This window comes from Amblyomma mixtum, chromosome 7 (assembly GCF_055824585.1).
Source record: "Amblyomma mixtum isolate Tamu chromosome 7, ASM5582458v1, whole genome shotgun sequence".
NCBI lineage: Eukaryota > Metazoa > Arthropoda > Arachnida > Ixodida > Ixodidae > Amblyomma > Amblyomma mixtum.
In genome coordinates, this window is record NC_143018.1 from 39998284 (window position 1) to 40070372 (window position 72089).

Here is a 72089-nt window from a genome sequence, read left to right on the forward strand (position 1 = left end):
AGTATACAGACATGGACTGAGATGTGTCCCTTGTAGTTCCCAAAGCCACCTGCACAATGCACCCCTCAGTGCCTGGCTGCAGCGAAGAAATCGACGTTTTAGAGCATTAGCTCTAATACTCGTATTTCTCAAGGTCGCGTTAGTATGAAACACACGGTCATTCAAGTGGGACAAGTGGGTGGCACCATTTGTACGCAGATTATGGACCACCTAACTGGGGTAGAATGTTCGGAGTAGTATCAAACGATTGAGCGCTTAACGAAGCATGGGATTACAAGTCGGATCAAACTGAAGCTTATCAAAAGTATTCGCACCGACGACCTTTGGTTCCTCAAGCCGTGACTTCTTGAAACTTCAAAAGTACATTACGGCCAAACTACTTGACATACGACATCTGAGGTGGTGTCAAACGATTTGCCTTCTTGAGCTGTATACGTTTGCATAAATAATAGATATATCCGGATATAACGAAAAACTTGTAAACGATATAGCGAAATAGCTAATCGCGCAATATTTGTTCGATATTGCCAACGCTCGATATCCATACGCTGGCTCAGCGTTTTTTTTTTCGTGATTTCGGCGTTCCGAAAACTTCCGCGAGCACCTGTCCTTATTCCTGGTTCCCGTTTTGCTATGGAACCTGGGAAGATAAGGAGTGGCTTTTGCGCGTAAACATAAGCTGAGCTGCGTTCTACTCAAGCCTTTTTTTTTTCTTTTTCACTGTGGTGCTGCAGCTATCAGCGTGCTATACTAGGGTTTTATTGAGAGTCTAGGTGTATTGCTGGGGTTGCGTGACACACGAAACTTACCTTCACGCTCGACACCTGCACCATCTATTTTCCCGATGCCCAAAAAAAGGGAAAGGCAACCGAACAAGGTTATCAAGTCGGCACAGAAATTAAAGAACCTGAGCAAGCTGGGTGTTTGGTAGCAAATTAATTTATTTTGTAAGCGCACCCGGTGTAGTTACTCGTTGACCAACGGTTTATTTCTTCTTTCGCGCTCTTTTTTACATATTTTTCTGATTATAGCTCTATAAGGTTTATGTTTGAACCAGTTGCGTTATTTGCCGCGGAGTACAAAGCTCCGAAAAACGAGCAAACAAGAAGCACGACTTAAACAGGAGACGGTGTCGACTATCCTGCGCCATTACGACGGGTGTATGCCTAATTCGGCTTGTAACGTCTGCTGTCCTGCGTCGCAGCGCATCATACAGCATTCTTCGTTCGAATATTCATGCCCTCATCAGGACACGCAGCAAGGGGCAATATTTAATGATATAAGAGAACGAGAGCAGTCATTTACGGAACCTCTGTACTTCTGTGGAAAGCGGAAAATTCGCGTAACATCAACGCACGATGGCAAGTTAGGGAGTGTACCGAAAATTAATGCAGACAACATTACGTATACAGGAGCATTCAGTTGCCTTATGACAGTCTGTATTAACGAAAGATTCGCGCTGATTAACCCAGTCGCCAGCGCTTTGGCTGCCGTAGCGGTGCTTGGATTTTGTGACGAGAAGACGCGGTTGCTCAACCGTACTGTCATATCCGCTAACACTGACGCTTTCTGCTGTCTATTTGCATACAGGGTGCAGAGCGTTACTCGGGTATGCTGATGTGCTGCTTACATTAGTCCTTATAACCCACCGAGAGAATGCCAGAAACGAGACGTCGGCCTCGCTATTTCCATCTTGTAACGAGATCGGTATGTCTCCCAGCTACCCGTCATGCGTGCTTGGCACTGGAGGTGTGCGCCTGATGCGCATTTGCATCAAGACACGAATGTGCTAGAATGCGGAGGACTGGAACATAAATAGAAGCGCCGATGTTTTTCCTCGGAGCTCTGTGGCTCAGGAAATGGGAACTTGTTTCTCAAGGATAGCCTAATCTTTTCCTTGAGTAAAGCAGAAGTTTAGGCGAGCTGGCGCGTGTCCATTTTGCAAACAGCACAGAAAAGAAGGTGAAAGCGGTCTCACGTTGATTAGGGCTGGGAAGGAGGGTTGTTTTGTAGTCCTTCCAGAAGGTGCCTTTGCTGAGGAAGCGTCTGAAGCCCTGAAGAAGGACTTCAGGCAAGCTGACTTCAATGGTTCCAAAGTGAAATGGCAGGCTGTTGAACTTCTGGGGCGCCACGACTTGAACAAGCTGTCGGAAGCAGCCAACAAATCGACTTGTCTGAAGCTCGAAGTTTGTTTTCACCGCTAAGACGAAAGCCAGGCTACCCTTTCTACTCCATTGTCTCTGAACGGGGGACACGGCAGCATGTGGTCACAGGATATCTTCAAGGACAGCTGTTAAGATGTGCATAACACAGAACAATGACAAAAATGCTTTTATTGCCAAATGTCAAATGTGATGTGTCAGTGACAGTGAGCGCTTGTTCGTATTTACCTTCGTCTCTGGTGCCGTCTTTTTTGCGCTTTGAGCAAAATAGAAAAAAATAATATTTTCTACATATTTTGTGCACTCATTGCAGGACTGGATCCTTTGTTTCACGCATTCTTTGTTCTTGCTTTGAACATCGCATCCACGAGCATATTTTTCTGACACCACCATGTGCTCTTCCTCGTAATAAATACTGATAGATTGTTACTGCGGCTGAATGCAAGCGATAATATTTCATGTCAGAATCTGTCGATTTAGTGGCTTGGGTTAGTCCTCATGGCTAGAAATAGGACAGAAATTTGTTACAAGTACGGGTCATTTAGCAGGATCGTAGCAGTATTCTCACCGGCCACAACCATGAAATTATCCGCAATTTTCAGGGAAAACAACAAAAAATAAAAACCAAGAGCGCACGTTAGGAGGGAACACAGACATGCCTCATATACATTCTTCATTGTCTACCTAACTATGATTATACCGTAAAAGACAAAAGGCGAATGTATCGAAGTTGAAGGGTGTCACAAGCAGCAGCAAGAGAGGGTGCTGCTATCAGCATGCGATGATGCTGGGGCAGGAAACAACTTGCAGTTTTTAAGGAGCAGTGGCATTTTGAGATGCGGAGAAAGATAAACCGCCCCAGAGAAGAAAGGAAAATTAAAGAAATATTTCACGATTTGTACTGCGGTTACATCACTGAAGACGCACAAGCTAAATGTGGTCGCCGAGTAAAAAAAATACCAGCGCAACAGGAACCTCGTTTCATTATCTTCGCGAACTGTTTCAAATCTTGGGTCAAATCCACGATAGCAAGGAGAAAGGAAAACGTAGAGCTCCTTTGGCAGCAGGAAATTGATGAGAAAATACTCCGCGCCACCTGGCAGCCCGGTTTGAAACGTGTGGAAAACAAAATCGAGAGGGGATCAGTGTTAGTCAACTTCATCTTTCATGTTTCCTCCCGGTGTTGAGAAATGACGTTCTCGGATAGACCTCACAAGCCCTGGCCTTGAGCTCAAAACACACCACGCTCCCTGGAAGGCTGAATTCAGTTTACCTGCCGCCTACGTCGACTGCGTTTCCCATCACACAGTCAACTACGGTGCGACGAAGCGGAAGTCATTTGTTACCAAGTTAAAAAAGAAACAATAAAGCCAAAAATCCCGCCCAGTACTGGGCTGCACTCGTAACTTGTATTCGCTGCGTTGCGGCGAGGAGTGAAATGGACGAAAGGTAATAAATTGTGCGCCTGAATTTTCTGTCACGCTCCTGTTTTGCGGGAGGAAAATTCCTTACTTCCCTCAGTGCTGACTGCCGAGTAAAATAAAAATTTGTCAAAGATTACGACTGCCGGGAATCTGAAGGGCCCGAGCAGCTGAAAGGGATATTGCTCATTTACAGACGCAGTATGTTGCCTTTGGTCATCGATTGTATACGCGAAGCGCAAAGGCGGAACTGACTCAAATCACCACCTGCGAAAGCCACTTGCAATACACCCTGTCTACAATTCGAGCCACTTTACTTCATGGTTCTTCTTTCGTTCTCTCCCTTTCTTCACGACCTTCTCTACGTTCGTCCTAATCCTATTCAAGGCTTCAACGTTTAGAGAGAGACAAAAGCAGCGGCTGAGAAGTTCAAACGGCCGTCGGATTTTTGTATTTCACACAGCTGTTGGTGTCAGGCTAGAGCACCATAGGCTAGAAAGAAGACATACCTCATTGCCACACAAACAGCTACCCTCCTCGGATGCCATTGATTGGAGGAGAATACATACAAACGCTTATCCAAGTCTTCACCTTTTACAAAAGATATCAAACCCACGAAATGCTCAAGTTAGCGTCCTTGGTGCGGAGCAAGCCCCACGCTCTATACATCTTGGGAATGCCAGGACAAACCGGACAGAAAGTTAATAGTGCCACACCCGACACACGAGCAGTGGGAGGAGGCCCCGACCAGCGACAGCCTGGATCAGCAAGCCTGGATCATCCAGCTAGTCCACAAGTCAGCAGCCGCCAGCGAAGCCCTGGACTACGGGCCCCGACCACCCGAATCCTGCGAATTAATCTATGCTGATTAAAAGTTTTCTGCCTGTCTCTCGCAAAGCTCTAGTGAGGTAATGAAGAAAAAGAAAAAAATGCAGTGCCCTGTTGACTCAAATTCAGGTAAATTACACGCACAAAGAAAATACCACGAGAGAAGTTGTAGAAGCCTTCTATATCGCGAAGGAGCAACAGAGGTACAGACCTGCGTCAGTAAACAGTACATTAGGTTGTCTGATAAGGAGCTCGCATTTCTTGAGGTTTTTTGAGCTGCGTGCGTATCTCCGATTTTTCTTTGCATGTTTTTTACCGCGATCTTGTTCCACGCTTTCGTTTCTTCCTTTGTAAACGCCAGGCTATGTGAACAAAGCCTTAATTGTTAGTCATTGCTCGTCCTGTGTCCACCTTCATTCTTTTCCGTCGTCTGTTTGCGTTGTTTTAGCATCGTGAAGTCATACGAACTCGCCGAAATAAAAGTTTTACACGACACAACTGGCACTTTTCACGTCCTCTTAAGGCGCTTTTGCAGTGTTTGGTTTTGTTTTCGGAGTTGTTCTATAGATCGAAACAAAGGGTTTATGTTTCCCACTTTTTCAAAACCAAAATGAATATGAACAGACTATCTGCCGCTAAATCGAATACGAATGATGCTTCTAAAAAATGATTGGAATAAGAATCGAAAATTGATAGAACAAAATCGCCCACAAATCTAGTACGTTTACTAATAGCCGCTATATGTGCAAATATTGGTACAAAACAAATAATCACACGAAACAGCTAGGCACTAGCGGTGGCGTGGCGGTCTATGATCTTATGTATGAAGTCACAGCATAGCCGTCAAAACATGCAACTCTGATCTGAACTAAGGGTAAGCAACATAGTATATTTGCGCACTCTGTAGCTGTGGGCTTCGGGTAATTTGGACCACATACGGTTCTTTAAGGTTCACTGACAACGCACAGTGCTCAAGACTCGACCATTTCACCTCCATGGAAGTGCGACCGCCACGCCCGCAACCGAACCCGCGTCTTTCAGGCCAGCAAACGAGCACCATAACCACTGAGACACACCGGCGGACAAGAAACTAAGCAGTGCTTACCAGGCCTTCAGCGCCGACGATCGCCGCGGCCACTACCACGGAAACTCCCTATCCGTCAGTGGGCTTGGATCAAGATGCTGATCGGGAACCCGATTTTAATCCGGTGTATACATTCAAAGAGATTACAGCCTACTATCAAAACAGTCATCGCCTTTACCCTAGCCCATGTAAAGGCCTCAAGAAGGCGGATGAGCGGCTCCTTCTCCGCCTTCTCACCAATACATTACTGTGCCCGGCAGCACTAAAGCATTTTGACCCCTCCTTTAGCGGCAGCTGCCCGCACTGTAGTGCGGTGTATTCTGACACCTATCACATGGTGTGGGCCTGCCCCTCCAACCCGGCTATTCCCCCATCCCCAACCCAACCCGGGAGGACTGGGAGGGTACCCTGCTCGGCTGCCACGACTTACAGGCCCAACAAGCCTTAGTCGGGCGCGCCCGGGCGGCGGCCACCGCCACTGGGGTCCCATACTAGGGACCTCCACCTAGTGTTTGTAAGGATCAGTCCCTTACGGGCTGATCCAAGCATACCTCCTGTCCTTTCTTAATGTTTTCACCACCACCACCAGCACACGTTATAAAAACTGCCGCTCAGCACTGTGTACACGGCATGCACGTAAAAAATGCCCCATGACTTCGCCGAACTTTTTCTGCCCATAGTGGTAGAAAGAGAGTGGAAGTCGGAGCTGCAGGCTATGGTCCAGGGATTGCAGACGTCGCTTCGAAAACTGACCGAAAATGCAAGGCGCAAGCCTAATCTTCCGTCCGAGTGTTCAAACCCTAGTCGTTGCATCCAGACTCCAAATAGGGATCAACACGCAATTTTCAACGCTGTGGGCAGTTCGCGCCGCCTCCTCGGTGTAGTGATCCGCTACGATGGCGCAGTGTGCTATTAGCCACTGATAGGCAGTATGCTGTACTTCTTTAATAGGAGAGGGACTAAATTCTAGGTCTACTTTGCGCAACCAGATGCTCATAGAACCTCTGCGGTGAATGTAGTAGTAGTAGTAAGTGGTTTTTAGTATACATGATAAATGCAAGGAAAGAGATTGTTACTAGCCCCGGCAACTGCCATCGCTGCGGGAAGCCCCTGAGCTGGGGCAGCATAAATGAAGGGTAGCAGGCAGTGTGTAGAAGTGAAATGGAAGAGGTGAGGGGACAGTTAGAAAGGACAGGGGGAGAGGTACACTCGCAATAAATTTATTTCCAATAGAATCTTCTGATTCTTTGGTGGCTCCTTCTAAACCGATGAAAATAATTCTTTTGATTTGTAAACTCAATGGTGGCGTAAAGGGCAGTAAGTTTTGCACCTATTAATGTAGTATAGTAAATGTAGTAGAGTGATTGGTTGTGCACCTCATCAAGGGTCCTAATCATATCCATTTCTTTCGTAGCGGGCTAGCGTGTCAAAGGGAACTGCTGGAGCGCCCGTCTGGCTATTTAACATGTCAGACAGCAATAGCAACAACAAAGCGCTCTGTCATATTTCTAAGCCTGAATGTTGATGCCTGCATGCAAAAAAAATATAAGCGTTATTTCGGTTCTTGTTGGCATTCTCAAAAGTGAAGAATGAAATAAGTCAGTAAAGGCTACCTGCCTACAGTAGCGCATTGACTATTGCGAATTTTTAACTTTTGATCCGCGCATAATTAGTCTTCGATTCTGATTTGAAGAACACATCACCAGCTAGTTGGTTTTCCATGACAACGAAAACAGCGCTACCTTCACGAAGGACGCAGAAATGGGAGACGAGACACAGGCGCTGATACCTAACTCTGCTCATTGGAATATATTTCAGTGTGTCATTTTGCAGTAGATAGTCGCGCGCTAACTCGCGTTTTGCACACAGCCATGCAAAATAAGCATTAGTTTGAAGAAACAATTACCTAAACGCAGGACAACGCGCATCATACAAACAGCTGTGCAGATGCCGAGTTTCGTTTAAAAAAAAAAGATTCACTGTTATTTCGAGTTACATAATCGCAAAGCTGCAAACTTGCGATGAACGCTCAAGAAAATCAGAAGTGCTGAACAGAACAAACGATCAGAGCTTCCACAGTCTGCACCATCCTTAACACTTAGCAGCTTTTTCGTCGGCAGGCCACTCAGCAATAGCAGGCTGCTGAGTCACACTTTCTTCAAGCATAGCCGGAGCTGAATTCGCCATAGCGGCACATTACTTATGGAAAGCTCCACTAGAGATCTTTAACGTTCAAAAATAGAATATGATTCTGGATACGGAGTAAGTGGCTGACGAAATTATACTGTCTTAGACGAAAAGAGACGTCGGGTCTGTTTCCATGAAGTAAAATCTCGCATGTCAGGAATTGATAACCAAAAACGCTACATAAACGGCCTAAGGGTGTAGGATCTTGATCAACTAGTCCTTTGGAGGCTCAGTGTTCGATTTGGAGAGTTGGGCTAACGTCCTCAGCTGCGTCGAAGGATAGCCAAAAATGCTAACATGCCGGGGTGGAACGGCATGCGGACAATTACTAGGGCTGGAAGCCTTCGATAGCGTCGGAGATTTCCGTGGCCTCCTGCTCGTCGCCGAATTCCTGCATGCCGAAGGACGCGATCATCGACAGGTTCTCTTCCGGCACGGTGAAGGCAGTTGTGGGCCTCTCGGTGACGATGCCGGTGCCGAAGCGCTCCTTGTCCTTCAGCCGCCACACATGGAGCAGGTAGGCCACGCAGAAGGTCATGACCACAATGACGACGCACTTGCCGATGTCCCGGATCATGTCCCGCCTGCGAACGCCGCGAAACGTAAGAAACTGTGACGCGACCTGCTCACATGTGTTGGAAGGAAACTCTTGGGTGCCTTCATAGGTTCAAAAAATTTCTAAGAGTGCCGTCATTTTAGGTGATATCACCACGTGCCCCATGGCGCTTAGCACACGATATTACTATGTGGGTCTGGATTGTTTGCTACCCCCCCCCCCCCCCCCATTTCTATGAAAGTGGGACCTAGTCAAGGCGAGCGTAGAAATTGTTTTGTCAGTAATATTTGGACCCAAATGGCCGAATTGCGGTTGGCCGAAGTTCAACGTGAGCAATCTGGCCAACTTAAACTCCTCGGACTGAGATCGGTCACGTAGCCTGGCCAGAACATCAGGATTGACGTTGGCCTTAAGCCGGCCATTAATTGGCAGACGACTTTTGGCAGACGTGTCCAGTCAACGTATCGCCGACTTCGCCAATCATCAGCCGTTGATTATCCAAGCCCAACCCGAGAAAATTCCGAGCAGTGTCCAGTTACTGAAACCATTTCAATGAGATCCCTTTGTCTTGGAACGAGTGCTTCTAAAATATTTTATATTACCAGGAATGTACAGAATGCGAATTCATTATTTGGACCAACTGGACTCGGACCATGGCATGATGGTCCGAGTAAAGTCCCTATGCAATAAAGTGCTTTCTCTCCTTGGTTATATCGATTCGTAAATCATACCGGTAGTCTTCACCCACACTATGAATTTCTTTGGAGGAGAAATTCTAGAGGCCCGTGTACTGTGCGATGTCAGTGCACGTTAAAGAACCCCAGGTGGTCGAAATTTCCGGAGCCCTTCACTACGGTGTCTCTCATAGCCTTAGTCGCTTTGGGACGTTAAACCCCACAAAACCAAACCAATCTTCTTAAATGCCTGTTGGCTATCATCCCATACTTCCCAGCATTCACAGCCCCAATAAAAGCGGCCGAGCTTCTGGAAATGTCCTTTTTTTTCTTTTGAGTGACTCTGTCAAAAAAGATAATTTTTTCTTGTTAAAATTAACTCATCTGAATTTTCATCTTCCCCCAGATGGTGGTTCGAACGCGAGAGACATATTTCTTCTTAAAAATGTAAATCGAAAATCGGAAGCCTCTCCTCTAAGTCAACCCCTGTGACATTGATTTTACGTCTAGGTCGTATAAAGCTCCATGATAGTCAACTTTAACTGAAGTTCGCTGCGCCCTAACCTTAGAGATGTGCAATCAAAAAGTACTATAATAAAACCTAGAAATGGAGCGCTAAGCAAAAACATCCTATGGCCTGCAGACAGCTACGTTACTTCGCTAAGAAATTATACAGTGAACGCGATAAAAATTTTGACGTTTCGCTCATTCAATCAGCTCAGATGCGCCCAACTTTTATCGTTTGTAATTTCTTCTCCTGAGCAGCTTTTTTAAGGCTAGAAAAAAAGCCTAGAAGAGTAGTATTTCCCTGTTCCGAAATATCAGTGCTTGGAGGTCATGAATGTGGACGGCACTTTACGGCAAACCACATTGCATCTGACAATACACGCATCGCGTTCTGTTAGTGAAAACGGCTTATGGGAGCAACGCATGCATTATAATAGTTTATACTAGTTTTATACTAGATTATACTAGTTTTGTTTTTGCACCGTTTAGTCTCTCCTTCGAAGATTAACCGACTTCTGTGCGATTAGAATACAGTAATCAATTGATGTGGACACTTCAGTTTGCTCAAAGGTTTTGTCCATGTACGGCCGGAATGTATGCAGTAATGAAGGCTGCGAACTTGGCAAGTGGTATTGATTCATGGTAAAAGAGCCCCGGAAAGAGCGCTTGTGTTGCATGTGTCTTTTCGTTTCTCGTGTGTTCTTCCAGCGCGTTCTTCCATGAATGTATGCAGAGTGGCAAGCTCTCACCGTGCTAGGTAGGCTTCAAACTCTGTGGTGCTCATGTAGATGCCCTCCTCCTCTTCCTCTTCTTCTTCCTCCTTTCCCTCGCCTCCTTCTCCCTTCGCTTCCTCTGCGTCCTTCTTGCCCTTCTTCGGCTTCTCCTCCTCCTCCTCGCTGCCTTCGTCCTCACCGGAGTCCTTCTTCTTGGTGTTCTCCGTCTCCGTTCCGGACTCGTGGGAGCCCGATTCCGAAATTGACGTCGAGACTGGCTTCGAAGACGTCTTGGAAGTCGGCGACGAAGCCGCCTTCATATCCGGCTTGGCCGGCGGAGCAGACTTCTTGGGCGGCGCATTCTGCGGTGCCTTTGGCGCAGCCTTGGGAGCTGGTTTAGGTGCCGGTTATGGTGCCGCCTTCGGTGCAACTTTCGAGACCGCCTTGGACAAGGATTTTCCTTTCCATCCATCTTCAGGGCCGGCTTTCTTCGCGCCAGCCTTTGCACCTGGAAGAGGGAAATGAACGCAAGCAATAAGTGTATGTAACTTTTCAAGCTTAAACCTTCAAAAAACTTTCGTTTTCGATCTAGTCTTTTTATTAATTTAACCAGGTGGATAGTTGGGCACAATTTTTATGAAAATAATGCATGCGATTTTTCTTCGCCATTCCAAAGCAAGGTTTTCCCTGTGTTTACGTAGGGTTTGTGAACAACAATCCTGTACACAGTTGCACGTTCCTGTTAACCTCCTGGCATTGTGCAAGACGTCCTCTTTTCGACCATAGTTCTGAGAGGAAATTATTATCGAGCAGCTTGAAGAAGGCGTTCTCAGATTATGAATTTTTACTGCATATGAACCGGTAACTTTTTCTGAAAGTTTTCTGTCAGGAATTTGTCGCTCGAGACCGATTCAGATTCTGAAGACGCCTCTGGAGCGTCGGAGCCCAATATACTGGACCTACGACTGCTATGATGAAAGTCCACTAACATAGCACTTTTCATTATCAGGTTTTCCTATAATTCGAGCACAGATATGGTGTACAACGAATGCTTAAGCACTTTACAGGCAGCAAATGGTTCTAAGGTGCGCTGATTCGATGCCACAATTGCTCAACTTTGAAGTTTTCTCTTGTATTCAAGGGAACTGTCTATTACTTCTTGTCTTTGATGGGCCGTTTCGATGCCAAACACCCTGGGCGAGTTTCAGCATGTTATGTACCCTTAGGTCTGCACAACAAAGCCGAGTAGGAGATAGATCGAATGGAGCTGGCACGTTGCCGAGAAAGGTGGCCGCGACATCGCCAACTTATTTTCTTCTGGGTTTATTTGGGAGTTTATTGCGTTATCAATTCCAGAGAAATTCGGCCGCCTGCCGTGTTGTGCGTTCAAAGCCCCGCCATCACCTCCAACCCGAGGATCCAACGCCGAACCACTGAAAGCATAAATTTCGAAGCCAAGCATTGAAGTATCGGACTTGTCTCGAGCATTTCGCCTCGTGGATTTTGAAGCCCGTTTTGAATAGCCAACACAACGTCTAAACACTCCAAACATGCACGAAAAATCGTAGGGACAGGTGTGGCTTTGCAGGCAAGTGGCATAGAACCTAGCAGTGCACGTCGAAAATGCTATCATTGCTGAGGAAAATGTTATGAATAATATGACGCTGCGACTCCTGGGGAAGATTACCGGAGAAGATTCTGTGAGTGCTAGAGAAAAGTCGGATTTTTCAATGTTTGGCTTCGAAATTTGTGCTTTCAAAAGTTTTGTCTTGGGCCATTGGGTTGGAGGCGATGGATGACATGGTTTTCAATGCACAACGCTGAAGTCGACCGAATTGCGCTGGAACTGCCTGCCCAATCAACTCCCAGAGAAAGGCACAATGAAAGAAGTTGGCGTTTTCCTGGACACCTTCCTTGACAAGGTGTCAGTACCACAGTGGAAATACCTCTCTGTGCTGTCGCCTACCTCCATACTGTGTCTTGACCGCTTTTTCGTCGTTTGAATGTGTTACCATCTGGTCTTCAAGTATACTTAATAAAGGCAGACGGGGAGGTGTTAAAAAAGCCATGAACAGTAGAAACCTCCCTTTTCCAGCGGTTTTCACATTTACTTCCTAGATATGGCTTTGCGCTGCTAAGCGTGACATCTTGCCTATCAAATCCCTTTAGCGGCAGCCGCATTTTGATGCAAGATGCGTGAATTCACCTGCGTGCCGCTCGATGTCTGTGCGCAATAGAGACCAAGGCGTTCGAAAATTAATGCGAAGCCATCGATCCTCTACGGTATCTCGCTTTCTCAGTATCAATGCACTCTTAAGGCGTCCATTGGATCACTGTCACTTCTTAGACCAAATTATATGAATTTATTATCTTTAGCCATCCTTCGCCAAGAGCGAAACCTACCAGGCGGCTTCGAAGACGCAGTCGACTTGGACGAGGACGTCTTAGTGGTGACGGTTGGTTTGGCGGATTTCTTGGCACTTGATTTGCCGAAGCCTTCCTTACTGCCGGCTTTAGAGGCCGCCCTGGAAAGAGCCCTGGACGCAGCAGCCTTGGCGGCAGCGGCCGTTGCCTTGGGCCAAAGCATGCGGCCGGCTTCCCCTTTCTGTGTGGTCCTGCATGTCAGTGGCCGAGTGTGCACGCAAGCGATTATGAAATTTTTCACCGTACCCGTTGCAGAAAAGTATCTTGGTCTATGTGTCATATTCACTGTAAGACGCTGCGGTGGCTTAGTGGTAATGGTGCTCGGCTGCTGACCCGTAAGACGCGGGTTCGATACCGGCCACGACGGGAGCACTTTGATGAAGACGAAATGCCAGAGGCTTGTGTTCTGTATGATGTCAGTCGACGTTAAAGCACTACAAGTGGGGAACCAACACTACGTCGTCCCTCTTAGCCTGAATCGCCTGGCGACGTTAAACCCCATGAAAATCAATGGACATCAGACATTGGTATTGGATGAAAGTACTAAAAGTGGGTGGATTGTAGTGCACCAGTGTTAGAAACTGGATGAGTCCGATATTGTTCAGTTGAAACACGATGGCGCTGAGATCTCGGAGAGAAAAATACAAAACTACAGAAAAAACGGTGCTTTAAGAGAACAAAAAGGTCCCAAAGCATTGCGTATGTGATGTGTGCTACTCTCTTTTGGTAAGTCTTCTACTTGACTTTTTTTCTTTGGCGAGTTGTCAGGCCACATTCGGCATCTAGGTAAACTGCCCAAAGATATTCAAAACATTGATATGGTGAACAACTAAATGTTGCAGGGGGCAGACTAAACGATATTGCTAAGCTGACAGGCAGCGCAACAAGCCACAAACACCAAGAAAATGGCCGCAAATAATGAAAGGATTCTTTATACGAGTTTTAAAACTGGCAGGATTAAAAAAGAGACAGGCGATATGTTCGATTGATAGAGAGGGGTATGCTTTAGCATTCTTATTCCTATTGCGCGACTCATTTGTGTTGAACTGAGTTCATTTGCACCAACGACGATTAAAGTTTCGATTTGGCAATTCATTTTGTGCGTCGAGTTCAATTACCTGCAATGCGATGGCTAGTTTCCATCCATTTCCCTCATCGGTGGTGGTGGTGGTGGTGGTGGTGAAAACTTTTATATTGTGAAAAAGAGTTTGGGAGCCACAGAGTGGCCCCGCTACATGGTCGGCGTCCCTAGTCCGGGACACCGCATGACGAGGCCCCGTCTCTAGCCCGTTTCACCAGAGCCCTTTGGGACTCAAGCGAGGAGCAGTTGAGGAGTAGTTCAGAGTTTTTCACTCTCTTACACCAAGCTTTTAAACCGCCAAAGATGCCAGGCTTTCCTTATAAGGACCATAATACCCGCCGCGGTAGCTCAGAGGTAAGGCGCTCGTCTACCGAGCCGGAGTACCCGGGTTCGAACCCGACCACGGCGGCCGCGTTTCGCTGGAGGCAAAACGCAAGAGGCGGCCGAGTGCTATGCTATGTTAGTGCACGTTAAAGATCCCCAGGTGGTCGAAATTATTCGAGACCTCCACTACGGCACCTCTTTCTCTCTTTCGTCTTTCTCTCCAACCTTCCTCCCTTCCCTTACGGCGCGATTCAGGTGTCCATAGAGATATGTGAGACAGGTACTGCACCATTTCCTGTCCTCAAAAACCAATTTACTAGTATATTTTATTCCCGCCTTTTACGAAAACCCAAAAGGCGCCCGTGTGCTGCCGATGTCAGTGTCCATTAGAGACCCCTAGGTAGTCGAAATTATTCCGGAGCCCCCCACTACGGCTTCAATTTCTCTCTTCTTTCACTCCCACCTTTCTTCCTTCACGGCGAAGTTGAGGTGTCGATCGAGGAATGAGACAGTTACTGCGCTATTTCATTTCCTAAAAAAAATACACTCTCAGTAGCCTCGGATACCGCACCATGTTCTCAAATACATCAATAGCATTTGGGACGGAGAGACTCCTCTCCCTCTCGATTGGAAATCGGCTCTCGTGACCTTTATTCCGAAGGCCGGCAAACCTATTGATGTGGAGAACCTTCGCCCCATCTCCCTCACGTCTTGTGTCGGCAAGCTGATGGAGACGATGGTGCGCGACAGACTCTCCGATTTTCTCGAAACACAGCACACTTTCGCGGACACCATGTTCGGTTTTCGCCCTCACAAGTCTGCACAGGATATACTTCTGCAGATTCACCACGACATCTTAGATCCTGTCGAATGTCCCCACAACGACAAGGTGGTCCTGGCCTTGGATCTTAAAGGCGCATTCGACAACGTCAAACACGAAGTAATCCTGGACCACCTCAGTGGCACCAACTGTGGCCACAAAACATTCAACTACATAAAACAATTTCTTACAGACCGTCAAGCCTACATACGCATACAAGATGCGGAACACGGGCCATACACCATCGGCTCGAGGGGAACACCTCAAGGCGCGGTCCTGTCTCCCCTCCTCTTCAATTTGGCAATGCTTCATCTTCCCTCCCAATTGTCCTCTTTGCCCGCGATACATCACGCTCTTTATGCGGATGACATTACAATCTGGGCCACGCAAGGTAACCTGGGCCACATGGAATCCTGCCTGCAAGCAGCGGCGACCCTAGTCGACGACTACGCGGCCTACTGCGGACTCCAGTGCGCCCCATCTAAATCAGAATTTGTGCACATACGTCCCTCCCCTCGGGAAACAACTCCCCTTTGCATCAGTCTCCCCTCGGGACCGATCCGGGAGTCCAAGGAGATCCGCGTCCTTGGTCTCTTCATACACCACCAACGCAGAGTCGACACCACCCTAGCCAAACTTCGCACGGTGGGAGACCAGGTGGGCCGCATGGTCCGCCGGGTCTCCAACAAGCGGGGCGGATTACGAAGCAAGGATGCACTGCGGCTTGCCCATGCTTTCGTAACGAGTAGAATCCTCTACTCAACCCCTTACTTGCACCTGCGCAAACATGATGATGACCAACTGGAGGTCATCCACCGGAAAGTCATCAAGCGGGCTCTCGACCTCCCGGTCACCACGTCCAACCAGCGACTTCTGGCCTTGGGCGTGGTAAACACATTCCGGGAGCTTCGAGAAGCCCACTTAATCAACCAATACACGCGTCTTGCACAGACTACGTCCGGTCGCCGCCTCTTGGACCGGCTACACATCAAACATGACTACCATATTGAGGAAAGGGAGAGAGTGCCAGAACCCTGGAGACGCGCCCTCCGGGTCCGACCCCTTCCCCGCAACATGTCCAGAGAAGACCATAGCGGTCGTCGCCAGGCGCGCGCGGAAGCGTTGGCGCGATACTATGGTAACCAACAACATGTGTATTACGTGGACGTTGCCGGCCCACACCACGGGGTGTGGTACACGGCCGCAGTCGTACACAACACAAACACAGTCAACGGGCTCACTTTCAAAGCCTACAGCGCAACACACGCGGAGGAGATTGCCATTGCTCTTGCTCTCACTACTCCCAAGTCGAAACACATCATCACCGACTCGCGAGGGGCCTGTCAGAACTATGAGTTGGGCTGGGCTCCCCCGCTTGCCTGGCGCATATTGGAATATAGCTGCCGATGCGAAGATCCAACTCCACGCAACCTGATTTGGGCCCCCTGTCACCAGGGCCTCCAGGGAAACGAACAGGCCGATCAGGTCGCCCGCGCACTCTCTCCCCGGGCTATCTCCCTGTCCTTGGGCGCCTACTCCCAATCAGACAATCTGGCCCTTACATTCAAACACATCACCGATTACTACAAGGAGGAGCACCGGCGCTACCCGGCCCCTTGTAAGGGACTGGATCGCGCTGACGAGAGCCTCCTCATCAAAATTCTTACTAACACTGTACTGTGCCCGGCGGTACTTAAACATTTCAACGCATCCTTTTATGGCACGTGCCAGTTCTGTGGGGAGGTGGCTGACACCTTCCACATGGTTTGGGCGTGTCAATCAAACCCATCCATCCCCCCCAACCCCAACCCCACCAGAGAGGACTGGGAGGCGGCCCTGCTCGGCTGTCGGGACCTAAAGACCCAAAAGGCCTTGGTTCACCGGACGCGGGCGGCGTTGCTTGCCAATGGGGCCCCGGAATAGGGGCTCCACCTAGTTTTGTTAGGGGAAAGGGCCAATAGCGCCTACCCCAATCACCTCTCTGTAAATATTTATTGCAATATAAATGTTTTTCACCACTACCACCACCATGTTTCTTTGAAGTTAAGGCCTAACCTTTCACTGGTGTCTTCTTTAATTCTAAGAGCTTTATTGGTCCTCTCACAAGATAAGAAATGTAGCAAGGCCGGAGGCCTCTCCAAAATTTCGTGCAATGCGTGTTGATTTTCAGCACTTTGATACCAACGAAATCTAAAAAAAAAATCTCGTCACTTTTTGCCATCTTTCGTGTCAGAAAGTATAGCAGTAGCATCGCAGCCTCCATCCCCACCCTTCCTTTGCGCCTTTGAGGTTGCCCCTCTGTTGAACTCGCTTAGGCTTATTCTACCTCCTTAGCGTGACTGGAGAAAAATGAACCCATTTTATAGCTTACAATTTAGGTTCCACCTGAAATATTCTAGACGACGATAGGTGAACATTCATGAAATTGTTTATTATTACGAATGAAGTCCCTTGTAAAGCTAGTTAAGACATTACTCGGGGCATGCAATAGGTTCGGTAGTGCTCCTTCCGCTCTCCGTAACAGAAAATGCAATTGTGATAGGAAAATAGTGCTACCTTACCGCTGTGTCATCTTGCTGGGAGCTCTGCTTGGAATCTTGCTGGGAGCTTTGCTGGCCGCCTTGCTGCCAGCCTTGCTGGTAGCCCTGCTCGGACTCCTGATCGGAGCAATGCTTGAGGCCTTGGTTGGAGCCTTGCTCGAAGCTTTGCTGGGAGCCTTGCTCGGGGCCTTGCTCGCGACCTTGCTAGGTGCTTTGCTCGGGGCCTTACTCTGAGCTTTGCTCGCACCCTTCACCGGAGCATTGCTCGAAGCCTTGCTCGAAGCTTTGCTCGTGGTCTTACTTGGAGCCTTGGGCGAAGTCTTGCTCACGGCCTTGCTGGGAGCCTTGCTGGGAGCCTTGCTCGAAGGCTTGTTGGAGTCTTGGCTGCCACCCTTGCCCGTGTTTTTCTTATCTTTCGCCATGTCAGCTGGGACAGTTCGAACTGCTCGGGCGCCTCCGTAATCCTCTTCTTCTTCTACTGTCTCGTGAGTATCGAGGACGACAACCCGCGCATAATTGATAGCTTCGTCTTCTACAGGGGAACCCAGAAGAAAATGCGCATGCATCGAGAATAATTTCTTTTTATTGCGGCGGCAAGCGTGACTTTAAAACTCACCCCTCCACTCTCCCTCCCCCCGAACAAAGAAGTGTTTGCAACGAAATGCGCCAATCCCTGATTACACGTCGCAGCATTTCACTAAAAGCAACCCAGTGGAGCTCTGAACATATGATGTCCACTCCCGATGTTGCGGCATACTGAAGTAGATATGAGTGTCGAATGGATCAAAAAGAAGAAAATCAGCCTGTGCTGGCTTACACTATAAAGCCAGAGAAACAACAACTAAAAAGGAAGAAGACGTGAGAGGACATTAAGATCTGCACTTATTCGTTGGTTTCACTTGTTTAAGTATTTTTCACCCTAGTTTTCATCTTTTCACACTTAAAGATTGACACCAGAGGAGATTGAATAAATATGGAAGCAATACAATATAGAGAGACGGAGAAAATAGCGCTTTACTGGTTTGCTAATGGACAGGCGCATAACACTAGCAATAATCACATAAATAATAAACAGCGCTAAAGACGAGGACGAAGAGCAAACCATTCACGTTTGGCTCCGATATTTTGTCGTAATCCTATGAAAATTTCCTTATGTATACCACTATACCTTGGCCAATCCCCCCACGTGGGTATGTGCCATTATAAAGAGGTGAAGAAGAAGAAGAAGAACTGGAATTGGCTATGACCTGGTGGTGACTACCATTTTTGTCGATTGCATGCAGCAGAAATGAGAGATCAGAAAAAGGAGCGATTCATCAGGCGTCTCTCTTCAATATTTAGTAGCCTGGTAGTGTGTGCTATTACAGCGAGCATCCAGGAGCACTATTCTCCCTGAAGTTCTGTGTAAAGAATGAGCTGTAATGTATTTTTAGGGGAAGGTTTTCGCGCAGTTGAACCTCTTTGTCGGCCGCCTGTGCTCAAATTTGAGTGTAGGTGGGTGTGATAGGGAAATCAATATTTCAGCTCTGGTAGAACGCGAGAAATGGGAACTTGAAACCGCACTTTAGGAACGCAACGGGCATGAATTAGCACCGTGTTGCTCCCAACCTTATATTTGATTTTATGGTGAAACTTTCGTGCAATGTATCTGTCTATACTCGCGCTATATAATATGCTTTTGTATTTTTTACTCCTTCATTATTGCGCAGAGCCATCAGGTTATCACTACGTAGCTCTTGTGGGACTATTTACCATAACCACCGTGAAACACATATTTGCATGCAGATCAAGAATTTGAGTTTTTCGATAGATATAGTTCAGCTCAGAAAAAAAAAACACACTTGGTCACTCTCAATGGTGTCATCATCTGTTTCTACAGCAGAAATTAGATTTTTATTGCCTCCTGTCTTCACAGAAAATGTTTGCGCCTTATATGCAATAATGAAGTGTGGTTCGCGTTCAACCAGTAAATATATGCGATTCGAAAGAGTGTTCACGACAGCATAGAACGCTATCCTAAAAGGTGACATATCCTTAGCTTCGCAATACATCGCAGTAAAAATTTAGATCACAGCAATGGAGAAGCCCCACGTACTTGTTTATGAGTTAAAAATAGTACCTGCTGTCACTGGAAACAACCTTGTACGCTGAAAACAAGGGTCAGATATTGATGGTTTTCATTAAAGTGTACGAACAGACACGCAAATACCGGGATTGGGATCAAGCTGCCCACGAGAAAACCTCCAAACGCTTTTGAGCTTCAGTAATCGATCGTTCTCTACAAGGAAGAAACACATGCTGGTTGCAAATTTTTCAGCTATGAGCCTGACGAGGACAGCAGTTATTTATTGCGCATCCCAAGAGAGTCCAATGCTCCCAGCAAGTTTTATCCGGACCTGCGAGTAGGTCGTCAGGACAGAGTAACATCAGCACCGAGTAATATGACGCCGTAAAATGACTTAGGGAAGTAAATAATAAGGTGGTTAGGATTACGTGATCTATATTTCTAGAGAGCTGTGTTTGCTGGTCGCTGCAGTAAGAGAGCTTTATAGTTTATAGGGGGTTTAACGTCCCAAAGCGACTCAGGCTATGAGGGACTCCGTAGTTAAGGGCAGCCGGAAATTTCGACCACCTTGGGTTCTTTAACGTGCACTGGCATCGCACAGCACACGGGCCTCTGGAATTTTCCCTCCATTGAGATTCGACTGCCGCGGCCGGGATCGAACCTGCGTCTTTCGGGTCAGCTTTCGAGCACCATACCCCCTGAGCCACCGTGGCGGCTGCAGTGAGAAAGTTACCTTTTTTTTCCAGTGAGGTAGAAGCAGGAGTTTAGGCACCGTACGGCTGCTTTTTACGTCTTTTAGTTATGTGCCGTAATATCCGGTATACAGTCGGCGGCCTATCCTTGCTTTAAAGTTGAAATTTTGCGCTCCGCAGGGCTAGCTCTATATGCAGACAATATAGCAATTTTTTTTCAGTATCGCCGTATGGGATATTTAATTTCCGAGACTGTTCTAATACTAAACCCCGCCGCGGTGGCACAGTGGTTACGGCGCTCGGCTGCTGACCCGAAAGACGCGGATGCGATCTCGGCCGCGGCGGCCGAATTTCGATTGAGGCAAAATTCTATACTCCCGTGTACTATGCGATGTCAGTGCACGTTAAAGAACCCCAGAGGGTCGAAATTTCTGGAGCCCTCCACTACGGCGTCTCTCGTAGCCTGAGTCGCTTTGGGACGTTAAACCCCAATAACCAAGCCAAATCTTCTAATACTAAGTATTCCAGCATGAGCACGCTGCGTACTCAAAAATTTTTATGTGCTGCTTACACGCCTTGCTTCTACGCACTATGGCCGGAGTGCCGAAACTCAAGCAGAAAATGAACATTTTCAGGAATAATCGATCCCCGCAGACTGTAGATCGCGTAACGGCTGTGCACCTGTAATTAAAGTACCTGAAAGTGGGATAAAATATTTCAAGGTTTGAGAACTCCCAAAATATAGGCTCCTTCCCCAATGATGATTCAACACGTATCAGTAAGCTCCGATGTCTGAAGGAGGAAACTGTGGACATGGTGGAAGACTTTGATAAGCCTCGATTTATTAGCCTAATGTACGCTCCATATATAAAATTAAGCTCACACGACAGGAAGTAAAAACAGGCTTCTGAAATCCTGTCTTTAGTGATAACGTCGCATGAGTGAAGAAACTGTTGCACGATGCAGGAAAGACGCTGTTCAGCCCTGTACAGCTTAAGTTGTTGTAAGCAGCTTTAAGAAAAAGATGGCAATCATATTAGAGACGGAATACATGAAGGACAATCAATTAAAACAACTCCAGCACGTCTAGCGGCTGTTAGGCGTAATAACAAGCTCTCACAGTTTGATAAACTGCACCAAACACTGGTAACTGTCGGTCGCTGTCATCCGCTTTGCAGCGATGTTCGACTCCCTCGAAGACTGCTGTTCTTTTTGGCCCACAAGAATGCTGCTAGCTGTGATGTCCATTATCTCTTCAATGAAGCGTTTTCTAAATCACAAGCTCGTCTTTATACAAGGAGCCCTTTTGGGCTCCTTCGAAGAACACATTTCATCAAAGTACAAAGCACTTGAATGCGTCTGTGCCTGTCACCTTTTCTTTCATAGGAGATACGAAATACCTCGAGTGCATCGACCCTCCTTCGGCACTGACGAGGTAGCAGAAATGCCTCACATAAAAGGCGCCCCAATTAGGCAGCGTACTTAGACCACAGTGCGAGCTAATAAGACGCAAGGAGCCACCACTCGTACCGTTTCCCTGGAAGGATTTGGACACTTGCTAACTTCGACTTTGACTTTCTTGGCCTAGCATGAGTACCGGACAGCAATTATCAGTTGGCTGGGGTTGCCTCATGTGGCTTTGCGCTATGTCTACTGAGCGCTGCTTAGAGCGCGTAATTAAGCGGCCTATCGAAATTCGTCTTTGAGTACATCTCAAAACATTTCTTTCTTCCATCCACAGTCGTGCGACGGACGTCTGGCTTCAGAGTGGTATATCCAAGCATTGTGCAAGGTAGACAGAGGCGCCTATTCCAGAGCACCGCAATGGCTTTGGCACAAGCCGATAACACAACGTTGACAAGACGCACTCAACGATACCTTGGAACTCCTCCTCCGCCACCCTTCTCTAGCCCACAAGCCTTTGTGGAAGGATTCTTTCTTGACCAACTTTTTTGACGCTAACGATTTGGTCGATGTGCTACTTTCCAACATGGCTACAAAACGAAAGGCAAGGGACGAGCGTTTGTGAGGAGTAAAGTTTCAAACGTGTTATTGTCGTGAAGAATTTCGGATAATAATGCTGGATTTCAGTAAACTCATACCTGAAAAGATAATGCGCGAGAATAATATCTAAATATCCCTGCACGACGTGTGGTTTTTACAAATATGAAAGAAACCGATCACTTACATAAGGGTGCGCCAGTTTCTTCTTTATTAAGTTCAATTCAATGGCTACTGACCCTGTTTATAGACGTGAAAGACTAAATACACAAGTAAACAATCACGACAGAAATGGCATATTTCCTTGCCTGCTCAATAACAAAATTGGGTTGACGAAACACCATGGGTGGGTCAATGGGCCAGCATTCTGACAGCTGCCCAAAAAATCTTCGCGCATCGCAAAAATAAGCAGTAAATGCACGTGGAACAGCGCACATTTATGTCGAATCTGTTTTCTTTCTTAAAAACTTTTAGCTTCCTTCATCACTCGCTAACTGCCCAAACAGGTTTGACTTACACAACAAATTGCTTCTTTAATAAATTGAGGATAAATCCCATATGAGGATTTTATGATTCGAGTCTATTAAGGCAACCACTACCACAGTGTGCACAGCAATGCGAATATTTGGTGTCTGCGTCTGTGACGTTACCGTCACGCTACAGGCCCGCTACATAGAAGTAAATAGCGCTTTGTCCTGCAACAAATTGCAGTACCCATAAGCATCAATAAAAAGTGTAAAGCAAAAGAGAGAAGTCGCCCGGTTTCAGATTAAGTATTAAAAACCCCGTCTTACCGTTCTGTATTCATCACAGTCCCCGTCCCATTTTTTTATTGCGTGGTTGATAGAAACCATTATGTAAATGGAAAAGGACGCCAGCGCTTTGATAGACGACTTGCTTCTGTGTGTTCGCGCTAGTTCTAAAAAAAAATTGTTCTTGAGCAAACGGCGGGCGCTGTACCAGTTTCATTTTCCGATGGGCACCTCAACCGTACAGCTAAGGAAGCGATGAAAGAGCGAGTGAAATAAAAAAGAGGAGAGACGCCGTAGTGATGGGCGGAAGAATAATTCCAACCCCCATGCTCTGACATTGCAAGGGCACCTTTTCAGTTTTGCCAGCATCAAAATGGGGTAAGGATCCGACCCAGGTCCTGCGGCTCATTAGTTAAGCACCCTCGACACTGAACCACCGAAGAACTCTGAATTCACAAACACTGATAAAAACCGGCCGACAACTTGGTATCAGTACTGAGAGCTCTCTATCAGATGGCACACGTTCCGTCCGCAACGTTTTTCTTTGCCATTATAAATTTTGGTATTTTAAAATACCGGGTTGCACTGCGATGAGGTTACAGCGAGAAAGGCAGCTCATAGCAATCTTTTAGACGTCAATTACACCCTGAGAAAGCACCGTTGGATTTTGGTTCTCACTTGCCCACCGCGTATCACAGTTCACACCGCTTGTGTGGTTCAGAAAACAGGTCATCATCAGTCTGACTACGCCCACTACATCCTAGTCGAAACCAAGAGGAAGAAATGGGCTTGGGCAGGGAATGTAATGCGAAGGCAAGATAACCGCTGGTCCTTAAGGGTAACGGATCCGAGTGGATTCCAAGAGAAGGCAAGCGTATCAGGAGGCGCCAGAAAGTTAGGCGGGCGGATGAGATGAAGAAGTCTGCGGGGATACAGCAAGCAGGTACGCTGTTTTATTTAGAAAAGGTGCTTTCGAATATGCTCTGCACGTCACTTGAGCAGTAAGAACAGGCATACTTACGCGTACTGATTAGTGGCTTATAAGGTCATTCATTCAAGAGTTAGAACAGTTTTGATAATTCGTTTAGTAAATAATAGAATGTCCTTTCCTTTATCCTGATTCCTCCTCAACCAAGAAATCCCATATGATAATTCAATGGAAGGTACTCGACATTCTAATCCTCAGAGCTTAAAATTTCCCGGTGCTGAGAAATCAGGAGCCCCTCTACCAATCAGAAGTTTGGAGAAGCTTGGTTACGGTGAAACCAGGTGGCTTTTGCAAGACAACATTCTCAATCTTCTCCCACAAAAAGGTTTTGTTATGTGCACAAAGAGTGGCATTATACTTTTTACACTTGACCTTTGAGAAAGAAGACACGCTTACATTGTTTGGACAAATCTTATTATGCATGCTATAGATTTTTATTTTTGAGCGCGTTTCCAACCTTCGTATTGGCATTCGAAAAGCAAAGCACAGTCTTGTAGCAAACAAAAATTTCAAACTGAGATTGGTCCTCCAACAGAAAGCTATAGCGCAATCAGTAAAGCGAGAGGGCCGCCGCGGTGGCTAAGCGGTTATGGTGCTCGGCTGCTAACCCGAAAGACGCGGGTTCGATCCCGGCCGCGGCGGCTAGAATTTCTTTGGAGGAGAAATTCTAGAGGCCCGTGTACTGTGCGTTGTCAGTGCACGTTAAAGAACCCCAGGTGGTCGAAATTTCCGGAGCCTTCCACTACGGCGTCTCTCATAGCCTTAGTTGCTTTGGGACGTTAAACCCCATAAACCAAACCAAACCAGTAAAGCGAGAATCAGTCTGGCATTTTGGAGGAAGATTCAGCAGCCTTACTTAGGAAGCACAAAATAATTCCATAAAATCCTTAGGAGCTTCTAAATAAAGCTTTCAAGCTATAAATTTCTTTTGAAAAACCGCATGACTCGAACGATACCACTTGAGAAAAAAAAATATTTCTATCCCGATCTGCTCACAGCACTTTTCTCGGGATGAAGCAATGAGGATCCACTGGAATCTGCAGCTTGAGTGCTCCTTTAGGGATCACCTCGAGTCGTCACTCTGCTCAAGAAAGCTATATAATATACCATGCAAACAGACAAACATTCTTCGCGCATCTCAAGGCTAACTGGCCAGCATTTCCATTTTGTCAATGTACTTTCGCAGTACAATAACGAATATCTAAGAATCTGGGAGCATGACACGCTAGCTAGGAGAGTTCTCGCAAGAACAACCTTTACCAAAAACGCAAGCGACTAATTTTACGCTTTGACCTTGCAGCACGTTCCTTTTTGGGGTCTGCCGACGCGGAGGCTCAGAGGTTGTGGTGCTCAGCTTCTGACCCGAAAGACGCGGGTTGTATCGGCCGCGACGGTAGCAGTTTGGTGGAGGCGAAATGCTAGAGGCCCGTGTACTGCGCGATGTCAGTGCACATTCAAGAATTCTACGCGGTCGAAATTAACCGGCGCCCTCCACTACAGCTTCCCTTATAGCTTGGGTCGCTTTCGGACAACAAACGTCGTAAACCAACCAATCCACTATCTTTTTCATTCTGCGACCCTACTGGTTAACATCCCTGCCTTTCCCCCTTTCTGTATCTCTCTCTCGGCGACCCCGCAAATGCCTCCACTTGAGAGGAACTGTTGGGCGCACCCTTCCAGATCCAACACATTTTGAAGCTGGTTCAAAAGCCAAATCCGCGACCCACGTTAATTTTCAATAGACATTGTAACTGCCAAAGCCACAGGTGCGCTAGGTGCCCGTGGTGCCACTGGAACAAGTTGAGTGCAGTATTCTTAATCATCTTTGTTTATGCTACACCACTACGCTCTTTAACTCCTAGTGGTTTCTGTGACTAGCGACTATTTACAGTTTTCTACCATAGTATCGCGGTGTAGCGGGGCGCGAACGGTTAGCCGCGTCGGGGGTTGGTGTTCGGCGCACTCGCGAGAGAGGGCGCTCACGTGGCGTAGTTGTTTCTCCCCATCACCCGTTCGGTCGCTCCCGATTTCCCTTCGCTTTCCGTGGTGCATCCCTACGGCGCTCTCGTTTCCTCACTCGTTTTTCGGACGCCCAGACTGATCGGATACTTAACGGCGGTGCGCGTGCGGATGAACTCTCGACGCAAGATTTTGCTCTTAGATTTTCTTTTGAGCGCGTGAGAGTGTTTACGAGTTCGTTTTTACGCGAGTGGCTGCTAGTGTTTTCAGCTAGGGGACATTGCTGTGCGTGACTTTAAATTTTGCCCGAGCGACGATTTCCTAGGATTACAAAGCGATGAAGTTGAATTCTCGCCTGGTGGAAGTACCTTTAATTCGATGCGTGGTGATTGTGACGGCGTTTATGTTACGCAAGACAAGTGGGAGTACCGACGACGAGGAGGACCGACATGAAGGTACTGAACTGATACTGTTGTTTGTTTGTTCATTGGTTGATTTGTGAGCACTAGTTCCATTGTTTTTTAAATGTCAAAATTTGCAAACGAGGAATTGCTGTAAAGCGGTGACCGTGACAACTGTCGTCATTTTTTTTCTTGTTCATTGTCAGGCATATAAGTTAGAACATAGTATGCAAGAGGTGAAAGATAAAAGTGGACACGAGCAAACTGCAGTAATTTCACAGAACACAGTTCTTTCAATGTTTACGGTTAGAATTAACTGATTTTGCTCGACGGGCACCATTTATTTCACAATATTTTACGAGATAGCTGCGCCGAGAAAAAGAAACTGTTCAGTAAAACAAACGTTTTAGTTCGTGAAATCGGCACAAAGCACTGGCGCTTTAGCATTGGCGAACTCGATAAAGTTGCGCATTATCTTCGAACTCTCACTAGTATTTGTGGTTCTATGGTGTTCTTAAATGAGTATTTTCACCCTACAGTAGAAACGCGCATTTGAACTAGGTGACGTAGTATCTTCTGCGACCACAGTTAGCTAAAATACTTTATCTGTAAGAAAATATCGAAGTAATTTTCGCAAAAATGCCAAAATATTTGCTATAGCGCAGATCTATTAGAGAAGACGTCTGGCGCCTCAATACTGACTGACTAGACAAAAGTGGTCACACGCTAAGCGAAACACGCACGACACTCCTAACTAGCGATAACAGCGCCTGTTTGTACGTCTCTTCCTGTTGTCCGTGTCTTTTTTGCGCTGTTCTAGAATGAACAACCACCAACTCGCCCAAGCTTTTACCTTAGCGATAAGAGGTTGGTTATGATGGGAGAGTACTCGTCGAGATAGCGGGGCGTAGGGTCGTCATTATATTGGCAAGCACTTTATAGCGTTGATCTGGCTGTCTTCAATGGGCGGAGCTTTTTCCATGTATTCAAACTGCATGCATTTTTTAATCTTCTGCCGCGGAAAGACGAGAACAAAGAGAGTTTTCAAAAAGAAACGAAAGGTTGGGAATAAAGTTTAGTCGTTGTAAAGATAGACAATACCATGTGACCAACCGACAAAACTGCCGGTCAAGAAGGACACCTATGGAGGCACGGCCTTGAGAAACTTTTGTGCGCATTGCACTCACTTGGCGCATTCCATGCATGAACGAATGAAGTAAAGGGAAGAAGAAACAACTCAATAAATAAATTATAGAAATTTCAGAACAAAACTATTTTCTTTTTGTGATCGTCGCCGTATAAACTGGTAAACTGAAGTTCGCTTGCTAAGAATACATAACTGTGATGCTAACTTTTTGCATTAACGTTTTGTAGAACTTTAAGAAACGGCTGCTTTTTAAGCAGGCACATGCTATTAAAAGCCGAAATGAAACAAATTCACCGACTTGACAATGGCTTGAAAACTCTGTTTCGTACAAGGAGAAGAACATGCAAAGCGATTAAAGCAACAGCATGCATAGCTGCGCCAAAACACAAAAATTTGAAGAAACAAAACAAATAAAAAAAAAATAGTGCCAGCTCTCCTGTTGCACTTTGAGAAAGCAAACAAGATATGGTGACAGTATTGCGATGAGTATGTTTATGTTGCGAAGTCTCTTTTCTTCCCTTTTAGTTTCATCCTCTTAACTTCGTTTTCTCTTTATTCCTTTCGACTTTTGTCTTCTTTAAAAAGGGTATTCATGATTAAAGGAACAGTTCTCTGCTTCCGCTCTGAGTGCAAGTGTTATCCATTCTCCTGGCTCTTTTCACAACGTCCGCAGCGTGCAACAAGAAACAATGTTCAACTAACTCGGCTCCCTTTTCCGCTTTTAAGAAAGATCTCAGGACACGCAATTATTCGAGAATTGCTATGTATTGCGTACTGCGTCCTGAAAGTATTATGTTCTCATTACTGCCGGAGTACCTCGGGAGGTTAAAATATTGGAAGGAGTTGAAATTTCCGCACATCGAAATTTTTCATTCCTTCTAAGAGCACGTGCAGTACTGACATACGAGCCTGACAGTTTTAATTATTCCTTCCGCGATAATTACCTAAGCGCTGCACCGTGTGTAATAAATGAGCGGGGTTCGTCTCGGAGTGTCTCACTTAATGGGGTTGTGCCTAGGAATATAAACGCGGGCTGCCTATTTCCCCTTGAACAATTCAGCCCAAGTGTATGACGATGTAATTTGCAACGAACGCTGTGTGGACAAATACGCGCAGGTTGAATGGTGGAGGGCTTTCATTTCATTAAACAATCGGAGAATCCATTATGGCGATTTGTTGACAAAGAATGGTTAAACGCTGGGTCAGTAGAGTGCCGCTTAGTTACCGCTGCGATGAACTAGTGGTTCCAGCATCCGCCTCGTATGTGGGAGGGGGCCAGCTCGATCTTCTCTGTCTCTGGACATAAACGAGCTCACAGTGTTATCAAGGTTCCCCCGATCTGGTGCGAACTATCTCGGGATTTAAATGCATGGGAAAAGGGCTTCTATGCTATCCTTTTGCAGACCAAACACATTTGCCATGGCACTCTCAGGCCAGACTGCTCTTGAGTCGTTCCAAATAAAGCAATCATTATCGTCATCACCAATTCTGCTCGGTTCTAGCAACGTGTTAGTTCTAAATATTTCAACCATTTTATTGATAAAAAAGAAGACTTCCTCGAGACATTCTTCTGCTGGGCAGGCCGAAACACTGAACGTGACGGTTCGCAGCGTACCCCATGAGAGCATCATTGGATCGCATTGCGACCCGTGGATCCCACGGCAGGTACCAAAAGGCTGCATGGGGCAACATATGAGCGGAGTTTGCTTTTTTCACAGCCTAGAACTTAATGGTACCGATACACTGTGTTCACAGGCATACAGGTCTCCCTTAGTGACCAAAGGGTGGGGAGTGTTTTTGCCTGCGACTTGTAACAGCTTATTTCAATTCTATTGTTTTAGATCGTAGTGATATTAACCATCACAAGTTCATGTCATCTTGTGTTTGGTGCATTATGGCCCGAGTTTCCCCTACTCCTCTAACCCAAAGATAAGACCCCACGAATTTTAGGACTTACGAAATCCAGATTATCACAACCGCATCCGGGTGTGTGATTGCATCCAGTGTACTGACACTTGTGCTGAGTAAGCGGGAATATTTTGTTTAACTGCCGTGGAATAAGAATCATTACCCAGTCGCCCTACACATGATGTGCCGAGAGATTTAATTGTTCAGTGTTTCATTACGCAGACAAGTCTTCCTCGGCGCTGCTGCGACTCGACGTCCTGGAGGGCGACCAGACATCTCTGCCTTGCCGCGTCGACCCGGCCTCGCGACAACCTGTCTCAGCTGTCTGGTATCACTTTGCAGCCACGGACCAGAATAACCACAGCGAATACTCGTCTCTCAATTCAAATGTCCACCGGCACGCGAAGCAAGTCTACGCACTCGAGGCCCCAGCTACGCCCGCCACCCCGGTGCTGGCCGGAAGTGGCGGACTAGTGGACGGCACCCACTGGAAGCAGCCGTCGTGGTCGGGCAGGGCGTTCTTTTCGCTGCTCAGCGACCCACCCGCGCTGCTTCTCAACCGGCTGGAGCGTAGCGACACCGGAAGTTACGTGTGCAACGTCACCTACCGCGATGACGACGACAATGCAACTTCTGGCGTGCCAGTCACCAAGGGTCGCGTGGAGCTGTTCGTCACTGGTGAGTGGCGTTTTATCAATCAGGACAACAAACGTAGCCAGCTATAACCACACTTAAAAGTGTTTAAATAATTTTAGGAAATCCGCGTGCGTTCTGGTTGACTATGAGACAGAAATGGTAATAGCACTACAGCAAAACGTACACAAGACTGACACAGGACGTTCGCTAACTTCATCTGAGTTTATTTACTTAAAATGCCAGCAAATATATAAAAAATCTAAGGCAGGCGCAAAAAAAAACGGTACAGCAAGCATCAACAAAACAGTTCAAGATATGATATGTCAGTCTTGAAAAGGCGGACCGAAGTATCACTCACGCAATCTAATCCCCTCTTCCTAATGTGGAATGTTTCCAAAAGCTCCCGCGCCTTTATATCTCCACTCCTGCCCAGAATCTTTAATTCCCCGAAGCCGTACGTGGCTCACATTTCTTGCATTGCAGGCATCTTTTTTGCCCCGGCCTATGTTCTGCCGCACGATTACACACGAAGCACTCAGCGCAGTGCTGCGAAAGATGTGCGCCTCCTAGATTTGTTAGCGATCGTGCGTACTTAGCCGCGCGGTCATTAACTCACCGCCCTGTTTGGCCCATATAGGCTTCTGGTTGACTTCCGCATTTTTTTAAATATCGCGGTCCTAAACAATCAATTCAAAGCTACGTATCACGACCTTCTGCTCAGCCCGAAGAAGGGTTGCACTCTTCTAGAGGTAATGTACAAAAATAAAATATGCTGAAGACCGCAAATAAAAAAAAAAGTCAAGTATAAAAATCTGCCTTAAAATCCATAGCACTGGCAATATATAGCTTAGGCTCTGTCTTTTTATGCTTATAGGCTCAGTGGCTTTATAGTTGTGGTGTTCACCTGCAAAGCCCAAGTCCGCGTGATTGAATCCTGAGCGTAGCAACTGCATTTTTACTGAGGTGAATTGCAAAAATACCCGTTTGCTGTGCGATGACAGTGATGATTAAGGAACCTCAGGTGGCGTAAGTTAATGTAAACGCCTCCACTATGCCGTCTCTCATATCTCATATATTCCATATGAAGCTCTCGGTCGTTAAACCCTAGACACGTACCATACCAAGTCTTCATCAGAAATCTGAACCCGCATGTCGTGCGTGACGGCAAGTTACGTGGCTTCAGGGCTGGTAGCGACATGTGTAATGGTAAACTAGTAGCTTTGGACCACGCAAGCGTTGCTCGAACTAGGCGCCTGCCATTCGAAGCAGCTTAAACAAACCATGGCCAACTGGATAGTGCCGATGTACTCAGCTGTTCACAAACTAAAAATCAAGATGACTGATTTGCCTTCTGGCAGTTCCGTGACTTTGTAGTCCCAAGAGAAAGACATACAACGGCGTTCGCAATTCCTCTTCCCCGTACCGAAGTTTCGTGAAAGGAAATTGATATCCTTGAAAAGAGAAACGCAGTCGATGAGCAAATAGGTTTGGAACTTCATCTAGACTTCACGGTGAATTTTTTTGTTTCCGGTGGAAAAAATAAACAACGCCCGTTACTTTAAGAAAAAGCGTACCTTTTGTTGTGAAAATGTCTGCACACTGGGACAACGGTTCAGCAGAATACGAAAGGCCTTGTTCAACAGTAGGTTTTACAAATAGACAACTTTTTCTGGACAAAAGATTCTCCTGTCTTTCCTGAGACCTTCTTTTTGATGTCACTTCCTGAATGCTCCTACAGCTATTAGGGAAAAAAAAGAACCATGTTCTAAACAAGAAGCTAGCCGTCGCCTCTCATCGGAGCAATAAGGGGACGTAGAATGTTTGGAACCTATGAGCAAGATCAGTTCTTTGTGGCTCCCGAAGTGATAACTCCTTTATCGCTTTTCTTTATTCCTCGCGTTTTTTCCTGTCTTCGTTTTGAGGGCGACTTGTACAAGTTGCTACGCTATACTCGATTTTTAATACAAGTGTGCTGCATTTTAGCCTACGCGGGACTCAAGTACAAGCGTTAATACCCATAACTTGTCAGAGTTGCTCGCGAACAAAGTGCTTCCTCGCTGAGCGATTACCTGAACTTGGCATGACTTTCGAACGGCGCTAAAATTGCTTATTCTCTGAATTATAAAATATTCTGCCGCCCGCTGCTTCACTTCACCATTCAAGTCAAATCGAAGTCCTATTTTTACATCAGAAATAAACGAACGGCAAAAACACGAACTTATTACATCAATTTTATCTCCACCAAGTGATAGACATAAATTCCTGATTCAAGAAAACGTGTTGATCAGTCCATTTCTGTATATTCAAGAAATTTTAAATAAGCGAGTATTTCACTTTCTTTATAACCTCTTCCGTAGTTTGACAGCGTCGCATTGCTCTTTAGCTTGATCATATTGTCACGTAGTGGTGACCAACGTTACTAGATTACCTGGTCAGTTTGCAAACTCCGCTGCAGCTCGGCGGCCAAACGTGGCCCCATTCGGCTCCCTTTCGTGAGGTGGCGTTATCGACGCTGTTGGCCCGGTCCGGCCGGTCTCTCGTCACACGAACTATCGCTATGAGACAAGCGCGCCGTGTTTCACGCCACTTTACGCCGGTAATTCCTGTTTAACGAAGATATTTCCAAGATAGGGCACAAATATTATTCTGAATGTGCAACTACAGTGGCATTAAGGCAGCGCGAACGGTCCTGGGCGACAGGGGTACGATAGGGATGTCTGAATCATTAGCTATTTCGATGAGACATCTGGTTCTTGGTCGGGTATAGTTTTTTGTTTCATTTACTTCCCTACAAACTGAATGACTCTTTGCTTACGGCGAGCCACGACACGGTAAATGAGTCGCAGGTTGCCGAAAATATCGACACCTAAAGCCAAGTACCATCGGTTTTAAGCAAGACAGTCAACGATGCATACGTGCTTTTTAAAGGGAGATGCAGGACTACCACCGTGAAACTTCGACGTTATTAAGGTCATAAAACGCGAAAAATGATGGTAATAGCACAGGTCAGATTGAAAGCAGTTTATTCAATACATATAGGAAAAAAAACATATCTTAATGGGAGCCACTTTTAATGGGCCAAACAGTTACAAGAGACACGCTTTTACAAGTGGCAAAAGACGTGTTAGAGAAAAAGTGCATTCTTGTAGCAATAACAAAATTCAGTATCTGACAAGTGAATGCCGACACGTACTCAGCACAACCCAAGCGAGCAAGGCTGCACTTCTCTTGCTCTTCCAGCACTTTCCAGAAAATGTTTACAGCCTTGGCGATGGTCAGTGTGAATTGCGGTCGCAAATTACGTAGAACGCTTATCTTGCCTTGGTTTGGGAGCAGACAGGTCGACAGCTCGGCCGCACCGACTCACGGACGCATAGCTCGGGTGCACCGACGCTGTTGCGCTTCTGTGTTGAGTTGCAGCCGGAGCCAACGCCGCACGGGCTTCGTCGCTCGAAACGCACTTATATAAATCTGGCAAGGACACAGGAGCAGCGATCAACTTGCAGCGCAGTTTAAGCCAACAAACAAACGCCTGGCACAAAAACCCTTCGCTGTAGACTTCGCTGACGTGGTCAGCGCGGCTACTCTATCGAGAAGCCGGTCAAACAGCAACGAGAGCGCCCCCGCTCGGCGGTACAGGCAAGGACGACATCAGCGGCGTCGCAGTTTGCAAACTGAAAAAGTAATCTAGTAACGTTGGTGGTGACTGCAGTACGGCGAACAGGAAAACAGCGAGAACGTCTTCGAAACGAAAACTCTTTATTTGGGCTGACTTGCGCCCGCAAACAACTGAATCACTCGGCGGCGGCGTAGCAGCAAGCGTGCTCAGCGGTCGTCGAACAGAATACCCGCCGCTGTCGGCCATGCTCTTTTTAAAGCTGATAGCGAACATTCGAGTTAGAGCTTGGAAAGGTACAAGAACATTCTGGCACACAGTAGAATCGGCTCCGCCTGGATGCGATCAATCTAGATAAATATAGGCGCGTCTTGCGTCACAAACGAAGTGATAAAGCGGCGAGTCGGCAGCCTTGAAGCATGAATAAACAAACGCTACAAAATATTACAAAGATTCGCGGCATTACTCCCCTCTCAAATAAACATCGACTCGATGCTTTAGAGCATAATGCGGCTAAAAACAATGAAAAACGGATTGTGCAAAAATAAACGCAAAATGTGGAAACACGGCGTCCTTTAGCGTGCATTATAGGGTTTTAGGCGTACGACATGGACTACTTCTGGTTGTACGCGGCGTCGCTGGGATGCAGTCATTTGGTCAGGGACGACTTCACAGTCCAATTCACCTAGCCGACGAAGAACCTCGTACGGGCCGAAATAGCGGCGCAAAAGCTTTTCACTCAATCCTCGCCGGCGAATGGGCGTCCAAACCCAGACTCGGTCTCCTGCCTTGTATTCCGCGTTGCGTCTTCGTAGGTTGTAGCGTCTGGCGTCGGTCCGCTGCTGATCTTTGATCCTTAATCGGGCAAGTCTTCGGGCTTCTTCTGCGCGTTGAAGATAGGCGGCGACGTCGACGTTATCTTCCTCGGTAACGTTCGGCAGAATGGCGTCCAGCGTGGTCGTGGCCTCTCTGCCATGGACGAGCCTAAAAGGCGTCACCTGGGTGGTCTCCTGCACTGCGGTGTTGTAGGCGAAGACTACGTAAGGCAAGATGACGTCCCAGGTCGTGTGTTCGGCATCGACATACATGGTGAGCATATCGGTGATGGTCTTGTTGAGGCGCTCAGTCAGTCCGTTGGTCTGCGGGTGGTATGCAGTTGTTCTCCGGTGGCTGGTTTGGCTGTAATGGAGGATGGCTTGCGTCAGTTCCGCCGTGAATGCTGTTCCTCTGTCAGTGATGAGCACATCGGGGGCGCCGTGTCGCAGAAGAATCTTCGCCACGAAAAATTTGGCGACTTCTGCTGCTGTTCCGTTCGGTAGGGCTTTTGCCTCGGCGTAGCGGGTCAGGTAGGCGGTCGCTATAATGATCCACTTATTTCCAGATGTTGATTTCGGAAAAGGGCCAAGCAAGTCCATATATCCATCAATATGAATTTTCTCGTTGTATTATTTTCTTCAAATTTATTCCCTTTGCGAAGTGGAAAAATTTTTCAAGTGGTTTTAGTCCATAAAACACATTTTCAGGATAAAAAGCGCGCTGGCTTTGGCGTGCAGAGAGATTGTATAACTCGCATCCCATGTTATATGTCAGGTTCAAGTGCACAAAACTTACGGTTGCCAAGGAAGCTTAGGGGCAATCCACAGCGTATACACATTTGCGTAAATTAACGTTCCTCGGAATTATTCCGGGAAAGGTCTTACGTCATATATGCGGGGAGCTTAACGTTCCCGAAAGGTTAATACAGCGCATCTAGCCGGCATCGCAGAACTGCTTCACGCGCAGAGGCTCTTCTGGGATTAAGGGAGCGCGACGAGACATCGCCTTTTCTGTCAAGAGCCCTGTCTCATATAATCCACCGCAACTTGTTCCGTCGGTGATGTGTTGCTGGCCTCGGTTTTGTGAGCTTACCTGGTCGCGAATTACACGTTATTCACTATTCGGAGACATGGAAGTTTCCTTATACATGAACGGATCAGAAAACACACTTTTCTCACTAAATTTGCTGGTATTTATTCTCTGACGTTACGGGGTATTTCTTGTCATGGACCTTTACCTTATATACAGATAAATAAAGGCGTTCAGCTTCTTCAAACTACCTTCCGCCCCCTACCCTGAAAGTAATTTTGAATATGACCTCTCACTGCCAAGCCCGTGTTTCCTCTGAAAGGTAAAAAAAAAAAGAAATAACAGATGGTCTGAGTATACGAGTTTCAATATCCGTCTAGCGTCACAGCTGGGCAAAAATCGCCGCAGCAGTAATATATCTTTTACGCCGGGTCGCATTAGCGGCTTTATTCTTCTAGTGAACCAATGCGCACAGTTGAGTTTGCGGGCCGCCGGGCAGCGGGCCACCTCTGTATCCCCCCGGGCGCCGCCGACTTGATCCTTATCTTAAGATGTTTTAAGCCGCATAGCTCTTAAGCAGACAGAGGAAACGCTGGGGTCAAAGGGCTGCCGCCCCAAAAGGTAAAAGCAGCAATGGCAGCGAGGGGTGCCGGAAGGGGATCCGTTCCGCGGACAGTGCGTACGAGTCGCGTACTCCGGCTATTGTCGGGGTTAAGTTCAATGACCCTTCGACCGCGGCGTCGAACAGTGCGAAAGAAAACTTCAGGGACACTTGAGGGGGAAGCTTGCGTGGGAGGCAGCTGAGTGTAATTACGAAGGTCGTGAGGCCGGATGGAAGTGGTCATTCGGGTAACGAGTTGTGATTACTCTGCCTCTGGCCAGAGGGCTCAGATGCACCCTATAGTGTTTGGAGCCACAGCTGATGGAAGTGGTGCTTGCGTGCTTTTGTGGTATTATCAAAGTGTTTCACTGTGTGTGGAAAAGCGCAAAAGCGCTATCGGCTTCTTCAAAGGCATGCGGCCCTCGCGAGCAAACAAGCTCGTGGGTACCGGTGTGTCTCTGATTGGTTGTAAGAAGCCCATCTCTCATTGGTCACTAAGTTGGTCCCCAGAATGCTGGGGAAACTTATTTAAGGAGGCGTTTTGGCGCCAAAGAGGGAGAGACTTGGGCAGGGACTCTTGGTGGAGAGTCGGAATCGCGAGACGGACAGGGTCTAGCTTTGCGCTGGCCACGTTCCGGAGGACGAGGAGCCGCTACGCGTAGCGCGAGTTCAGTCGGCCAGGCAGGACAGGGTTTCGTAGGGGCGAGCTCTGGCCTGGCGCTCCCGATCGTCCTGAATGCTAGCGACCACCCTGGTCGATGTGTATATGTGTAAATAGTTGTAAATAAACCCAGCTTGTACATTTCCGCAAAGAAGTTCGTCTACGTCTCATCTCCCTCCTGCAACGTGTCGCGCCCAAACGGACCCCCATCTCCACCACCACAAAAGAGGAAGACCTGAACCCGAGTTCAACTGGCGCAGTCGACAGGATTGGGCAGCGGCTTTCTGCGGAGGGTGAGCGACTTCAACTGCACTGTACAGAAGATTTTAAGCTGGACCAACATCTACGAAGAGGCTCCAGGATCTGCACCTTCAAGCGAACGAGGCTGGAGGTTCAAGTCAGCGAGCTGCTGTGAGAGCCGGGGCTCAACTCAACTCATCCGCATCAAGGAGCCCGCTGTCGTCACTCAGGGCGACGAGATTACCGTGGCAGAGGAAAGCAACCTTCGAGGTAGGAGACCTTTCTGCTTCCTCCGAATTCACCATGTCGGTGTAGGGGTTTCGTGCTATAAATGATAGCACGGAAAATCGAGATGGCTGCCGTGCGGTATGATCGGGAGATCATGATGCGACGTTTGGAGATTGAGAAGTTGAAGCTTCTAATTGAGCAAGAAAAAACAAAGCTTGCACAGATCCAATCAGATAAGGCAGAGGACCAGGCATGCGGCGATTTGCGTACCAAAGGTGAGCGTTCTGAAACCTGTGTCGCCTCAGGGACCGAAATAGCGGTTAGGCAGCAGGGCCCAATCGAGTGTGCCGTGCCAGAAGAGATGGCTGAGGGCATAGGGGCGTTGTTCACGCCTGTGAAGCTCTGCCTGTCAGAGCAAACTGAGATAGAGCAGACCCAGAAGGCACATGAGTGCATTGTGTGTCAACAGGTGTTCAGCACTGGGCCAGAACAGGTTGACGCAAACTCTGGGGCAGCTGTAATGCTCGACGAAGAGGTAGAGCAGGCGCGAATAGAGGCAACACTCTTTGCAGGCGAAGGTCAGCTGGCTGCCAAAGATGAATCGGTGAGCCAGCCGGAGCTGACACTTTGCGCAGTGACAGCAGATGTAGCTGATGGTGTAGCGAAGTTGGTAACACTTGAGACGCACTCGCTGTTAGAGCAGACAGAAAGAGAGCGGCTACATGATGAAAATGAGAGAGCTGATTTTGAAGAACATTTCAAAATTCGAGACGAACCTAAAACGCCGGTAGAGCTTGAGGCCAGTCCGATAGCTGCAGAAGTTTTGGCAGCAGATTGTGAGTTAACAACGAGCGATGAGGCTGCATTTGATGCCAATGAAGGAAGGAACGCGCGTTTGATCACTGCAATGGTTTTCGAAGCTGATAAGGAACTGCAGGATTGGGATAATGCATCTGTCCCTGTGGGTATCAGCGTGAAGGAGAGACAGTGTGTTTCATTGCCAGAAGTGCGCAAGCAAGCTGATGGAGTCAATTGTGAGAAAAGAAGGCTCGAAGGAACGATTTTCTTTGAAGCGTACATCGGTGGGCAGTTGTACGAAGAGCTAGCGCTACTTGAATCTCGATGCAAAACTGCATGTGAAGTAGCCGATGAGAGGCCTGAACGAAATGTAAAATTGAAAGAAGTGGAGAATGCAGACGCGAGGCCAGCATCAATCTTCGTAGCCCGCGGGGAGCCAGTCAGCTCTACTAACCGAATAGCGGCGGCAGCCTTTGCAACTGGCGCTGTGGCGTATAATCCGGAATTTTGGTCCAATCTTCTGGACAAAGCTCTAGAGAAACATTTGTTGTTTCGAGATGTAGGTGGCTAGAATTTATTTATGCTGTTTTGGGCACCGATCTGACATGGTGAATTCCGGAATGTGCAGATTGGTTTCCAGCCTTGTGTGTGCGGGTTAAAATATCCGCTGTGTGCGCGCACGTGTGCGCGTGTTTGTGGACTGACTGGACAGCCGACGTACGTGTGCGTGCGTGCGTGCGTGTGTACTTTTGTTTTTGGACACCGTGGCTGAACTTTAATCTCCCATGAGTACGCCTGATTTGTTTTTCTGTGTGTGTTATTTTGCTGTGGGTTTGGCACTTTTATTCACTGTTTACCCTCGAGGCGTCAGCTGATGGCTGTGCATGGAATTTGTTGTGCGTACAGCAAGTGTACCCACAACAATCTTGGTTGGGAGGAGTTGAGTTTGCGGGCCGCCGGGCAGCGGGCCACCTCTGTATCCCCCCGGGCGCCGCCGACTTGATCCTTATCTTAAGATGTTTTAAGCCGCATAGCTCTTAAGCAGACAGAGGAAACGCTGGGGTCAAAGGGCTGCCGCCCCAAAAGGTAAAAGCAGCAATGGCAGCGAGGGGTGCCGGAAGGGGATCCGTTCCGCGGACAGTGCGTACGAGTCGCGTACTCCGGCTATTGTCGGGGTTAAGTTCAATGACCCTTCGACCGCGGCGTCGAACAGTGCGAAAGAAAACTTCAGGGACACTTGAGGGGGAAGCTTGCGTGGGAGGCAGCTGAGTGTAATTACGAAGGTCGTGAGGCCGGATGGAAGTGGTCATTCGGGTAACGAGTTGTGATTACTCTGCCTCTGGCCAGAGGGCTCAGATGCACCCTATAGTGTTTGGAGCCACAGCTGATGGAAGTGGTGCTTGCGTGCTTTTGTGGTATTATCAAAGTGTTTCACTGTGTGTGGAAAAGCGCAAAAGCGCTATCGGCTTCTTCAAAGGCATGCGGCCCTCGCGAGCAAACAAGCTCGTGGGTACCGGCGTGTCTCTGATTGGTTGTAAGAAGCCCATCTCTCATTGGTCACTAAGTTGGTCCCCAGAATGCTGGGGAAACTTATTTAAGGAGGCGTTTTGGCGCCAAAGAGGGAGAGACTTGGGCAGGGACTCTTGGTGGAGAGTCGGAATCGCGAGACGGACAGGGTCTAGCTTTGCGCTGGCCACGTTCCGGAGGACGAAGAGCCGCTACGCGTAGCGCGAGTTCAGTCGGCCAGGCAGGACAGGGTTTCGTAGGGGCGAGCTCTGGCCTGGCGCTCCCGATCGTCCTGAATGCTAGCGACCACCCTGGTCGATGTGTATATGTGTAAATAGTTGTAAATAAACCCAGCTTGTACATTTCCGCAAAGAAGTTCGTCTACGTCTCATCTCCCTCCTGCAACGTGTCGCGCCCAAACGGACCCCCATCTCCACCACCACAAAAGAGGAAGACCTGAACCCGAGTTCAACTCGCACCGCACCTCTACTTCTTCCAGCACTGCATCTTAAAAGCGGGTCTAATTAAGCCTCTGACGAGGTGCCGGTATGCACTTGGTAGCTGGCCCTGGGGACAGCCGACGTCTGACCTAATTTTCAAAGCGTAACGAAAAAGGCTATTCTCTACAATCTGCGGCCCTCGTGACTTGAGCCCGGTTTAAATGTTTCTCGTAACTGCGAATGACACCAGCGGAAGCACTTGTCCGACTTTTATACTTTTATATTTTCTAAATGTACATGTACGAAATATTCTTTTTTTTTTTTACGCGGAAGCACGTAGTGCTCGCAAAAGCATTTTATGGCTTTATTGGCGGCCCCTTTTCTTTATCTTTGCAACTTCAACACTTCTTACCGGAACAATTTGTTATCATTTTGACATGAATGGCCGTAGATTTCAGCAACATCGATTTTTGAAAACAAGGACAGCGACATTGAAGGTTTTAATTTTCCACGGTTTCAGCTGGCAGCTTGGGTTTAAGAACAGTTTGTACAAACACTACCATCTTCAGAAAAGATGTATGCAAGAGTTAAAATTGTTAATTGAAGTTTTGGTCGCACCTGGCAGAGATCTATATGCTGAGTAATATGAGCCGGTGAATTGGTGAATATGGCATGTTTGAAATATTTCTCTTAGATGGTATGGGCCGAAGCTATTCTGAGTAATATTAAGATAAGCGTGTTTGACTTGATCTCAACTTTGTGAGTTCAGTGATCATAACTAGCCAGCTCAAGCCCACAACCAGGCATAGATCTTCCTGACTGTTATCAAACTATCTCGTATCTTCTCCAGATGCCTCAACTCTATCAAGCTATTTTTTTTTTCTTTCTGACCGGTCAACCTGCGATTCGTCGATTTGTGTAATATTTGTTCCTTTGGACTCCACACTGCTAACCTTAAACAGCTGTTCCTATCCCTTTTGCGCATATTACATTTCATCCACGGTCGTTCTTTCCATTTTGATTTCTGCGCGCCCAATACTAACTCTCGCTTCGCCTTAGCTCCATGCTAGTTTTAAGACAGAAAGCTTTTATACGTAACTCACCCGTGATGATCTTGACGCCATCCCTCATAGTACAGCTACAGCGCAGTACTAGCATTTACTAACGGTTTGCAGCCGTTTCTACTTTTACAGCTTATAGAGGGGTTGGCACGGCCCTAAGATGTTAATGGATCGTTTACCGGTTAAGCGTCGGTGCTGGCGGTGGTACTCTAGGAACCCCTCGTGACAAGGTCTCGCAATGCTCAGGCGCCTGCGGCAACTTCATCGTTTTGAGGCTCAGAGGGTAGGTCGCGTGGGACATGCAACTCTTTCGGCATGGCAGTGCGCATACGCTGGATCAGCCGCAGTAAGCAGCCGAGATGCGATGTGCTTATGAGCGGGAGAAGAAACTTCGGCAGCAGCTAAACCCAGCCGTACGTAAGGCAGCACACGAAGCCGCTAGGCTATGTGGTCCGACCGAACATAGTTGCCAGATCATCCCGCAATATGTTAGGGAGTATCCTAAGAGGGAAGCATTTGGTTTAGCTGCCCCTTTGACCGTGCTGGGACCATCGACGGAGCAGCAGCCTGGGGATCATGTGCTAACGGCGGATGAAAGAGCATGCTGTAAAGTCAAGCGGCAGTTGGAAAGCCGCGGCGGGGAAAACTTTTCGCTGAATTGTTCGTGGTAAGCAGCACCTTAGACGATGCAGTTGTTTTGTACCCATTCATTGTCTTTGCCCGAGCTTCCCAAGTCTCATTTTAACCGTTTGCTTTGGTCTCAAAAGGTGGGCTGCACAAGTTAAAATGAACGAAAGAAGTTGGATCAGCATTTTTACTTCGAGGTTCTCTAACTGAGATTTGTTAGAAAAAACAGAATGGCGGAGCTTAATCGTGCACGTCCTGAGTGTCTTTCCTGAAATCAACGAAGATTGCCGCTAAAAAGCTTTCATAAAATTACCTTCCTTCTTGCTTGAAGTAAACCAAGACTGGCTCGTTCAAAACTTGAACAAAATAAAGCGCTTTGCGTTCAATTTGGTTGCAGCGGACTTGTCTCTAAACTATGTGTTTGATAACGCACTACTCAAGGAGAAAGGGACTGACTGTACAGGGCCCTGTAAGCGGACAGGGGAAGCCTTAAGCTGCATGACGGTTGCGTCAAACCGAAATTAATGCGCATAGAAGAGAAGCGGCAGAGCATGTGAACTTCGTTATCCCGGTGCGCAGACTGACGTGATAAAATACCAAGCATCCGTGAAATACGTAAGAGGATCAAGTTATTAAGAAACAGGCCCCACAGAATATTGAAGATTGTTGTTTCGTCCGCCGTCTCAAGGCGCGATGCAAAGCAACGACTATCGATTTTCGCTGGTTGAAACGCAAGAGATCATATCTGCCTTCCTAAGAATATCACCTTTCAATCAGACTAAGGTTCATAATTGTGTGGATTTTTCATAAGTTTGCGTGGGTCTGCGCTTGGAAGCATGTGTTGCGCCGTGGAATTTGAATCATCCTGCTTATGTTCTGGTCTCTACATCTTAAACAACGCCCAGGAGCGTAATAATTGAGCGCTACTTGACGCAACAAAGAAAAAAAACATTAAGGAAAAAAGAACATATTTAACTTTTACGGTCTCGTAACCACTGGGAAGTGCTAGTACTGGGAATTACTAGCACGTGCCTCTCCGTCTAAATAATGACAGATAACCTAAAGTTTGGACAGGCACGGCAGCACGGCACATTAATGAATGCACCATGATGCACTTCTTTCACACAGCTTCCATACTATGGCAAAATTTCTTCCTTTTGTCTCCTCCTGCATACATGCAGGAATAATTCATAGTAGGTGGTATAGCGCGAACTAGACGACGGACTAAAGCAATAAGACAACACAGACGAGCTTGTCTTCCTGCTTTTGACCGTCGTCTACCAATTCCTACTCGCCCAACTACCACCTCGCCCAGCTGTCCATCCTTCTCCAATGAAGGAATAGCACTTTTAAGGAGGAACACTCGCACGTTGAAGGAAAACTACTGAATGCGGAAAAGCATTCGTCCTTTTTAAATAAACGGACGCATTCATTGATTCGATAAACGCTCTAGTGAAAAAGAGGCCAACTGCACTGGAGACCCAGCTTACTATATACGCTGGGGAAAAAAAATAAGTATAAGTACCGTCACCCCTGGCCGCTGTCACTAGCAAACTGACGTCAATGATTTCTTTCGTTCTATTTTTTATTTGCGGCATATATCTGAGGCATTCGGTAGCCGCTATTTTGGCATCAGGGCAGAGATAAGCAAATAAAATTTTCTGCTGGCTCTTTTACTGTGTGCAGGGTTAGTTACTAGGAAGAGCTCGAAACGATTAATTGAAAAAGGTACATTGAAAGCGTAGCCGCCGAGTCTTTCCAGGAGCGAAAAACTTTTCTATTTTTTACTTGCGATTGTGGGCACTATGCAAACTGTACTATGACACAGGTTGAAAGTTACAGCGTTGCCGCCTCTGAGTAACCGTGCGCAATAAACTGCTTCGGTGGCGGACGCTAACACACTGCGTCGTTTTCTTTCCGGTGCAGATATTTTCTCACGACCGCTTCTCTAGTACAACGCAAACACCCGCCTACGCGTCGGAGGCCTGTTAAATTTTTTAACCCAGCAACCTGAGATTGATAAATTGTGTGCTGTTCTTTCTATTCGCATATAATAACACACCCATGATTGATCGCTAACGGGCCAAACAACCGCGAGATTGATCTCTAATGGTTTGGTTTGGTTTGGTTTATGGGGTTTAACGTCCCAAAGCGACTGAGGCTATGAGAGACGCCGTAGTGGAGGGCTCCGGAAATTTCGACCACCTGGGGTTCTTTAACGTGCACTGACATCGCACAGTACACGGGCCTCGAATTTCTCCTCCAAAGAAATTCAGCCGCCGCGGCCGGGATCGAACCCGCGTCTTTCGGGACAGCAGCCGAGCACCATAGCCACTGAGCCACCGCGGCGGCTGATCTCTAATGGTTGTAGAAGGTATAAAACTTTAATAGCAGACGCACGTTTTTGCCGAGATTTCACGCCAGCAGCACGCTGAAACTGGGCTATTAAAAAGCCATTATTTTATGATGGCTAGAAAGAAGGCATGCGTCGTGGCTCTATTATAGCCTAGGAACCGCGAAGGACAAGCCGGAAGCAGTGCTGGAAGGCATAAATGGCGAAGATATCGCTAAGCTTTACGGCACGTGCATGAAAGACTTTCAGTAGACAAGGATGCTATCGACGTTGTTCTAAGGCATAAAATTCTCCCCCTACCTCCCCCCCCCCCCCCCCCTTTCTTTTTTCTACTCGCTCTTCAGCTGCCTGAATAGGAGGCGGGCGCAGGGCTCCATTCTCCGTACTCATGGGTTTGAGGCTTGGTGTGGAGACCGCCACAGTTTATTGGCTTCGAGGGTGAAGAAAATTGGCGCCCGATTTACGTAGATAATCTAAATAGGATTAATGTGAGCTAGTGTGTTTGATTTTGTTCCGCTTTATTAACCATTTCTTTATCTCTTTATAAGCTTAAAACTTCGTGCTGCACTCAAACGTTCTTGGGGCTTTCCTCTTGAGAAAAGCTGCCTAAGCTGCTCGTTGCGATTTGAGTCGCCGTTCCTTTTTTGGGGGTGATCTCTGAAGCCACTTGTATACGCCTCTCGACTGCATGTTGCTGTCGTTGTTGTTAGCCATTAAAGAGATGGCACATACCTATACTGGGAGATCGGCCAAGAATCGGGGGGCAGAGACTGCACGTTCCACCGGCAACTTAATCATGGCCACTTCTTTCTCAGTCTCTTTCGCGTTGCTCGCGATTCATCTGTCTCCCCAACCTGTTTAGTACGGTTATGCTTTCTTCGTCACTCTACTTCGGCTTGCCCCCTCGCTATATCCGCTGGTTCGGTTGACTCACGTTGGCGCTCTCTTCTTTTGCGTTGCCTTTAGAGCTCACCGTGCACTTCGCTCTGTTTCGGTATCTGTCAAAGGACCGGATTCGTCAGTGATTTAGCGTTAGCTGCGCTGTACATTCCACCGGCGAATTCATCTTCGCGTCTTCATTATTGAATCTGCACGTAGATTCAACCGCGTTTCTCCCTCTTTATCTTATTACCCGGTCTACACTCGACTGCAGCTGGCACGACGCTCCTCCGAACTTACCCGAGCTTACCCGAGTCACTCCGAGGCTTCATCCGCACATCCCGGCTGTTTCGCTATTGACTCATTTTGTGGTAGAACACCAAAAAAGATGTTTGGCATTTAAGTTTGTTGTTTCTCATTTGCAGTTCCGTTGCCTCCCCCGGTAATCATGGAACAAGATGGCACTGTATTAAACCAAACGGCTGGGCCGTACGCTGAAGGAGACACCTTGAAACTGAAGTGTGTTGCACGTTCAGGTGAGACGGACATTTCTAAGTGCTTACATTAATTATAAACACGTCCTCGATTGACGGTGTGTTAGGGAACTTTATTCGGGATATGTTAGCTTTAAATTATTTGAGACCTATTGTGCAAGCGTGGTAAACCTAGTTCACCCAATAATAACGGCTATATTCGAGGCCGCGACATCTTGAGTCACCTTAGGACTTATTCAAAGCAAAGCCCGTAGCATGTGCCCGTTGAGAACAGGTAACGAGTAAGACCTCTACAATTATCGATAAATATGGAGACAAAGATTTGTTCCCCTAACACGTCTTAGCGTTGTAGGCCTGTAGCATTATTTGCATTTTGTGCTATACTTACCGACTTTTTTCATACCTGACCTTGCTGGGACACAGTGGAGTAGGCCGGAAAACAGGGTTTAGTTTAAATGCTTTTCCCTGGGTTGAGCTTTCCTGCCTCTAAGCGAAATAGCATAGAATCTTAAATGCGTCATTTCATAGAAAAAATTTCGCAATCACTTTTGACAATACTCTCCCGCCTGTTAACGTTGATTTCTTAAAGAACAAAATGAACTCAAATCCATATTTGCTCACCTCCCGCAAACACATCCAGCGGCTAAGAGAAAGAAAGTCTTTTCTCTCACCTGGCAGTATTCTCAGCCGGTCCCGTAACTACGCAGCTGTGCTATGCCACTGTTCCTGAGCTACAGAAACTATACTTAACGTAGGCAACGCACTGAGCTATTTAAGGACTGCGACGATTACGAATTCATTTCATCATCAGTATTCTAAATCCCACTTTCATTGTATCGGTCAAGTCTATGGAGAAGATTTAGACTACTGTAAGCTCGGAAACACGAAGTCATACTTTCAGCTCTTCAAATAAAAGTATTAGATGTTATCAGTGCCGCATATTTTGGAAAGGAACCTTGAGTAACAAGCTCGATGTTTGCTCCTGCAGCCGATCACAAGGTGACATTGCAATGGCGCCTAAATGGCAAGACACTGAACTGGCCACAAGCTACCGTGGAGTCGTCTGGTGGTGGGATCGAAATCATCCTCGAGTTGGACCCTTTGCAGAGAGAGCACTTGTTTGCTAATATCAGCTGCGTGGCTACCAGCGAAGCCTCCCGGCCCGCGGAGTCTTCGGTACAGCTCGACATGATCCGTAAGTACGTGCAAATGGCTTTCCTCTGGAGCAGCGTAGACGAAACACGACTCTTTAAAACAATAACGCGGCCATCCGGTGTTTTGACAATTATCGGCAAAGTATGCTTGAACAGAGCCTGAGTTAAAATATTTTTTTGAAATCTCCAGCTTCCCTGCACTTCTGTCTAGGAACCTACTTAAGACTACCGCTGACGTGATTTGTACATAAATTTGTACATGCTCTTCAGATAGCTGAATTTCGTGTCGCTTCAGTTAACAAGCGCTTGTGTTAGGTGAGCTTTTCTTCAGCTGTACATTTATCAAGTGATGCCACTTTGAATGGTCTATCGTGGATAAAGATACCTTGCTGGTGTGTTAGCTTATCTTGTTGTGGATGATTTTCTCGCCCTCATGTTAATACCAAATAACTAAAAGGCAACAAAAGGCTTAAAGGTTCAGGTTAAGCGATTGAGCATCAACATCTACGCATTTTCTTTCTGACGCGCCTTTCCCAGTAGCGCCCAAGGACGTTGTGCTCTCGAGTTGGCCTCAGGTCAAGAACGACGCTTCCGGCTGGGTGATGCTGGCCGCTTCTGCAACGGCCGGTTTCGAGAAGGGGGTTGTGTCTCCGACAAAGGCTTCGACACGTGTACCCTCACTAACAGCGCAGGCTCCAGGAACAGCCTTGTCACATAACCTTTCTAGGGTTTACCGACCAACTAACACAGATTCTAAAGAAGACTGGGGTGCGGGTTTTCCCGCTCCCAGTAGTTTCGAATGCAAAGTGAACGGAAGTCGGCCCCAAGCCAACGTCACGTGGTTCCTGGACGGACGGTTATTGGACGAGAGCCTCAGCCACACACGAACAGAAGGCAACGTCACGACCAGCGTGCTTCTCCTGCCGGCTTTAGAGCACGCGGGAAAGCAGCTTGAGTGTCTTGCAACCAATGGCTACCTGCGTGAAGACAGGGGTGCGGTCCGTCGCTACCTTACTCTGAATATCTCAAGTAAGTTTTCAGCCCCTGGTCACGAAGTTTATAAAGGTTGATGCAGACTTTGGGAAACAATGAGGACCGAGGAAGAGTAGAAGTTTAAGAGGACTGTAAAGGTGTGGTAACCACCCTACGTTTTATACTTGAACTCCTCCTTGAAAGATGCGACGAAGCAGTGAAAAAAGGAAGGAAAAATGCTTCATGTACAAGTTATGCATAAACTAAGGCGTGCATGAGGTGTTCTAATAATCTAAAAAAAATAACCCACAGGCAAAAGCCGAACATTGAACTTGTGACTACTGAAATGGCATATCGACACCGTCACTACGAAACCAAGAAACCATTTTTTTCTTCCTGACACCGCGCAAAAAAAAAAAATCAGCTATGTTACAATTGCGGCTAGATATACATGTTTAGTCGCTCCTTGAAGTACATTACCCGAACAAAGTTTCTTTTTGCTCCAGTGCGCGTATGGTAAAGAGTAACAGTTCATTGACCTCTCCTGCTACACTTTGCGTTGCACATGTTTGTTCATTACGCAGATAGGCCTGAAGTGAACATCAAACTAGGTACCGGTTTGAACGCCAATCACATCACCGAGGGCGCAGATGTCTACATGGAGTGCTCAGTCGTCACGGCTTCCACAGTCACCGATGTCACCTGGAGTCAAGACGGACGCCAGCTCGGCAGAGAACCAGCCGAAGACACAGTGGTGACGTCACGCTATCTCGTGATCCGCCGGGTGGATCCCAGGCACAGCGGAAATTACACGTGCACTGCGACCGGAAGTGGCGGCGAGAAGGTGGAAAGCAAGCCGCTCCCCATCCGCGTGCGATGTATGTAGTGTGAGAAGAGCTGTAAGCATAAAGCATGCGTAGTGTCTTTAAAAGCTTCTATTTTGTTCTTTCGTGCATTTGTCGCCTATTGTTACCAAATTATAAACTATATTTGCGGTGTAATAACGTATATATTGGTCCTTTTTTATATTTCCTTTTATTTCAATTGATTTGTTTCTCTTCCTTTCGTCATTCTCACGCTCAGTACAGGCCTTCTCTAAAGATAAACTCAAGATGTTAAAACATTTTGTCCAATGATTAATTTAAATTATAAACTCTATGTGCAGTGTAATCTTGTATATATTGCTCTTATTTTTATATTTTCCTTTTATTTCCTTTCATTCGTTAATTTTCCTCTCGTCATTTTCACGCAAAGTACAGGCCTTATCTAAAGGTCATATCAAGATGTTAAAACATTTTGCCCAATTATTGATTCTAGTTATAAACTTTATGTGTAGTGTAATCATGTATATATTGCTCTTATTTTTGTATTTCCTCTCATTTCCTTCCATTCGTTCCTTTTCCTCTCGTCATTCTCACTTGATGTACAGGCCTTCTCTAAAGATCAACTCAACATGTTAAAATTAGTCCAATGATTGATTTAAAGTTCCAAAACTAATCTAGCCTTGCGGAGACAACCGGCCATGCGATGCGGCATACAACGTTTCTTCCCCGACGCGCAGATTCGCCCCGGTGTGACAGGACAGAGGTGCCCCTTATAAGTGTGGAGGCAGGCACGCCCGTCAACCTGACCTGCAACGTCCGTTCCGACCCCCAGGAAGGTCTTCGTTTCTTCTGGCTGAGCGAGAACGGCACGGAGACACCCTCAGCGTCAAGCGACCAAGTACACCTGTCACACGGGAAGCAATTTCGCAGACCCCTTGTGACACATGCTGACAGCCTGGAGATAATCTTCAATGTCTCTTTCCTCAACGTCACTCTCGCATGCTGGGCTGAGAATGCCGTGGGAATGCAGAGGAAGCGATGTCGTTTCAAGTTCGCTCAAAAGAGTAAGTTTCTTTTCTTTGTGCGTTCCCCTTCATCGCATACTTCACTGCTTATCAGGGAAAGCGCTCAGTGGTACGACAGACAGTAGGTTCACACACAAAAAGTGGCAAAATAAGAAATAAGACGCAAGTAATACTGGATACTTATTCATGTGATTTTTTAGGCCACGTTGGACAGAGTTGCATGAGTGAACCTCACAGGAAGCGTTCTATTGACACCAGCTGCCAATGTGCACTCCCATACCATTCTTTTCTCATACAAATGCAACTGATCGCAACGTACATATGTGCCAAAAAGCGTGCACTGGTAACTACGAACAAAATAATATTAAGGTTTTCTTGTGAGAATGTACGCCAGAGTTCATATTTAGCAAAGAGTCGTTTTCTGATCGGTTCTTTCGCCAGGTCCAGTGTGATTAATGACGACGGACTCTGACGTCACGCTTCCAACCAATGACGTTCCGCGGCTGTTGTGTCAAACGTAGTTGGCCAGTAGAAGGAGCATGCATAGGGCGTAAAAAAAAGAAGATATTGCGAAAGTCTATAGAACAGGGCACTTTAACAAGCATATTGTTACAAAATATTTACAAGAGAAGCCGCATATTTTATCATGAGTGGCCGCAAACCAGTTCATCCTTCTAGAGCTCCGTCGGACTTTTGCTCACATTTTATTTTTATTTATTTTATTTCAGATGCTGTCAATCTCATTGAGATTTTAACAGGACGGGCACATATTAAGGTACAAATTGAATACAAATGGAATGATATATATTAAAAACACTGTATTTGCAAGTAATTACATGAGTATGGGAAAAAAACACAGATAACAGAAAATAAAACACATAACGAAAGAGCATTTTTCACAGAAAAGGGTGCAATTTTATACATTGTAAGTAATATGTTCATACAGATGCTGTTATATGCAGTGATACGAGTGGTCTGTTGTACTTGTATAATTATGATTTAATTATCTATTTAATTATCGCGCAACTGTTCTTCTACAAGAATTACAATTTTCTGCAAAGATGTATTAGTAGTGATAGAGGGGTTCAAACTATTCCATTCTTTTATGGCAAGAGGGAAAAATGAATATCTGAAACAATCGGTTTCAGATATTCAGATAAGTATGTACAGGAGCGCAAGGCAGGAAAGTCGATAACAACGGACGCCATGTACACATTTAGTACATCGTTGGCCCTAGTGATGGGGATGGCAATGTTGGCGTGTTGTAAAGTATCGCTAGGCGCGCTTGCTGAGTTTATATTCCATCCAAGACAACGTCATTTTAACACAAAAAGACAACCATTTGGTTAGCTCTTTGCGTAGAGACCATGCCGCCAACACCGATCACTCGTAAACGATCTGCTATTCGCTCCCTTTCTATCTCATATTGTCCGGCTCATGCTCATTGCTTCCCACCTTTGTTCCCAACAAATACACTACAGTATATCTATGGCCTCGTCTAGAAGCATTGATACACGAAAAGAAAACTGAAATTCAAGTACTAGCCTTATTTTTCTTTGTTGTAAGAGCACTGCGAAGCACTATACGAAGCTGTCTTGAAGACAATACTCAAGCAACTCAGTCCCAACAATAAAAGCCCTCTTTAGCGCTATGCGAAGATTGTATTAAGAGAAGCTTTTGGTTCGAGAAGAGGGCTATGCGGCAAGAAAGACGCCGATTCTCCGTTCAGGGCAAAGGAAGATTTCAGACGAATATTAGGTTCGCACTCTTTAGGGTAGCAAGGGACGGCATAAAGTTAGGTGGGCGGATGAGATTAAGAAGTTTGCGGGGATACAGTGGCCTCAGCTGGCGAAGGACAGGGTTAATTGGAGAGACATGGGAGAGGCCTTTGCACTGCAGTGGGTGTAGTCAGGCTGATGATGATGATTATGATGACTCTTTAGTGTACGACGCACCCATCGAACTCAGCAAGCTTTGAACGCGACACCAGCGATTACTTAATCCTAGTAACACCGTAGTAAGGATGACGCATGATGGTTCCCTTGCAGACGACGGCTTCTCAGGGCTGACATGCAGCGTGGGCAACTACACGGACACGTCCTTCTCGCTGACCTGCTGGACGCCTGTTGTCAACGACACGAGGACGACGACGATCCGGGAGCAACAGCGGCTACGTGTAGAAGTGTTCGATGCAGGGAGAGGCAACCGCTCTCAGCGCAGCTTCTGGAGCCGAGGAATGGGTCCCATGTTTGTCACCAGGCTCCGCCCTTCCATTGAATATCTGGTCGTGGTTTGGATGCCTCCAGATGCAAGCTACCGCACATACGTCCGAACCCTCAGTTCAGCACAGACCCTCATAGAACGAGGAGGTGAGCCTTTGGTTAAGCGTTCGTTTTTATTTGTTTTGGTTTTGTTTTGCTTAACGCTCGACTAATACTAAGAGACTAGAAGCTTGCTATTGTTACTTAGATGATGCCACACAGGCTGTAGCAATAAATGCTACCGCTACCTCCCTGCTGACTGGTCTCCTGTGTAGGGTTCCTACTATACCTAATATTACGCTGTGTCTTGAACGATTGCATGCATTCCACAGACACAAGAAAAAACAAGAAATTCCAAAAGAATACATCTTGCCTACAAAATATTATTCAGCCTTTCGCACATGATTAAATTATGGTTCTTGAGATTCAGTGAACTCTCAGCACTCTTGAAACTTACGGGCATTCTCGTGTCAGTGAAAGAGCACATCAAATAACGTAAAAGAGAGCCGCAATTACACCACGCCACCCGCTCTGCTTTAAAAAAAACACGTTTTATTCACCAGTTATTAACATTATATTGCTGAATTCTTTGCCTTTACCTGATATTAGCACTTATTTCCCAAAGCCCACTATTCATATTGACAGTGAGTTCAATTCACAGGCATAGCATCGACTGGATCTTGCCGGAAGGAAATAATGCGCTAAATAGCTTGCAAAATGCTTAAGAGCAGTTTTATTTTATTCTCGGCGTTCTCGAAGCTCTGTGAGATTTTTCTTTCAACGTTATTTAGACGCAAGCTTCAACAAAATACGAGAAGCGAGTTCGAAGACACCTAGAGAGCCGTCTGAGGCTCTATTACTAATGAGCGCGGCTCCATTTGTTTGCAGATCGCAAAAGAACCACGCAGCACGGACGCTGGACGCTGACCACGAGTGTGATCGTCTTGGTTTGCTGCCTCGCGGCCACTCTGGTGATTCTCGTGAGCGTGTACTGCGCATGCGCCCACAGGAGACGGCGCAGAAAACCGCGACGGCCGCCTGACAAGACCGACGGCCCTGCTGCCCCGTGCAAAGACGAGAAGTCGGAGCCAGTGCGAGACCATAAGCTTTACCTCTCTTCTATTGGAATCAGCTGAGTGTGAATGATGAGGATTCGTGGGCTCTACAAAGGCCGACAAAGATACGGCCGATATAAAATGACTCATCACCCTCCTCTGGACTCTCACCGTTTTCAGGGGCCAGCAAGTGGCCAGGACTGACCTCCGGACTGACCTCCACAGACCACGTCCGGTCGCCGCCTCTTGGACCGGCTACACATCAAACATGACTACCATATTGAGGAAAGGGAGAGAGTGCCAGAACCCTGGAGACGCGCCCTCCGGGTCCGACCCCTTCCCCGCAACATGTCCAGAGAAGACCATAGCGGTCGTCGCCAGGCGCGCGCGGAAGCGTTGGCGCGATACTATGGTAACCAACATGTGTATTACTCGCCCAATCTGCAGTATTGTTAAATGTGTATTACGTGGACGTTGCCGGCCCACACCACGGGGTGTGGTACACGGCCGCAGTCGTACACAACACAAACACAGTCAACGGGCTCACTTTCAAAGGCTACAGCGCAACACACGCGGAGAAGATTGCCATTGCTCTTGCTCTCACTACTCCCAAGTCGAAACACATCATCACCGACTCGCGAGGGGCCTGTCGGAACTACGAGTTGGGCTGGGCTCCCCCGCTTGCCTGGCGCATACTGGAATATAGCTGTCGATCTGAAGATCCAACTCCACGCAACCTGATTTGGGCCCCCGGTCACGTCACCAGGAACTCCAGGGAAACGAACAGGCCGATCAGGCCGCCCGCGCACTCTCTCCCCGGGCTATCTCCCTGTCCTTGGAAGGGTACTCCCAATCAGACAATCTGGCCATTACATTCAAACAAATCACCGATTACTACAAGGAGGAAGACTGGCGCTACCCGGCCCCTTGTAAGGGTCTGGATCGCGCTGACGAGCGCCTCCTCATCAAAATTCTTACTAACACTGTACTGTGCCCGGCGGTGCTTAAACATTTCAATACATCCTTTGATGGCGCGTGCCAGTTCTGTGGGGAGGTGGCTGACGCCTTCCACATGGTTTGGGCGTGTCAGTCAAACCCATCTATCTCCCCCAACCCCACCAGAGAGGACTGGGAGGCGGCCCTGCTCGGCTGTCAGGACCTAAAGACCCAAAAGGCCTTGGTTCACCGGACGCGGGCGGCGTTGCTTGCCAATGGGGCCCCGGAATAGGGGCTCCACCTAGTATTGTTAGGGGAAAGGGCCAATAGGGCCTTCCCCAATCACCTCTCTGTAAATATTTATTGCGTTATAAATGTTTTTCACCACCACACCCCGCGCAAGGACGAGAAGTCGGAGCCAGTGCGAGACAATAAGCTTTACCTCTCTTCAATTGGAATCAGCTGAGTGTGAATTAAGAGGATACGTGGGTTCTACAAAGGTCGACAAAGATACGGCCGATATAAAAGGGCTCATCACCCTCCTCTGGACTCTTACCGTTTTCAGGGGCCAGAAAGTGGCCAGGACTGCCCTCCGTACTGTCTACTTCCTCTCTGCCGTGTCTTGTGTTCTTCTGTTCCAAACAACAGGCCCATCTCTTTGACGTGACCAAGAATTGTGCATTTTCGAGGATGCCGACTGTTTCGCCTCTACAGACCACGTCGACATCGATAACAACCTTACTGATTCTGGGCCGCCGCTTAAGTCGGGTCTCTCCAGGACGCAATAAACAAAGGACAGCGATTGTGATTGGACATTTTGTTTAAACCTATATTTATTAAAACCAGCAATACCCTTTCATGGCCTGCGGAACTATAATAGTGAGCGAACGACAGGCGATGTGTGCCAACTGCTATTGGTGCAATGACAATCCATATTTAGAACGATGAAGCAATGTCCCGCGTTACAATTCAGTGGAAGTCTGACCGACAGATTTAGAACTTTCAGAAAAATTACCAAGAGTTGGGTCCCGTGGGCCCCAACTTGGAATCAACAGCTTAGGCATAGTAAGCTGGTTGTGACGAAAATGTTTTATTGACCCGTTTTCGAGCAAGATATCGGTGTTTTCGGGGTGCCTAGTCCAGGAGTGAGTCAGTTGATGCTGCTGGCCTTGCTCGGTAGAAGAGCGAGACTTGGTCTTCGAGCTGAGAGCATGCCAGAGCCGCCCGCACCTTTTTCATTGGTTCTGCTACAAACGGCCCTGTAAAGCAACTATCCTTATATTTTCTGAAATTTATAAATTTCTGCGTGAAATTGGGCAAAATTTTTGTGCTAGACCACTTTCAGAAAACCTCCCCAATCAATACATTTTGCCCCAACGAAACAACCAGCATCACTGAGAGCATATTCGACCCAGCCACAACGCCTCAGGTCGCAGGCACCGAGCCTTTTTGACCCTTCAAATGTTTCGTGAGTTCGATTGTCCTAAACGGCTTCCTGCTGTTTGTGCAGCATTAAGAAGTTTTGTGAGGTTTTCAGCCTTTGCTTTGTATTTGGCCATGGGCCAACGGCAGAACTTTCCGCGTGTCAATACCAGACACAGGGACTCACTTCCTTCTCTGATCTTCCGTTACCTCCTCAACAGGACCGAGTCCCTTTTCCTCTCTTTCGTTACTTTATGTTGATCAGAAACTGACTTTTTATCTAGATGGAACTCGCACTCTCTGGCAGGTTTTGGTCTTATTTTAATTCTGCTCTTGGACTGTGCACGGGCTGAGATTGTGTTTAAATTACTCGAGCTTAAAACGAGGTGGCCGTCCGGACGTGCGACAGTAGGGGTAACTCCTTTGCAGAATGCCGACTATGACAGCACAAAAGGCTTGGACAAGAAAGGCATGGCGATGCTGTTGGGAAAGTGTAAGAAGAAGCAAATGGTTAGGTAGGTCGGTTATGCCGATAAAAATTTGTTGATTTGATGGACAACAAAACCCATTGGCGAGCTTTCGATGGACGCATCGAACAGAATCAGCCACTAATAAGCCAGAATCAGAAAAGACTCACAAGTCATTTATTCTTTCGGTAATCCGAATTTCAGTGATAGCTAAGGTGGTGCGAAAATAGAGTCACAGTCAGAGTGTGTAGTAAACCTATGGAGGGATTTTGTGCAATCGGGGTGTATGTATTTTGGGCCACGCACGGCGCGGGTTAAGCATTCCTACAGAAAGTTTCCATATCATGAGTTCCGTAATTCCATATGTTTCCGTAAGAAATTTTATGGAGCCAGTATGGAGCATATGGAGTCGGTATGGCCTGTATGGAAGCACATCCAGAATCCATATGAGGTCAAGTACGCTGTATGCAAATTGTAAAGAAGTTATGTGAAATGTTTACAGACTCCGCCTAGAAAAGATATGAATTTCCATAGATATTTCCATACTTTATGGACTCCATATTCCCATAATTCCATACGAGCAGCTCATATGGAACGTTTCAGTAGGAATGCGACCGCGTATCAATTACGGCCCCCTGTGGTCGCTCATCCACTCATTTATGACAGGCGTCCGGTGTGACATGCGCCGTACGGGAGGGTGTTTGGTTTATTGGGGTTTAACGTCCCAAAGCGACTCGGGCTATGAGGGACGCCGAAGTTAAGGGTTCCGGAAATTTCGACCACCTGGGGTTTCTTTAACGTGCACTGACATCGCACAGTACACGGGCCTCAAGAATTTCGCCTTCATCGAAATTCAGCCGCCGCGGCGGGGATCGAACCCGCGTCTTCCGGGTCAGCAGCCGAGCGCCGTAACCACTGAGCCACCGCGGCGGGGCCGACGGGAAGGTGTGAGGAGGATGTTTTGTGCTCAGTACCGCCAGAGACAAAGTGGCCGGCTTCAGCAAACAGTTTGAGGTGCGGATGGGGAGAGCAATGGCTTTCTCTTTCAGATGATTGCTCCCATAACGCTACTTTTGATGTCACTATGTGACGTCAAGCGTAAGGTCCATGTCAAGCTGTGTCGTATGCTCTACGGACAACGGTCCATTCAACGTCGCATCGAGTGTTTGGACAGACAGTGCATGGTTGCCCGACAAATGCTTGCTGTGAATACAGACTTTTATTTCTTTGTCTCTCTCTCGCCCTCCTGCTAACTTCTTTTTCTCTTTCTTTGCTTCTCTTTCTCTTAAAGCTCTTTTTTTCTGAAAGAGAGAGATGGGGATGATACAATTAAAATTAGGAAACCCTGCTGTTTAGTACCTTCCAAGCTCGACTAAGGGTACTAAGGGGCACCTAAGGAAAGACTGAAACACTTAAGTAATCTCTCATCTTGAAAACTAAGTGCTCTCCGTGCACATTGGTCAGAGTGTCCCCTCTGCCTCAAAAGGGCATCATAGAAATCTTTCCTAATTCGTTTGGGAAATTCACAGCTGAAAGCACCTCTCATAGAAAGCAGAATATGGCATTTGCGAAGAGAAAAGCGTTTATTTCCCACTAAAATTCACTGACACCTTCAAATTCAAAATTATGCACAGAAACACCAGCACCCCTTTCTATTGGCAAGTTTTAATGATATATTTCCTGAATACGGCGTTATTTATAGTTGCAGTTTGATTGGAAATCACGTCTGCGGCGTCACAGTAAGGCAACGCGCCCTGTCCGCCAGCTACCTGCACAGCTTGCGTCACCTTTACAGAGTTCATCGTCAGGAACTTTCCTATAAGCTCCAGCTGTTCCTGTTTCAGGAACATCGTCCTTCTGCGTAACTCCCCCAGAATTTATGTTAACCTAGCGCCGTATAGCTGAACCATTGTTTTGTTTTCCTACAGTCCACTTGACTGCATACTCACGGAAAATTCAATTCGAGCAACAGCTCAAACAACTAGTTCCCATATTACTGCAGAGATCCAGAAAAGTAAGAAAAGAGGCCATAGAACCAGTTAGCAGTTAAAACATTCGATGTCTTAGTTTATTCAAACTTCTTTAGAGTTTAGCTCTTACAGCCATTGTTACCGCCTTTTCCAGTCATCAGTCTGCCGGTGTGGTCACGGTAAATATATTTCACGTACAAGCGAAGAGGTGAGTTATCGTTTCGTCAAGGTGCTTTTATTCCAGTTTGTTTCTTTTCTCTATTTATCGCAGCACAAATGAATGGCTTTGTAATTTCTTGCCACTAATACTAGTAGTTGTTGCGGCTGCAAGAGCCGTTGCGTAGCAACCGTTGCGGTGGACACCCGAACCGCACCGTACAGGAAGCGAGGCAGCGGAAGTGCAAGAAGAAAGACAAAGAGGAGCCGTAGTGAAGAAAATGAAAATTGTATTTGAGGAAAGGAAATTACGCAGTAACTGTCTCGCATCTCTCGGTGGACACCCATCATTCGTTTGCAGAGGAAGGGAGGAAGTGGGAGTGAAAGAAAGAACAGAAAGAGGGCTCGTAGTGAACAAAATGAATTTGAGGAAAGGGAATTACGGAGGAGGTTGCGCCGCTGCGCGGAGGAGAGGCCACAGTTGGCACGATTCCAGCGCACGGACGGACACCGCGAGCATGAGCCATTAAAGGCTTTCGCCTTAATACCATGGCAGAAAAAAAAAAGCTGGCATGGTGGAGTGGTTAGCGTGGTCGTCTCGCATTCCGGAGGCCCTGGTTGTATTATCCAACTCGACCACTTTGCTACTCAGTTTTCTTTATTTATTTATTTTACTTGGAGATTCACTATACCATTCCTTTAATTTGTTGCATGGTTACTAGCCCAAGTACAAATGGCCCCGTTTGAAATTCGCGCACTGTGACATCACGACTATAAAAAATCATCCCGCCGTGGTGGCTCAGTGGTTACGGCGCTCGGCTGCTGACCGGAAAGACGAGAGCTCCATCCCGGCTGCGGCGGCCGAATTTCGATGAAAGCGAAATTCTAGAGGCCCGTGGTGGTGGTGGAAAACATTTATTTACACATGCACTACTGGAGGTATTGCATGAGCTGACCCAGAGGGGGCCAGCCCTTACAAGTTCTAGGTGGAGGTCCCTAGTTCGGGACCCCAGTGGCGTCGGCCGCCGCCCGGGCTCGCGCGACCAAGGCCCGTTGGGCCTGCAGGTCAGAGCAGCCGAGCAGGGTCGCCTCCCAGTCCTCCCGGGTTGGGTTGGGGTGAGGGGGGATAGCAGGGTTGGAGGGGCAGGCCCACACCATGTGGTAAATGTCCGAAGACTTCTCCGCACAGTGCGGACAGCTGCCCGAGAAAGAAGGGTCGAAGTGTTTTAGAGCTGCCGGGCACAGCAAAGTATTTGTATATAGGCGAAGCAGAAGCCGCTCCTCCGCCTTTGAGAGACCTTTACACGGGCGGGGATAAAGACCATGGCCAGATTGATAATGTAAAACAATGTCTTTAAAGGAGTAAGCGGGGGTGAATTCGAGTTCCTGATCGTCGGGGTCGGAGGGGAATGTCCGGTGAGAGAGCGCGCGGGCGGCGGCGCAGCTGCCTCATTTCCCTCAAGGCCCATGTGAGCAGGAGCCCAAACGATACGCCGGTGCGCGGGGTCCCCGGTGTAGACGCTGTTTTGGAGAATGCGGTAGGCTAGATATGGTGCCCAGCCCTGCTGCGGCAGTGTACCATCCCCCGTGGTGGGGGCCGGAGGCATCCACGTAGAATACGCCGGGTTTCGATCCATAGTGGCGGGCCAGGGCTTCCGCCCGCGCCAGGCGCCGGCCGTGCGCTGTGCGATGTCAGTGCACGTTAAAGATCCCCAGGTGGTCGAAATCATTCCGGAGACAACCACTACGGCACATCTACGTTCCTTCTTTCACTGCCTCCTTTATCCCTTCTCTTACGGCGCTGTTCGGGTGTCCACCGAGATGTGTGAGACAGTTACTGCGCTTTCTTTTCCCCAAAACCAATTATTGGGTCAATAGGCCGCCAGCGTTCATTTGGTTCATTGGCGTCGGCGTTGACAACGTTCTACACCACGTTAAATTTGAGAAAAGGAAAGGCTCATAACTAGCTCCTATAAGCGGATACAAAATCGCGCTTTCAGGTCATGGCGGTGGTGGTCACTAGTGGTAGTAGTGATGGTGTTGGTCCAAGCAATGGCCCAAGCGGCGGTGGTCCAAGCGCACCTCCTGTCCCTTCGTAATAAATGTTTCCAGTACCACCACCACCCCTACCGCCACATACGTGCCTGTGGTTTAGCGATGTTAAACAACGGCAATTTTTTGTTCATTCACTGCTTGCCAACCGGCACAACAGTGAGCGCTTTTCTGTCCTTAGGCTTTTGATTATAGCGCTTTGTGACTGAGGCGGCAAATACAGTTGACTAAGTACTCCTTCATACCTTCTTTGACGCACACAGGCTGTGCGTTCGTTTTATTGTCTTTTTCGCACTCGTTTGCTCTTCAACATTTCAATGAGGACGACATAACAGTATGAACGAAAAAGTAATCAACGGAAAACAAGCAAGAAATACTGCAAAGAGCGGCGGATGAGATCGGTCAATTTGCTTTATTTAGCGGGATGCAGTGCTCCCCCAATTCAGCGAGCTGACGCAGGCCTTCAGAGCCTCACGCCAGCTCTACCCCCCGCCCCACCCCTCCCTAGATAACAAGCAAGCAACGCTCTGGCGCAGACTACAGAGAGAGAGAAACAACTTTATTGCCATAGATTGGTGGGATTTAGGGCAGGTGGGCTTGGTGTGGCCCCCAGGTGGGGGCGACTTCTTGGGCCCACGAAATGAGTGCCAGTTGGATGCTCTTGTCTCGCCTTTTGACGAGTTGGTTCCATCCTTCTTCGGATGGAGCTGGCAGTAAGGTTCGAGGGGGCGGATTTCCCGCGCAACCCCAGAGGATGTGTGCCTGGGTGGCGATTTCTCCCTGGTAACAATTTTGGCAGACCGGGTCGTATTCCCCGTCTGTGATGAGTGAAAGTCTAGAATGGCTAAGGATGGAGTGCGTCTACAACCTGCGGAGCAAGCTGGCTTGCGCTCGATTCAAGTCGGGGTGTGGAGGCGGGAACTGGCGTCTCATCTCTCTGTAGAGGTTGGTAATTTCGGCAAAGGTCTGGGGAGCCTCGGCAAGAGCGTCTGGGTCCGTGGGCCCGGCCGCCCGGTTGGTTAGTCCTCGGGCTAGTCGGTCGACCCCTTCGTTTCCAGTTTCCCGCGTGGGCGGGTACCCAGACCAGGTTGATCTTATGGTCGAGAGTGCAGCCGCGAAAAATGCGTGCAGCGGGGTGGCAGATAAAACCTGCCGAGTAATTTTGTATCGCTCTTTTGGAGTCGCTTAGGACTGTGCGCATTACATTATACAAATCACTGTCCCGTACAAACCACCCCGTCCCGCAAATACCATACACAAACTCATTAACTGGGATGCATTTCGCACTGCCCTCCCAGACACTCCCATCGCAGACATCGACGCATGGGTGCAGTCACTCAAGCATGACGTTCACCACAACACGCGACACATTGAAACTACAACTGAAACACCTACCCTTGACACACGCCTAGCCCACCTCTGGGAGGCTTATCACAGCATCCTGGTACGCTGGAAAGGCAACAAACTCAACAGAACGCTTAAAAAGCGGCTGGCCGCGCTGCAGACACAAATCCAACAGCACTCTGAGGAGCTCTGCCGATCCAACTGGGGACAGATATGTGACGGCATGGCCGGAAACCTGTCCAGCAAACGCGCATGGCAACTCCTCCGACACCTCATTGACCCCACACGCACCAAATCAGCAACACAGCACCACGTGACACGCCTCACACATGAACACATTGACGATCCCGACACCCTTCTAGACACACGTCAAACCACGTACACATCTCCCGGCGGCCCCATACCTCTACCGCACTACACAGGACAAGCAAATCCCACGCTCGACACCGACATCACGGAGACGGAAGTCAGAGCGGCCCTCCTGATTCTCCGCGCCAACTCCGCACCTGGTGCAGACCAGATCACAAACTCGATGCTCCGTAATCTGGATGACCAATCGATCACCCACATTACGAAATACTTCAACCAGTGCTGGAGGGAGGGTAACCTCCCTCAGTCCTGGCGCCACGCGAAGGTAATATTCATACCTAAACCCAACAAACCACTTACACTTCAAAACCTTCGCCCGATTTCGCTAACCTCATGCCTCGGGAAGCTCCTCGAGCATGTTGTGTTAGCGAGACTCACAAGTCATATGGCGGACAACAATCTTTACCCGCATACCATGGTAGGATTTCGCCCCCATCTTTCCGCACAGGACGCCATGCTGCAACTCACACACGACATTTTCGACCCGCTTCTTCCAGGTCACACCAAGGCAGTCTTAGCTTTGGATCTCTCCAAAGCTTTTGATCGCATTGAACATCAGGCGATCATGACTGCTCTATCCCCATTGAATGTGGGTGCGCGCACGTATGCCTACATTCAAGCATTCCTCACTGACCGCACGGCTGAGATACACTTCGGCCCTCTGTCTTCTCCCTCCTACATGCTTCAGACTATCGGCACCCCTCAAGGGTCCGTCATTTCCCCCTTTCTCTTTAACATTACCCTCATCCCCCTTGCCCGAAAATTGGCAACTATTCCCCACCTGAAGCACACTCTTTATGCCGACGATATCACCCTGTGGACCACTCACGGCAGTGACGGCGACATAGAGAGCACCTTACAGGAAGCAGCCACCCTCACCCAAAATTACGCACGGACCATCGGACTGTCTTGCTCCCCAGAGAAGTCCGAACTGCTCCTCATCCGTCCTAAGAACCACCGCTGTCCCCGCTCCCCCATTGTCATTGAACTGAATGGTGACCCGGTACCTGAGGTTGGCACCCTCCGTGTATTGGGCCTGCACATCCAGAACGATGGCAAAAACACCACTACCCTCAAGAAACTCAAGCAGGTTGTAGGCGCGATATCGCACCTCATCCGTAGGGTTTCGGGACGTCATAGAGGCAGGAAGGAGCGCGACTTATGTCGCCTCATTCATGCCTTCGTCCTCAGCCGTGTGCTGTACACTACCCCATACTTACAACTATCCAAACATGACATAAACACTTTGGATGCTTTGATTCGCAAGGCATTCAAAGTAGCACTTCATCTTCCCCTCAACACACCCACAGAAAGATTACTAGGCCTGGGCCTCCACAACACGATCAGGGAACTGGTGGAGGGCCACCGACAGGTCCAATACATCAGGCTCACACAAACTTCCACAGGTCGGTATATCCTGGACTCCCTCGGCATCAGAATACCGGCCAACGACCCAACCCTCCTCCATCCCACGACCCCTTCACCAGGAGCTTCTCATTAGGCCGCTCCCGAGGATTATGCACCCGTCCCACCATGAGCAGCGCCGCAGAGCCCGTGCGAAGGCACTCCATCGAGCGTACGGCCCCGAGCCGGACGCCGTATGGGTGGACGCTGCCTGCACGGGTGATGAAGCGACAGCAGCTGTGGTGGACTCCTCTTTATCCGCCCTCCTCACACTACCTCTCCCTCCAGACACGTCCCCAGAGGCTGCAGAGGAAGCCGTCATTGCACTAGCTATCACTCGCACGGAAGCCCGGTATATATTAAATGACTCCAAAACAGCGATTTTAAATTTTGCTCGAGGCCGAGTTCATGTCCCTGCTTTTGGAATACAGGACTCGCCCGATGCAACCCCGCCCCGCCATGTGGAGCTGATATGGGTGCCTGCGCACTCCGGGAATCCCGGAAACGAGGCTGCCAACCTTTTAGCCCGAGGTTCTTTAAACCGGGCTCAGGCGGCCTCGGATCGGGGATTTACGAAGGAGCGCATGCACACATTCAGTGAGCTGACCCAGGCATACAGAGCCTCACGCCAGCTCTACCCCCCGCCCCACCCCTCCCTGAATAACAAACACGCAACACTCTGGCGCAGACTACAGACACACACTCTCCCCTCACCCCTTAACCTAGCCCACTATCATCCATCCTTTCCCACTCCCGCATGCGCCCTATGCCCAGAACCCTTCGCTTCTTCCCTCCACATCCTTTCCCTCTGCCCGGCGGACCCTCCCCCGCGGGACCTAGAGAACCTCAAGACCTGGGAGGACTGAGAGACCCTGCTGCACTAGGAGGACCCGGCCGTGCAGACCATCGCCACCGGCCGTGCTGCCAGTGTTATGCACCGTAGGAACATAAACACTTGAGTGCAGTGGGGTCGTGCGGGGACCCTGGGGCGTGCCCCGAATTCCTGTGTAAATAAAGTTTTTTCTCTCTCTCTCTCTCTGCGCGTACGTGGGTCAGCCATGGCCAGCGCGATGGCGGTTTCTTCTGCCGCTGTCGGAGAGTGAGCTACTACTGTGGCGGCGGTGACGAGAGTAGATTGTGGGGTGGTTGCACAAGCCACGTATGTGTTTGCACTTTGCCGTGCAGCATCTACGTATATTGCGGGTTCGTCGGCAAGGTATGTGGCATCTAGTGCTTGGGCTTTCAGCTGACGGCGCGTGTCATGGCTGCCAGGTAGCATGTTTTTGGGGATTGGTTTTATAATTAGGCGGCTATAGATCCCTATCGGAATGGGCGTCGTGGGGTGGACGTCGCCTATGGGGTTGATGTTGAGACGGTCAAGTATGAGCCGCCCGTGTTTAGTGCGGGAGAGGCGGTGGATTTGGGCGGTTTTGTGTGCCTCTATGAGTTCTGTGAGCGTGTTGTAGATGCCGAGTTGGAGGAGGTGCTGTGTGCTGGCGTAGTGAGGTAGCCCCAGTGCCGCTTTGTACGCTGAACGTATAAAGCTGTTCACAGCTGCCTCGTCCTTCCGGCGGAGGTGATAGTAGGGGTAGGAGTAGACTATCCTGCTAAAGAGGAAAGCCTGCGTGAGCCGACAGAGGTCATCCTCCTTCATACCTCTGCGGCGGGTGCTGATGCGGCGGATAAGGCCGTTGATCTGATTGGCTGTGGTGCGGAGGCGCTGAATGGCCTCCGAGTTTTGCGTGTTGTTCTGTATTAACATACCCAGAACGCGGATGGTGCGGACCGGAGGTATGGGATGTGTGTCGACTTCAAGCACAATAGGTTCTTGCGGGTCGGGGAATGGCAAGCGAACTCGTCTGTCCCTGATGACTAGTAATTCGGACTTCGTGGAGGAGCATGTGAGCCCGTGAGCCTGTACAAAGGAGTGTACTTTATCGATTGCTGTTTGGAGGGAGTTTTGGATTTCCCCGTCAGAGCCAGAGTTGGTCCACAGGGTAATGTCGTCGGCATATATTGAGTGTTTAATGTGAGGTATCTCTTCCAGGAGCGGAGGGAGGCCTCTCATTGTAGTGTTGAAAAGGAACGGAAATAGGACTGCTCCTTGTGGTGTTCCTCGGGTGCCTAGTGTGATCTTCTCGCTGTGGAGGTCTGCAATGTGAAGTTCTGCTGTACGGTTATCAAGAAAGTCGGCGATGTAGTTGTAAGTGCGAGTGCCTACATTCATTTGTGAGAGGTTTACCAGGATGGAAGCATGTGACACGTTGTCGAAAGCCTTGCTGACATCTAGGCTTAGGGTGGTTCGTGTAGCTCGGATGGGTCTCGGATCGAGGATGTCGTGTTGGATTTGCCACATAATGTCTTGAGTAGAGAGGCCGGTCCTGAAGCCGATCATAGTGGGGGGAAAAAGGTCCTCTTGGTCTACGTGAGTGTGGAGTCTTGAGTATGACGTGTTCCATGACCTTTCCCAGGCAGGACGTGAGCGAGATGGGCCTAAGGTTGCCCAGCTCGAGTCGTTTGCCAGGCTTAGGTATGAAAATCACTTTGGCATGCTTCCAAGTGTCTGGAAGGCGACCCTCATGCCAGTGTTGGTTGAAGAGGTCCGTGAGGGCCTCGACGGACTGATCTTCGAGGTTACGAAGCATCTTGTTGGTTATGTTGTCGTCGCCAGCGGCTGCGGTGGTTTTAATCTGGTTGAGGGCGGCGCGGACTTCTCCTGCCATGATGTCGGCGTCCATGTTGGTGTTCTGAGCACCCGTGTATCCTGAAGGGATGGGAATTTCAGTGGAAGTATTGATGTATTTGTCTTTCAGGGTAGCGAGGAGTTCCTCATTTGTGCCCTGAAAAGCGTGTATGACACGGGTGAGGTTCTTGTGATATGTGGATTTGGTGTGAGTTGGGTCCAGAGATGTCTGAGCAAGAACCACGAGTTTTTGCATTCTAACTGGCCGTTAAGACGGTCGCAGGTTTGATGCCATTGCTCCTGACTCAGTTTGATGGAGTAAGCTTCGATCTCTCGCTCGAGGCGAACGAGACGGAGCTTGAGGGATCGATTGTGTTTTTGGCGCAGCCAGCGAGCGCTCAGACTGCGCTGGGCCTCCCACATGTGTATGAGTTTGGCGTCGGGAGAGGGGCCAACCTCGTCCTGGATAGTCGTGGAGGTGGCATTGGCGGTGTCTTCGAGCAGCGAGTTTGTCCATGTGTCCAGGTCGTCTATGGGGACCGAAGTGCGTTTGGCGCGCACGTATCGGAAGGCGTCCCGGTTAGTGTGCCTGATTGTTCGGTTGGGGGCTTTGCTGTGTGTAGCCGTGAAGGTTGTGCTGAGAACATAGTGGTCGCTACCGATGTTCATGCCGAGGTTTTCCCAGCGTACGTCTGGGATGTTGCGGGCGAAAGTGAGATCGGGGCAGCTGTCCTGTGTGACACTGTTTCCAATGCGAGTAGGCCTGTCGGGGTCTAGGAGTAGTGTCAGGCCTAGTGTTTGGGCTGTCACCCACACTTTGGCTTCCTTACGACCGCATGCTTTGCGGGGGTAGCCCCACTGGGTATGCGGCGCGTTGAAGTCACCTAAGATGAGTAGCATCCCTGTTTGTGCAGCCGCGCAGGCCTTACGAACGAGGGTTGCCACTCGTGTTCTTTTGTCGCTAGGGGGGCTGTAGACGTTGAGGATGTGGAGTGGGGCTTGTGAGCGGCTGTTCGGTAGGACCTGTACGAAACTGTGCGGAACCTCGGGGTAACTAAGGTCTATATGATTAGCTGCTAAATTTCGGTGGACCAAGATAGCGGTGTTGGGCCGTTGGTCTGGTGTCGTTTGTTGGTTATATGCGGCGTAGCTAAGTTTCGTGTCCATGTAGGTTTCCTGAAGTGCGATGATGTGGGGGGTGTGCGGCTGGGCCTGCAGGGTGTGCTCCAAGGCTCGCCGCTTCGCCTTGAAGCCCCTGCAGTTCCATTGCCAAACTGTGAAGGGGGAGCTAGCCATCGCGTTTCCCGTAGGGTTCGGGGCGCTGTGATAGCGCGACGGGCCAGCTGGAGGAGCGTCATGTCCTGCGCCACAGCGTCGGCAGGTTGGTTTTCGTGGGTGGGGGCACACATCCGCCCTGTGCCCTAGATTCCGGCAGTTGAAGCATGCCTCCGGCCGGCTTTTGTAGGGGAACACCTCAAAAGTGAAGCCGAGATACCTCACGTAGCGGGGTAGCTTGGCATTAGCGATAGTCACCACAAAATGTCGTGTGTGGCCCATGCGCCGGGCGGCGACTACGGGGAGATCGGGGTTTCGAGCTTGGAGCTCAGCGAGGATCTCAGCGTCGGTCTCGTGACTGTAGGCTCTGTAGATTATTCCTCGCACGGAGTCATCGGGGGCTGGGGCGTACGTGGCTACCAGGATGGCGTTGGAGTCAATGGTTAAACTTTGTATTTTAACATACAGGAACGCCCGGTCTTTGTCCGGTGTGCTGATGGTGACAGTGTTGTTTATGGCATGGATGAGGACTTGGTCGGCGGTTATTGCAAGGCGGCCGTCGATCTTGGCGCCGTTGTAGATGGCTATCGCCAATTTGGCCGGGCCGACTGCGTTGAGGTCGACGGTACCTTGAGGTCGGAAGACGATTTTGTAGTCCTCTGAAGGCAGGCGAGGAAGTGGTCGTCGTTTAGTCGGCGGAGGTGGACGGCCGCGGGGTCGTTGGTCTGACAGGACCGTGGTGGCTGCGGGCGTTTCGGTGGTGGCTGGCCGCGTTGCCGGTGGTGGCGGGCGTCTGTAGCGGCGTTGCATTTCGAGCGCCATCCAAGTGCCATCGGCCAGCTCCGCGGCGGTAACATCCGTGCCGGTGACTGTGTACTGCATGTTTAAATGCAGGGAAGCGCCCTCGAGGCGAAGCGGGCGTCGCCGCCGCAGCTGGGAGCTGTAGTGCCGGAGCCCACATTTCGCTGGCTAGCCTCTCTGGAAACAAGCGCTGCGCGCCCGCCGTCGCTCACAGCAGGCCCAGACTCTCTCGGACATGTCGCGACGTGCAGCGTGACTCATCCAGCCACGCCGGCGCCGACACGGACCCTTCCTCCTCCCCTCCTCTCCGTCGGTGCGGGCTCCTCCGACGCGTCGCCGGTAGTCGCCTCTCGACCATTGGAGGATTTGAACGGCTGGCTGCCGTAACCGTTACCAGCGGCTTTAAAAGCGGAGCCGCGCTGAACCCGAGCAGCAGACGGGCAGCAGAAGAGCCATCACGCCGGAGCTACGCTCGCCGCCGGGGCCGCCCTTCTTCTTTGTGCTTGCCCGTGGTGCTCTTGGCCCTTGTATCATGTAAAAGCCCTTGTACATACTGTACATAAAAGTCATTTAACTCACCGTCGCCTCGACCGTTTCCTGGCTCGGACACCCAGTCCCAACAGTGGTGGCAGCGGTGGGATGCCCCAGACCCAACAGTGGATGGCAGCTGCGGGATCGACCGGCGTCAGCTACCTCGGCGCGGTGAGTGCCTGATGTTTTCCCCTCAATTCGCCAGACTGCTCTAGCACACGTGATTGTAGTTTAGAGTAGGGCTGTGTGTACACTGTAGAAAGCTTTGCTGTTTCGAGCCAAGTCGGAGCGCTTTGAAACGAAAGCTGGTGCAGAGGGAGTAAACGAGGCGTTGTTGGAAAGAATTACTTGCGCGTGTCATACTAGTAGCGCTATAGTAGTGAACGGCAAGGGAATTCTAAGAAAAGGGCAAACTACAAGAGGCTATTGTGCGCGATGGAGAACTTCAAAGTGAAGGAACTCATCGAAATTTGTGAAGAGTTGGGCATTGATTTGGGCCCCGAAAATCGAAAGCATGCGATTCTTGAGATCATGCGAAAGGAGAATGTAACGGCTGAGGAAGCCAATGAGGCCTGGGAAGAGATCACAGAACGCCGTGAGCGCGAGGAGGCAGAAAAACAGAGGCAGCTTCAGAATAAACGACGTGCTCGCGCTAAGAAACTGATGGACCTGGAGTTTGAAGCACACGAGATCTTTTATGAGAGAGATAGAACATTGTTCGCTCTGCGTAAGACCAACGGTCATCAGCTGAGAGACAGGCCGCAGCCCTTCGTGATCGCCGAAGTTATGGCGAAATATTTGGCGGAGTTCGAGCGCGTCTGCGAGAGAAAGCGCGTTGAGCGGAATGTTTGGGCACAGAAGTTGGTATCCCTGCTTTCCAGCGAAGCGTATGACGTTGTCAAGCGCCTGTTGGACGACGGCTTGGCGGACTACGATGAGCTGAAAAGCTTCTTACTGGCGAGTTATAACGTGTCACCGCTGGACCTTCGCCAAAGGTACCTGCGAGAGAATAGCACCCCATCCTTTAACGATTTTCCGTACCAGTTTAAAGCCGATATTTTAGAGTGGCTCGAAAATGCTGAAGGGTCGGAGGATCGTGACGCAGAGGTAGAGTGCGTAGCTGTAGAGCAGAGCTGCCAGTGCGGCACAGAGGAAGGTAGTCCGTACGTGGCAGATGTAACTGCTGCTGTAACATTGGGAACTGCCCCGCATTCGCCAACTGAGAAAGCCTCTATACGATCGGAAAAGGTAGTCACAGCATCGGACGATGCAGTTACAGAGGTCTCGCCCATTGAAATTGTGGCGGAGTTACCGGAAAGCGAATCTCCTAGCGTGTCGAAAGCAGGAGAAGTTGCCGAACAGGGCAGAGAGGACGTCCGTCTGGACATTAATGAAAACGCCTGCGCCGACGCAAGCGAAGTAAACGAGGACGGCACACCGTGTTGTGCAGCACATTCAACAGAAATGCAGAGACCTGAGACTTCCGATCAACGGATGCGGACGCATATAGAGTTTGCGGACGCTGAGTTGTGCGCTAGTGTTTGCAGCGAGCGATGCGAAACGAGTCCCGTGCTTTCGCACTGCTCTGAGCTTTGCGACATTCCAGAAAGCAGCTGCAGTAGCGGGAACACCGCGACTGAGTGCACAGCCGACCCTCAACCGAAATTGGCTGAAACGCGTCTGGAGCAGGACGAGAGCTGCGTGTCAGCAGTAATGTCAGTAGAAAACACTGGTTCGTCTGCGCCTGAAGAAACTAAGGTGCTGGACGACAGTGGAGAACAGAACGTTCCAGACGACATAGGGGCGGTAGACGTCAGCCCGTCCGAGAAAGATGAGGACGAATGCGCACTCAGTGACGCTGACAAGGAAGAACGCAGTTTGGAGGAGGCTAGTAAAGGCGCCAAAGACAGGCCTGATCTAGGTAGCACATATGAATCAGCTGACAATCAAAGCGACGTTGTCAGAGAGCAGAAACTTAGGCGACGGAAGCAGAATGTGCTTTCACAGGCGAAAGTGAAAGGAAAGCTCACGATAAAAAGCTGCAGCCGGAAGGAAAGGCACCGCCAGTTCAGGAATGTGAGCTATCGCCACAAGGTGATAGCGAAACAAGAGAAACAGTGCTGCCGTCGAAAGGAGAGGAAAGGCAAGCTCAAGAGAGAGAGCCGTCACCGAAAGACGATGGAAGGCAGGCAAAAGAAAGAGTGGTGCCGCCGAAAGATGAAAGGCAGGCACAAGAAAGACAGGCGCCGCCGAAAAGAGAGAAAGGGCAAACGCGCGAAAACGGGTTTCCACCATCGGAAGCGCCAGCGTCGCCGGCAAAATGACTTCAGTAAAGTCAGTCACGTTGTCAGCCCTGAAACTAGCGTCAGAACCAGAGCTAAAGAAATGTGCAAGGCATTACTATCGCGCAAAGCGAAGCGCATAAGTGTGTCGGGGCACATAGGTCTGGGCAGTAGAATAAACTGCAAAAAGAAATCGTGCAAACATTCGCGCAGAAAAGTGCACCAAGGCACCAAACCGAGATTCAGGAGAGCGCTGCCCGGGAGGCGAAAAATTAAGGAGCGGGACAAGTGTGAATCTTGCCGCCAGCACGGAGAGAGCGAGATGCGCAAAGGCACGTGCTCTCATGCGGGCTCTCGCTTTCCGCTGCATTCACGGGAGAGACCGCGCTCCCACAGAAAGCGGCACGCGCGCGCAAGGAAAACGCGAGTACGGCTCAAAGAGCGAAAGATTGTACGAGGCCGCAGTGACAGGGGCAAGAAAATTGCCAAGAAGAAACCGTCTAAGCGCTCAGCCAAGCACAGTTATCGCGATAGAAAGCCGCGATTCGAAATGACGCCACTTAGTAGGCGTAAAATCAAAAGGCCGTGTAGAGGCGAACTACACACCGAGCGGAAAGGCAAACGGATGCGCGAGAAAGTCAAGACTCGTGCAAGGTCTGACTTGCCCCCACGAACAGAGAGAAAGAAAGAACGGTCCCATCGGAAGCGTTGCGCACTCACTATGGGACGTCGCGACTGGCGCGCGAAGCGCAAAGAAAGGGACAAGTCGCTAGTGAGTGAAAGCGAATCGCTCTCGTACTGTACCTCCCGTAGAAACTGGAAGGACAAGTACAGAGAGAAAGGAAAGCGCGTCTACCGCGAAAGAGGCAGAGACATTAGCTACCGCGGTAGTAGAGAGAGAAAGAAAAGCGCGCCTACCGTGAAATAGGCAGAGACGTTAGCTACCACGGTAGTAGAGAGAGAGAGAAAAGCGCAGCACAGCGAAAGAGGCAGTCATTAGTTTCCGCTGTAGCGGGTGTCGTTTACCGTCCGTTAGAAGCGAGGAAAACGCGAACGTAGACGCACTAAGCCGTGTGTTCTAAGCAAGGCTGGCTTCGCCTCCTCGTGACCTACATTTTGTCTCTTCGCGAACAGCTGTTAAGTTCGCTCGTAGATCGGGAAAAATTTATGTCCTCATTTGTGGCCTCAGCTGAGTGCTCTTCAGGCCGAGTGATTTCAAGAGAGCGAATTTATTTTGCATTCATTTCATTCCGAGAGTTTCGTGTGTTTGACACTTTGTCTGAGTTAATTACTTTGGAGTTCTTGTATCCCACATGTGTCTCTTGTAGAAGAGGGAAGAAAAAGGGGACAGAAATATAGCCAGCAGAGTTTTTTTGACTTGAAGTCTGGTGTTTTGACGGGTGACGGAGGGCACTTGCTCGTGTTGGGTGTTGCCTGTTGTCGGTCGGTTCTTCGCAACATGCAGAACGATCAACGACCGATGCTGAGAAGCAAGCTCTTCCGAAGGACCGAGCGAAGCTGATCCAGTCACCTGGGCGACCAAGCTGCGGAGCAGTCCTGACGAGCGGGACCTGTTCATGGAAAGGAGCCTGGAGCTACCTGCGGCTGAACACCGGACGAGAACTTGGAGGAGCCTGGCGTACGAGCGCGCCCCGCATCCGAGCCACGCGGAAGTAGCTCGTCTTCGTGGCGCATTGTCTGGCGGCGGTGGTGCTGTAGTGCCGGAGCCCACATTTCGCTGGCTAGCCTCTCTGGAAACAAGCGCTGCGCGCCCGCCGTCGCTCACAGCAGGCCCAGACTCTCTCGGACATGTCGCGACGTGCAGCGTGACTCATCCAGCCACGCCGGCGCCGACACGGACCCTTCCTCCTCCCCTCCTCTCCGTCG

The 72089-nt window shown here is 48.6% G+C and overlaps 1 protein-coding gene and 1 pseudogene across 1 annotated transcript; one reads left to right on the plus strand and one right to left on the minus strand.

Moving 5' to 3' along the window:
- Positions 1-8010: 8010 nt before the first annotated feature.
- LOC149335755 (uncharacterized) lies at positions 8011-17743 on the minus strand (annotated as a pseudogene).
- Positions 17744-22421: 4678 nt separating this feature from the next.
- Positions 22422-52714, plus strand: LOC149335756 (uncharacterized). The gene is made up of 10 exons (XM_089554001.1): positions 22422-22425; positions 29457-29912; positions 45151-45261; positions 46208-46414; positions 46911-47402; positions 47930-48223; positions 48907-49233; positions 51243-51563; positions 52344-52546; positions 52691-52714. Exons 1-10 carry the CDS (start codon positions 22422-22424, stop codon positions 52712-52714), a joined length of 2439 nt encoding a protein of 812 aa, XP_089410127.1.
- Positions 52715-72089: the final 19375 nt, after the last annotated feature.

Excerpts from the sequence above, each read along its gene's own strand:
- LOC149335756 (XM_089554001.1), top strand. Across the intron at positions 46,415-46,910 it reads GGTACAGCTCGACATGATCC|TAGCGCCCAAGGACGTTGTG; the intron begins GTAAGTACGTGC and ends CGCCTTTCCCAG. Across the intron at positions 52,547-52,690 it reads AAGACGAGAAGTCGGAGCCA|GGGCCAGCAAGTGGCCAGGA; the intron begins GTGCGAGACCAT and ends CACCGTTTTCAG.